The sequence below is a fragment of the Canis lupus genome, chromosome 20 (genome assembly GCF_048164855.1).
Source record: "Canis lupus baileyi chromosome 20, mCanLup2.hap1, whole genome shotgun sequence".
Classification (NCBI taxonomy): Eukaryota; Metazoa; Chordata; class Mammalia; order Carnivora; family Canidae; genus Canis; species Canis lupus.
In genome coordinates, this window is record NC_132857.1 from 17,822,130 (window position 1) to 17,894,218 (window position 72,089).

Genomic DNA, 72,089 nt, shown 5'->3' on the forward strand with positions numbered 1-72,089 from the left:
TTAAGTACTAATTATAAGATATAAGTTGGGGGCTATATTTACTTGAATTTAATTGTGGGCAAGAGGGAAAACCAATACATTACCTGGAACAGCAAACCAAGGTGCTACGTAAGCTGGTTACAAATCAGCAAACAACAAAATGCTGAAGAAATTGGAACTTACAATTAAAATAATGTTGGCAAAAGAAAACTGTCATTTTTCATGGACTGGTTATTTAACCACTGACTTTAATGCAATATGTGGCCTCAAAAGAAAAAGTTAACCAAGTTTAAGTGTGTCATTTTAAGAATTTTAGTGCAAGTACAGTCAATTCTGATTAACTTTAACCCATCTAACTGGAACCCTTAATTAGTGATTTTTTTTCTCAAAAAGCTGAAAAAAAGAGGTAGCACATACACACACACAAATAAACTTATTTCAAAGTTTTACTTTAAAAACTTCCACTAAAAACTTCCAGAGCATATTTTGATGTTAGTGTCTATTTAGAAAAACTTTTCAAATCCACTATTTTCTTTATTATATGATGATGGTATATACATGCCCTAAATATTAAGACAGACTCTCAAAAAAGCAACAAAGTAATCTTCATTACCGAAAAAAAAAGGAGAATTTCAGGAATTCTCTTATTTGCAGTTAATGAGAACACTAAATCTAGAATAATCCATTTATTGAACTTTTTGATTTATTAAATTTAACTTTGGTAGCTGGAACAATTTTTGATTACTGTCAGGTAGGTGCCAAAGAGAACAATGAAAGATGATCCAGACAATGGATACGTAATTGTTTGTCAGCAACCTCTGACTCTGGGCATGCACAGGGATATTGAAACAATTCATGTGTATTCTGCTCAAGCCAAAGTTTAGAAAGAGAGAAAGAATAAGGGGACAAGACTAATAGTGTATAGGAAAAGAGAAACTAAAAAGGAGACAACACAGATGAGGAAGTAAGTAAGTGCTCTCAGAAATTGTCTTGGGTCCCATCAGTAATATCTGTTCAGATGGATGCTTACACATATTCCAAAAATATACTGGTTCATAGTAAAAGTTTAATTTTAGGGCTATTTGTAATTCTTAGTATCATTATAATACAGTGACTTACCTGACCAAATGTTTTATTAAATAATTTAATACATCCCTATTTGTGTTATAAACATACTGGGAAATAAACATGTTACATTTCTCATGGTTCCTACTACACTGTGATGTGCCCTTGGTGATATTAACTAGGGAAAGGCAGGGATGCTTGAGTGGCTCAGCAGTTGAGTGTCTGCCTTTGGCTCAGGGCGTGATCCTGGAGTCCCAGGATCAAGTCCCATATTGGGCTCCTTGCATGGAGCCTGTTTCTCCTATCTTTGCCTCTCTCTTTGCCTCTCTCTGTATCTCTCATGAATAAGTAAATAAAATCTTAAAAAAAAAACCCTAAGGATAGGCAACTGACAGAATTTTAAAAGCATAGTTGATGTTATGAGCTATGACAATAATGGTAAACAATATAGCTATCTCCTCTCTACTTCTAATAAAATTGATTTATATAGCTTCTATGTAGGTCACAGAAATGTATAAATAAAATTACCTTGTTCTGTGCAATTTTGCTTTATTGTTGATATGAAATAAATGTTTCTGTACTATTAATAAAAACCCTAGAATTCAATTTCAATTTATTAGACAGCTGCTACTTTCAAAACCCTGCAGTATGTATGTTGATAATCTAGAAAGATAAAGATCCTTTTCATGGTCCTGCAAGAGCTCACAGACCACTTCAACAAAACAGACCTCTCACATGCAAGACAGAAATGGCAACAAGAAATACCAAATAAATGATACTAGAATCTGTGGACAGGAGAGATTAATCAGATGGGTGGTTGCTCAGGATAGAGTTGAGAAGCAGGGTAAAATTCAACAGATGGAAGTGGAGGACATGGAGGACATGTCATTTTAGGGTAACAGACGTGGCTGAGGTTACAGAGTGCTAAGCCTGGTAGGGTAGGTAAGATTCAAGAAATGGAAGGTTTGATGGCCATGAGATCTCATGATCAGATTTGTGTTAACAGGAGAATTTAGTAAGGTTGCTGAATATGAGTTGTTATTAGGTATTTAGATAGAGAGGCCAGGAGGTAATTAGATACATAACCTTGAGATTGGTACATGCTGGAGGTATACAAATTTGTGAATCTTTATAATATAGGTGATGTGTGAGATGGTCATCTCAAACATGAGATCACTAAAGAAGGAGGGGTAGTATTCAGATAAGAGACAAGACTCAAGGAATGAGCCGTGTTGCTCTCAGAGGTTAGAGAGCTAAAACGGAAGCAGCAAAAGAAAAAACTCATCTAAACATATTATGAAAGCCAATGAAGAAAGTGTGAAGCATGATCAGACATGTCAAGTGTTAATGACAAGGCAAGAAAATATGAACAGAGAACTGGTTATCAGACTTAGCGACTTCTAGGTCATTCTGAACCTGATGTGTCCACGAAATGGTACCAGGAATAAAATCTGATTTGAGGTTTAGAGATAAGGGGGCAAAGAAGTTATAAAAATAGAGAAAAGAAAACCCTTGGAGGAGTTATATTATTATCATTATTATTAAAGATTTATTTATTTATTTATTTATTTATTTATTTATTTATTTATTTCAGAGAGAGAGAGAGAGAGACAGGTTGAGGGTCAGAGGGAGAGAAAGAATCTCAAGCAGACTATCAACTGACCGTGGAGTCTGATGCAGAGCTGGGTCTCATGACTGAGATCATGACCTGAGCTGAAACCAAGAGTTGGACATTCAACTGACTGAACCACCTGAGTGCCCCTTGGAGGAGTTAACGTTATTTTAAAAACAGAGTAATTTATTTATTTATTTATTTATTTATTTATTTATTTATTTATTTATTTATGATAGTCACAGAGAGAGAGAGAGAGAGGCAGAGACCTAGGCAGAGGGAGAAGCAGGCTCCATGCACCGGGAGCCCGACGTGGGATTCGATCCTGGGTCTCCAGGATCGCGCCCTGGGCCAAAGGCAGGCGCCAAACCGCTGTGCCACCCAGGGATCCCCGTTATTTTAAAAACAAAGAAGAAAGCAGAGGAAAAAAGCAGCTCCTTTGATGAGGATCTTCCTTTAGTTAACACACTGCTTAAGTAAGATATCTGCATATTGATGGGAATAATGTCCAAAAGAGGGAAAAACTGGTGATTCAGGAAAGAGCAGGAGATGATTCAAAAACAGCTGTGTCTGAGCAGGCATAAGGTAAAGACTTTTGTTCTAGAGAGAATGATTTAAATTTAGAAAATGTAACTTTCTCCAAACAAAGGCATATATTTAAGGAATTATTAATTGGAATCCTGAAAATATGTGTTTTGTGTATGTGTTGGTAAAACTTGTTGAATCAATCTTAAAATTTACCTGGAGAAGAGATACCAAAGATTAACCACGGACATTTTGAAAAACAATAACATAGAAAAAAACATATTTTCCTAGACTTAGAACATACAAGAAAGCAACTATAAATGGACCAATATGGTATCCACATGATAGTAGACAAATGGCTTAGTAAAATATAATTCAAAACCCAGTATTAGATTCAAAAATACATGAGAATTTAATGTGGCAGTTAAATTCATTGGGAAGGGATTTGTTATTTTATAAAAAGTGCTTGCCAAAGTAAATTTTCATCTGGATGAAAAGAATATTAGCCTTTACCTTACAATTAATGAAAATAAGCTTCAGAGGAATTAAAGCAGTACACGGTCAAGAAGTGATAGGATAGGGGATCCCTGGGTGGCTCAGCAGTTCAGCACCTGCCTTCAGTCCAGGGCATGATCCTGGAGTCCCGGGATCGAGTCCCACATTGGTCTCCCTGCATGGAGGCTGCTTCTCCCTCTGCCTATGTCTCTCTCTCTCTCTCTCTCTCTCTCATGAATAAGTAAATAAAATCTTAAAAAAAAAAAAAAAAAAAAAAGAAGTGATAGGATAGACCATGTTCTCCAAGAGGAAGAAAGGAGGGTGGATGCAGTGGAAGGGAGCAGAGGGATGAAAAAGCTGGAGGACTCAATTCTCATGCAGTGCACATGCTGGGAGGAGGTGGACAAGCAAGTAGGGCAGAGGAAGTGTAATCTGAGTGGCTAGTTTGAGCCAGGGATTTGGGGAGTGGAGTAATTAGAGGCAATGATAAGATCCAGGTGGAATCCTATCATGTACCTCCGGAAGCTGGCAAGAGTGAAGAGTGATGAATGAGAACACTTTGAAACCACCTTATATCAATCTGTTCTTAAGATACATAAAAAGTGCTTACTTGGGCTCCCCCGAGCCTCCCCCGCCATCCACACATCCAGAGCTGATTAAGGGATGGACCAGCCTGGCAACTTCCCAGCCCTCAATCTATAAAAGTTGCTAAATCATTGTCAGAATACTAATCGTTTCTGGAACTAAAAGAGTGCTGAGGATTTCCTATTCACCACAGCTGTTCTCCGGGAGATTGACAGGGGGGAGAGGTCATCCCAGCCTTCTTTCTCCCCAAGAGTTTTGTTTTAGTAACAACAGTCAGAAAGCTATTTCCAGAGGGCGTTGGGTCCATTTAACTGTAGGCCTTCATTTTGCTGAGTGGAGTATCCAAATCTGGAGCCAAGGTTTTTCAGAAAAATAGAGGAAAGGTTGATTGTTCCTATAGAACTTCTATCAATCTTGAAAATTATTAGTATGTAGGATCAGTGAATAATTCCATGCCCACCCTTGTCTGCCCACACCCCTGCCAACCATGTTCTGGAGTTCATCTCCCGTAAATCACTCTCTGAAAAAAAAAAAAAAAAAAAAAAAAAAATTTGCATTGAGTTCCAAGGCAAGACAAGAGAAAACCTATAATACCATGAGACACAGTTTATCAAGGCTCTAGAGAAGGTGAGAAATCTGGAAACACTCTGTGAGTTATATCTGCCATATCTTTTTTGACAAAAAATGTAAATTTACCAAGTACAGATCTTCTTGGACTTATGTCCCAATAAACCCATAATAAGTTGAAAACGTCTTAAGTTGAAAATGGGTTTAACACATCTAACCTGGGGAAGATCATAGTTCGGCCTCGCTTACCTGAAACATGCTGAAAACACTTAGATTAGCCTACCGTTGGGTAAAATCATTTAACACAAAGCTTGTTTTATAATAAAGTGTTGACTATCTCATGTGATTTATTAAATACTGCATCAAAATTGAAAAATAGAATGGTTGTATGGGCACAGAAATGTTGTGAGTGTATTGGTTGTTTACCGTCATGATCACCGCTGCTGCCCAGCATCATGACAGAGTCCTACCACACACCGCCAGCTCAAGAGAGTATCAAACTTTTAAACTTGAGGTATGGTTTTTTACTGAATCCATTTCCCTTTTGCACTGTCATAAGTTGAAAAATCATAAGTTGAACCACTGTAAGCCAGGGACTGTCTGTAGTACTTCATCAACAATCTTCAGAGGAAATAAACTAAAGCAGAGCCGGTGGTTGGTGATAGAAACAGATGTGGTGGGGGGGAGGGGGGCACCTGGGTGGCTCAATGGTTGAGTGTCTGCCTTTGGCTCGGGTTTTGATCCCAGGGTTCTGGAATCGAGTTCCGCATCAGGCTCCCCCCAGGGAGCCTGCTTCCCCCTTTGCCTATGCCTCTCTCTCTCTGTCTCTCTCATGAATAAATAAATAAAATCTTAGAAAAGAAAGAGAAAGAAAGAAAGAAAGAAAGAAAGAAAGAAAGAAAGAAAGAAAGAAAGAAAGAAAGAAAGAAAGAAAGGAAGAAGAAGAAAGAAAGAAAGAAAGAAAGAAAGAAAGAAAGAAAGAAAGAAAGAAAGAAAAAAGAAAAAGAAAGAAAGAGAGAAAGAAAGAAAGAAAGAGAAAGAAAGAAAGAAAGAAAGAAAGAAAGAAAGAAAGAAAGAAAGAAAGAAAGAAAGAAAGAAGAAAGAAGAAAGAAAGAAGAAAGAGGCATGGGTGCCTGGCAGTACTGGACAGACTAGGGTAGGAGAAAAGTTTGTATTTCTCTGTACTCATTTCCTAAGGTGGGACAGAGGGCATCACCTTTCAGATTGATGTGAAACACCACTCTGATTTCTTTTCCAAGTTTAGGTCTTTTTTTTTTTTTTTAAGATTTATTTATTTATTCATGAGAGACACGCAGAGAGAGGCAGAGACACAGGCAGTGGGAGAAGCAGGCTCCATGCAGGGAGCCTGATGTGGGACTCGATTCCAGGTTCTGGGATCATGCCCTGAGCCGAAAAGAGATGTACAACCACTGAGCTACTCAGGTGTCCCCCACATTTAGATCTTTCTGATTTAGATTTTGTTTTTTGGGTTTTTTTTTTTTTCTTTTTCTATGCTTGACTTTTTTTTACAATCTGGATTTATATATTTTAATGTAAGCTTATCTGTATACAACTCTTCTCTAATCTTACCACATCCTTGTTTAAGCAACAAAATCTACGGCACACTGTTTAGGTTGGGTCATAAAATTGATCTCTGTTTTCTTTTGAAGCGTCTGTGATTATTATGGAGAGATCTGGGTGTGGAGTAAGAAGACCACATTTGAAGTTCAGTTCCTATACTTAACATCTGTTTGAATGTGGAACATCTTCTTGCTTTGTTTTAGACCCCTTTGACCACTTATTGAAAGAGTTAACCATTGAAAATGACCATGATGTAGAAATGCTCCTGTCTTTTAAAGATTTTATTTATTCATGAGAGACACACAGAGAGAGGCAGAGACACAGGCAGAGGGAGAAGCAGGCTCCATGTAGGGAACCCGATGTGGGACTCGATCCCTGGACTCCATGATCACACCCTGGGCTGAAGGCAGACGCTCAACAACTGAGCCACCCGGGCATTCCTAGAAATGCTCATTAAACTGTTTTTTAAAATCTTCCATTTTAGACAATGAATTTAGAGAAAACTTACTTGCTTTACCCATTTTATGTGATATTAATTCCATTATGTGCAGTAATGACAAGTTTCCAACCCATTAATAGAGTTTGAGATTAAAAAAAAAAAATAGAGTTTGAGATTACATGACTATGGGGATAGAGAGAAGGTGAAATACATCTTTTGGTGTCTATGTGAGGTATATGATATATTACTCTTACATAGGACATATCCCACTTCCTGAGAAATAAGGAAAATTAGGGCCACAAGTCGTAGCTTTGTAATATGCTTTTTAAATTCTGATAAGCATGTCAAATGGCATATTCCTTCATATCCTCTTGATAGTGGAGAGGAATTCTATACTGAGGTGAATGCAATCACCTCAGGTACAGAAAAGAATAGGAGAAATAGTAAAATCTTTATCCAGTCTCCTTGAGTAAAATTACTAAACTAGACAAAGCATGCACGCGCACGTGTGTGTGTGTGTGTGTGTGTGTGTGTGTGTTTTGGGATGTTGATAAAGGAAAGAGAAAACAAGAGAACATAAGAGGTATTCTTTGTCTTATGAGATTATGCCTAGAAAAGCACAGAGAGAACAAGAACCATTCAGCGTGAGGTACCCAAAATGACAAATAACATCATCCAGGTTGCCCACGTGTGGTGCGGCAGTGAACATTTTATGAGTGATCGAGTTCTTGTGGAATAAGTCAGCAAACTCACCTAGAGAAAACAGATATTGAATGAAATTTTAAAAAAGGGGGGTTGAGAGAGACAGAGAAGGCTTTCCAGTAGGAGTCTGGGGAAAAGACAATGTGTGGCAACTCAAGCAGATTTGTTTGCGGGAAAAGGGAAGTGATGGGGGGTGGGGTGGAGGGTGGAGTGACATGATTGGAGAGTTAGAGGAGCTACAGACAGTGGAGGACCTTTCAAGGTTTTTCTTGACTCAAGGAGAGGTGATAAACCTGCGTTTTGCGGAGCTCCTGCCGAGCTCTTCTCAGAGAACACCATCTGGGCCCAGCCTTAGGGGAACTACACCGAGTGACGCTACCCACTTGCCCAGTGCTAGTGCTAACAAATGCGAGGCTGTTCCGCGTGTCAGACCACACAGGGTAGCATAAGTAGTGTCAATATTTTTTTTTTTCAAAATGGAGAAACAACTCTGAGAAGCCTGTCACAATCTCCTCACCCAATAGAGTCCCTGAGATATCTTAAAAGAAGGGTGTGCAACTGTGTGTCTCTATCTCTTACCTATAAAGAATATTTTCTTTTCTTGGCAATTAAGTTTACTATTAGAAAAATATATCCATAACCTATATGTCATGGAAAATTTTGGAATAACCTGTACTGACGCTTATGAAGAAGTTTCCTTTCTCTCAGACCACCTGTCTTCCCTCAGCATTTCTCTTCAGGCAAGGTGTTCTCTCGGGCACATATTGTTCTACAGCCAAAGCATACTATATGCGCCAAGCTATCTGCCAAAACTACTAACTTCTTCTTTTTTTTTTAATTTTTTCTCTTTTATTTTATTCCCTAGGCAATTTATTCTTTATTATTCATTTTAGCCCCTCTCTTTTGCCTCTTCTTCCTCCCCTCCTCTCCTCTCCCTTTACTGTCCTGTCCTTCCCTCTTTCTTTCCTTTTACATTTTGAATTATGGAATCTTCCATGTGTTTCCTGTTCCAGACATGGCTCTAGTGGGAAAGAGAAGACTGACTCTAGGTTTGCAAAGTCTTGGTCTCTTTGGATGAAGCCTTCTTTGGATACCAGATTTAATGTATAGTTTCACTTTACTAACCATCTTCTGTATTAGTCAGGGATCTGCAGAGAAATAGAACTGATAGGAAATACATCTACCTATCATCTATCTATCTTCTATCTATCTATCTATCTATCTATCTATCTATCTATCTATCTATCTATCATCTATTATCTATCTATCTATCTATCTATCTATCTATCTATCTATCATCTATCTATTTATTATCTAAGAGATTTCCATGAGGAATTGGCTCGTGTTTATGGAGGCTGGGAAGTCCCACAGTCTGATGTCTGCAAGCTGCAGAGCCAGGGAAGTGGTGGTGTAGTTCTAGTCCAGGTCTGAAGGCCTGAGAACAGGGGAGCTGATGGTGTAAGTCTCAATCCTAGAGCAGGAGAAGACCAAGACTGATGACCCAGGTCAAGCAAGAAGGCAGAGCAACAGATCCCCCTTCCTCTGCTTTCATTCTACTTAGGCATCGATAAATTAGATGAAGGCCCATCCACCTTGGGGAGGGCAATCTACTTTATACATTCTACCAATTCAAATGCTGATCTCAGCTGGAAATCCCTTACAGACACACCAGAAATAGTTAAATACAGTTTACTCAAATATCTGGGCATCCTATGGCCCAGTCAAGTCAACCCATAAAATTAATCATCATACCTTCAGAGTTCTGGGCCAGTCCCACTCAAATCCTGTAGCCTGACTTGGCTCCTGAAATTTCAACTCAACATATTGTAGAGCACGAATTTTCTTAGATTCAGAATTTAATGGAAACTGAAAGTACTATCTGAGCCATTCAGTGGGACCATCATTTCCTGTTTTCTAGATGTACTCCACCTACTCATGAATCCTAAAGATTTATTCATTTTGAGATTTATTGGTTGAAAGTTTATAGCCAATTGCCTCATATTAAACATAAGATTGTGTAAACATTCAGATCTCTTTTGCCAAGATAGTCACTTTATTATATATTGCACATAGCTTTTTATTTTTTTAAGATTTTATTTTTAAGTAATCTCCACATCCAACATGAGTTTTGAACTTACAACCTCAAGATGGAGAGTTGCATGCTTCACCAACGGAGCCAGCCAAGTGTGCTCTGCACATAACTATTTATTTATTTATTTATTTATTTATTTATTTATTTATTTATTTAAAAAGTTTCTTTTTTTTAAAGATTTTAGTTATTTATTCATGAGACAGAGAGAGAAAGAGAGAGAGAGAGAGAGAGGCAGAGAAAGAAGCAGGCTCCATGCAGGGAGCCCGATGTGGGACTCGATGTGGGACTCGATCCTGGGTCTCCAAGATCAGGCCCTGGGCTGAAGGCAGGCACTAAACTGCTGAGCCACCCAGGCTGCCCTGCACATAACCTTTTAAAAACAGTATTTCATGTAACTATTGAACCAGGGACTATTAGAGAATATTTAATTGATTTACTTAATTCCATCATCACATTTTTTAGAACTGAAAATCTAAGTGAACTAAAATCATACTTTGTTGTGGAAGGAGACAGGGTTGTACTCAAGTTTCTCAACACAATATACTTTATAGACTATAGAACAATTGAACTTTCTTTCTTCTTTCTTTCTTTCTTTCTTTCTTTCTTTCTTTCTTTCTTTCTTTCTTTCTTTCTTTCTTTCTTTCTTTCTTTCTTTCTTTCTTTCTTTCTTTCTTTCTCTCTCTCTTTCTCATAAATAAAATCTTAAAAGATAGAAGAAACATGAGGAGGTGTAAAGGGAGAGGGACAAGCAGACTCTCCACTGAGCAGAGAGCCCAGTGCAGGGCTCAATCCCAGGACCTTGAGTTTATTACCTGAGCTGAAGTCTCCTGCTTAACCAACTGAGCCATCCAGGTGCCCCTCACACTTCTACTCTCTTTTTCAGCTTCTGATTTTAGGGAGAGCTATTACCTTTCATAAAAAGCATCCTGGAGTAGTGGTTATAAGCATAGTCTGTGGAATCTAATCCAAGAGAATTCTGCTCTCAACCTTACCACCTACTGGTTGTATGAGGTTGGGTAGCCCCGGTAACCTAGCTGAGATACAGTTTGCCCACATGTAATGCAACATAAGTTTAATAAGATATCAATGGAAGTGAAGTATGACATCTGGCATAGAGAGAACAATAAAAGTGTTAACCATTATTACATGAATCATCTCCTAGTGAGAATTTCAGCTACAAAGTCATCTAACTTTTGTTGAATAAGATAAAGCAAAGGGTCTAGTTTTCAGTAGAATAGTCCTTCCTTCATAACATAGAAGGATTCCTCAGCACTTTTTGGATACCTTTTAAAATGTGACTATACCTAGCTATATCATCACTCAACATATATTTCAAATTTTTTCATAATGATGCCATTAGGGCTTTATCAACTCATATTTTATCTTATTTTTATTTAACTGACATGTAGTAGTTGGCACTAAGACATAATTCTCTGAACAGTAACAGAATCTAGTCCCCAAGGTGCCTGGGTGGCTCTGTTGATTGTCTGCTTTCTGCTCAGGTCATGATTCCAGGGTCCTGGGATTAAGCCTCAAATTGGGCTTGCTGCTCAGTAGGGAGCCTGCTTCTCCCACTCCATCTCTCCCTCCCCTGCCATTCATGCTCTCTTTCTCAAATAAGTAAAATATTTTTAAAAAAAATATAGTCCTGTATATGGCATAAGAGCCAAAAATCCAAAATTCATTACTACCCTTATTAAATTATATTCTAAAACATGAACTATAGAAAAAAATACAGAAAATAATTTCAACAGATATTTATTCTATTTATTTCATGATTCTATTTCATATTAACTCCATTTTATTTACATTTATTCTTTGTTTTTTCATTTATATTTCAATGCATATTTTAGGATATTTAAAAAATATTTATTTATTTATTCATAAGAGACAGAGAGAGAGAGAGAGAGAGAGAGAGATAGGCAGAGGGAGAAGCAGGCTCCATGCAGAGAGCCTGATGTGGGACTCGATCTTGGGACTCCAGGATCATGTGCTGAGCCAAAGGCAGATGCTTAACTGCTGAGACACCCAGGCATCCCAGGATTTTCTATGTAGATTTTTATATACACATAAAACATACAGTAAAAACCATTATATACCAACAACTAGAAAATTTCCATGACTATATTCTTTGTCAACAGTCACATATGGAGGAAGTACTTATTGGAGAATTATAATTTTTCTAGTCCTTATGTACAAAACTGTATAGTATACCATGATTTTTTAAAAAGTACTTTATTAAGGTATGATTTACATACAAAAAGCTATAATATTTAATGGATACAACTTGATGAGTCTGGAGATTTCTATTTCTTAGCTGTCTTTTGAAGTACTCAGCTAATGCTCCCAAAACACATAGTGAAGAAAGCCTAGGATGTTTTATGTCTCTTCATTGAAGATGTTGAAAAGTAGGATCAGAGCATGTCCTTTCAAGGACTTTTGAAAGAATTCTAGGATGTCCATTATGTTTTTAATTTAATATTTCAGTCTTTAAGCACCAGTGCATATTAGGCACTATTCTAGACACAGCAATGGACAAAACAAAGTCCCTGCCCTTGTGGAAGTACAGCCATAAACAAATCAATCAACAAAGCAATATGTGCATGTCATTTGATGATATCTGCTCTAGAGAAGAGTGAAGAAAGGTGAGGGGAGTACGGTGTCTTGGTAGGGCCCTATGTTTTTATCTAGGATGGTAAAGAAAGACATCTCATGTAAGGTGTCATTTGAGTAGAGAACTGAAAGAAGTAATGGTTTGAGACACACAAATAACTGGAAGAGTGGCATGCTAGTCAGAAGGCAAAACACACAAAAAGCACTGAGGTAGAAGCATGCTCGGTGTTTGACATACAACAAGTCTTTCTTGGTTGTGGCACAAAGATTCAGAGGAAAGAAGTAGGGGACAAAGTCAGAGTTAATGTGACAGTGTGGGTGGAAGTGGTGGCAACACATCATGTAGTCCCAAGTGAGGGCTTGACCATTTGCTCTTACTCAGATGGTTTTGAGCCAAGAAGGGATCTGATTTATATTTTAGGGTGACTCTCATTATGGTGTTAAAAAATAGACTAAAACACTACAACCCATTAGTGGTTTGATTAACAATCCAGATGAGAGATGACGGTGGCTATCAGTAGAGATTTTTGAGAAGTGGCTGGATTCTGATATATTGATTCTGGATGTGATGTGGAGCAACTGACCTACTTATAAAAAGGCTAATAGGTCAGAGAAAGAGCAAATTTCCTAGGTGTCAGGCAATCATATGAACATTTCTGCTGGGAAACTTCCACAATTATTTATTTGCTGAATGTTAACTCAATATTTTGTAATTTGATGAAATATATAATAAAGTGTAAGGTCACTGGTTATTTAAGCAGACATAGAACTCGTAATAAGCAGAACATGAGGAGGGCATGGTGCAAATAGACGGCCACCCATTTATACAAACTATTGTGACTCAGGGGCACACATTCACACTCTATAGAGTCATGTGACATGAGTGTTATTAAGATGAACGCAATATAATTCTGTATGGAAAAAAATCATTTCCATTTCATCAACTAGGCCTGTGTTACAAGGGACAAACACATAGGCAAAGTCATGTCATTAGCATGTACTTCTGAATGATAAATTGATATTGAAGTGGGAGAGGGATAGTTTGCCATGGATGTGCCACAGACCTAGAGTCAAACAAAAAGCTCATATGGCCGATACTGCTGGTTGTCAATACCGCTGGTTGTCACCTAATATTTGTTCTCCCCATCTTGGGGTTTTAGAATTGCTTTTTAGCTGGATACATGACTGTCTAGAATAAATAATATGTTTTTCACCCTTATCTACAGTTAAATGTCAACATGTGACTCCATCTTTTTTATAGGGAATGGAACCAGAAATTGTGGGCAACTTCTCTTAAACGAAAGAGGAATGTCTTTGTCTCTTTTTCTTTTCTGCTGCCTGAAACTAAATGTGATTGCTGAGACTTGAGCACCTATCTTGGACCATAAAATAGAAGCTATTTGAGAACACGAAGCAACAAGATGTAAAATGCCTTATGTCCTTGTAATGGTGGGCCAGGAACGCTTGCAGTCTGAAATAAACATCTATATTGTTTAAGCTGCTGCTATTGTGAGCTTTCTATCTCTCACAGCTGACTGATACAGGTAGAAATAAATAGAACATCTTGACAGAGAACTAAAGTTTTGATTAATCTTTGGGCTGTTCTTTTAATATTTTACATTGACCTTGATTTATTAGGCAAACTCTGAAAATATTCAAATTATCCTAATGTATTTTGTACAATAAAAATTTCACCTCAATGTAGACAGATCAATTATAGAATCTTTAGTGTAAGTTAGAAAAGAATCATAATATAAAGTATAGTAATAAAACTGGATGCTGATTCATCATTCATGACCCCAGAAAAGTTTTTAAGTGGTCATGGTTGACGGTTTTCAATATAACCTTCCCAGTGACTCAGGGGTCCAGGCTCCAGATGGTTTCCAGTTTGGTAATTATTATGTTCTTAAGTGAATGTGTATCCAAAGAGTAAATAGGCTTCCTTACATGTATAACTGGTAGATGGTTATTTTTGCTGTTTCTAAGGAAATTCCATCTAATTTTCTTTTTACTTATCTCCAAATTTGTGATCCAAAGATTAAAGTTTATTAAAAATCCTAGATTTTGTTGAGCTTATTCATAATAGCTCCCTTAAGATATAAAGATGTCAATTTAAAAAAAATGTCAATTTAACAATATTTTAAGTGAAAATATTGCAATACTTGGAAATAATCTAATTATATTTGGGGGAAAAAAGGAAAACAACTTTTTCTAGCCACACTTGGACTACTTCTACAGAAACTTGGAAGGATTAACTGTTGAATAATCTAAGTCCTACAGTTTCCATCTGTATTTCCAGATGAAAAAGCTTGACCTATTTGAATAACCAACAAGTTTTGCATGCTTACTCTTAGTAACTGCTTGAGGTTATTCTCACAATGCCATTTACAACCCCATATTTAAAAATCTAGATGAAGAGAAAAACTTCACTATAAGAAAAACTTCACTATACCCATTTTTTTTCTCTATGTCTTGGGTAACAATTTTTCCATTAAATGATGTAGAAGATTTGAGCCATTGGGCATTAAAGCCACATTACTTTTAAATTTCTATAAATATGATAACTGGTAACCATAATTAGAAGGTAAATGCCAGGTAATAAAAATGTAAACATAGGCCACTTTCTGCTTTTAAATGAGAATTTGAGTTATGCTATAATCTCTTTTGGATCGACTGTCTAAAACTGTATTGGCCTTGTATTCTGAGAAAACTTATTACTCTGTCTGGTGAGCAGCCCACAATCATAAACCTAAACAAAGGCACCAAACTGCAGCTTACAGTACAGCAATAAAAATCACAATAACTTTATAACAAAATTATTAAAAATTTTGCAACAAAATTCATAGCACTAAATATGAAATGATTTCCATTTGAAGGATTGGATTTATATTATGCCACAGAATCATAAGAGTTATTACTATAAGGTTGAAATCTGTGAAGAATAAAGGTGGACAGTGAACATAGGTTGTGCTAACATAATAATGAGCCTTGAGAACTCTTTTGAGGATAATTGGAATATAAAAATGCATCTATATGTGTGTGTGCATGTGTATATGGACATCTGTAAGTATAAAATAAACCTATTGCAAATATCTAAATAAACCCTACATTTAAAATTAGTATTCCACAGAAATAGCCAGATGAAAAAATTTTGGTGGGAGAAAGGGAAAAATACCCTTTCTCTCTAGGTTCACAAAATTTAAAGAGAAGTTGGCAATGTAATGATAAGATATTATTACTCATGATCAATTGGAAATATGATGGCAGGAAGCACACATCAGTGCTTCTCTGACTCTTTATATTTATGAATGTCCCAATAAGGGTTTTTAGCCTAAAGGCTTAGATCACATGGGGCTGAGAGCACAGATTTGTCATAAAGATCTGGACAAATTTCTGCCTTTGATGCTTACTAATCATATAATCTTGGGGATGTAACTTTGTGAAGTTTCAGTTCTCATGCGTAAAATTGGTGCAACCACATTCTCTACTTCATAAAGTTGCATTTAGCATTATATGAGATAATTAATCTGTTAATCATGGAGCATGGATGGCACTTAAGTTTAATACATTTTAGCCTTTATTATTACTACCCCTAGAAAAGATCTTCAAGAATTTTTTGCTTCTAGGGGCAACTGGGTGGCACAGTTGGTTAAGCATCTGGCTTGTGGTTTCAGCCCAGGTCCTGACCTCAGGTTTGTGAGATCGAGTCCTGGGCTGGGTTCCATGCTCAGTGCAAAGTCTGCTTGAGAGATCTTTCTGCCTGTCTCTCTGCCCCTCCCACCTGTGTGCCCATCTCTCCCCCAAATAAACTAATAAATCTTTTTTTAAAGAAGAGAATATTTTGCTTCTAGTATGCAACTAATTTAGCTTAACATTCACCACCAATTTGAAAACAGCTTTTGTTGGATCATATCAAATGATCATATCAAATACATACACGTGAATTGCAAGACACTGATTTTGAAAAGGTGAAATTGTAAAAAGAAAAAAAAGTAAGTCTTAGACGCTAGATGACATGGCATTTAACATTTGCATTTGGAAGCTTTCAGTGCACCTCTACTTCCAAGATTTCCTGTGGGCCCAGTTTTTAGCACCACATCGTCAATATACATAAAAATATAATAATCTAATGAAAGGTGATAAAACACTATTGATAGATACTAAGTTTGATATTGAAACTTTAAAACAATGAAAAAACTAAATAAAGGAAAGTAGGCTGTAGAATTTCTTTTTGAAGAGGTGACTTTTTATTTTATTTGTATGCATAGGTAAAATTATTAGATTAGTGTGTAAGATCTTTTTCTGCTTTATTCGGATATAATAGACATATAACATCGTATTAGTGTTAGGCATACAATATAATAATTTGATATATGTATATATCATGAAAAGATCACCACACTTTTTTCTTAACACTCATCATTCCACATAGTTACAGAACTTTTTTTACTTGTGGTGAGACTTTTGAGACCTACTCTCTTAGCAACTTTCAAATGCACAATATAGTATTGCTATTATAGTCACTGTGCAGTGCATTACATCCCAGGACATATTTATCTTATAACTGGAACCCTGTACCTTTTAGCCACCTTCACCCATCTTCCGCTCCCCACCTGTGCAGAGTTGCTTAAAAGCAGAAAACACCTGAAGGTTTCAGTTATCCACAAGAGCACAAAGAACCAAGATCCTGATTTAGCTGCCTCAACAAGTCAACTTAAAATCAAGTCATAACGAGAGACAAGAGAGATGGAGAGGGAACTCTGATGTCAAGTACTCTCACTCTTCCTTTTCACGCTTTCTTCTCTTGGATTCTCTGACTCCTCCTGCTCTGTGCTTTCCTTCTTACCTCACTGGCTGCCTCTACCCAGTCTCCTCTGCTGGCTTCTCCCCTTCTGCCTGACACGTGATGTTGCATCGTCCTGGGGTTTCATTCTTGGTCCTCTTTTTTTCTCTGTATTTCTCCCTTGGTGATCATATCTAGTACCATGGCTTTTAAGATCATCTATGTGCCAATGACTCCAAAATACACATCTCTGGCTCAGATGATGTCTTCTATTCCAGACTCACATGCACCTGCTTATTGGATATGTCCATATGTCAACTTTACATATCCAGAAAGATGTGTAAGGAGGATTTGATCTTCTCTGTTGAATATGCACTATCTGAAGCTTTCACCAACTCATTTAGTGGCTACTCTGTTCTTCCTATTGCTGCGGTCAGAATCCCTCAGTTCATGCTTGATCTCTTGATTTCTCTTAAAATCTACGTGCAGGGAGTTCTGTTGGCTCAGACTTTTAGATATATCTGAATCTGACCACTTTGTGGCTACCATCCTGTCCAAGGCACCATCATCCCTCACTGGATCACTAAAATAGGTCTTACCCACTATAATGTGTTCTTATTATAGTCTGAATGCCCTTTTAAAGCCAAAGTCAAATCACGTAATTCCTCTGCTCATTTAGAGGTCTTTACAATGACCTAAAAAGTTCTATACCCTCTGGCCCCAGTCACTCCGGGGCCACAACTCCTATTTTTCCCATTGCCTATTCTACTCCAGCTGCACTGTTTCTGTTATTCCTCAGCATACAAGCATGCTCCCTAGGGAAATGTCTAGCTTTTCCATTATTCTGGAATGGTCTTTTTTCTACATTTCTTCTTGGATATTTTTCTCATGTCCTTCAAGTTTTTTCACATATCACTTTTTCAATAATGCCTCCATTGGCCACTAAATATAATGCAGCAGCTGATCTCACCCTTTATACTTCTGATGCCCTTCCTGCTGCTCAAGGAGCTTTTTATATAAAACTTAATTTCTAAAATACTATAAAGTTATTTATTCATTATATATATTTATTCTGTCTTCCTTCAATTGAATATAAGCTCCACATGGGCAGAAATCCTCAACTATCTTATAGTTCAGTGATATATTCCAAGAGCTATGGGCTGTCTCTTACTGAAAGTAAGTGTTTAGAAAATATTCACTGGAGGAATGAAGAGACTATGGCAGCCCGGGTGGCTCAGTGGTTTAGCGCCTGCCTTCAGCCTAGGGTGTGATCCTGGAGACCCGGGATCGAGTCCCACGTCAGGCTCCCTGCATGGAGCCTGCTTCTCTCTCTGCCTGTGTCTCTGCTTCTCTCCCTCTCTATCTATCTCTCTGTCTCTCATGAATAAATAAAATCTTTTTTTAAAAAAAATAGAGACTACTAGCACACAATCATAGAGAGGTGTGTTTCAAGAAAATATTGGTCATCAGTGCAAAATGTTACTGAGCAATAAATTATGGAAAGCACTTTGGTTTTAATTTCTAAGATGTCATTTATGACCTTGGTCAGGGTCATTTCAGTGGAATGGTGGAGGCAAAAGACTGGGTTATCAAATCAGAGACAAGTATAAACAGTTGCTCAAGCAGGAGAGACATGATTGCAATTATATATGTGGTGGGAGGAAATCCTATGTATAGGAAGGGAGTGGGATCCTACAGTGAGAAGATATACTTGATTTAGTCATGTCTCTGAGGTGAAAACCAAGAGGATCCCAATGACCATCAAAGGGTGATATTATCCCTTTTCCTCTGAGACTGGGGGAAGGTTGATAATGGTGAGGATAAAATCATTGTTTTTAGATAAGTTTCAAGAATGTTGTGCTTTATTTTTTTTTTGTTTTTTTTTTAAATTTTGTGCTTTAGTATTAATTTTCTTAATAAATGACAAATCTTGATTTTCTCTTATAATAATGAGAACTTTAGCAAGGAACATGCGTAAAGACTTTAAATTTTTGAATAACTTTGCTGGACGACAGGAGCTCTGTCCAGGGACATGTAGAAGGCACTGGAACAGTGCTGAGAAACCTAGCTGAGCTTCAAACCACAACTCCGTATTGGCTTTATCCTTTATGTATTTCAGCAAGCTTGGTGTAAAAATAAAGAGGTATGTGATGTGAAATACAAAAGTAAAAATATTTAGAATTAAGACATTCTTCCTTCTGCCCTCCCTCTCCATTTTAAAGGTTCATTTGTTAAAGGAGGAAAAAGCAATTTCCTTTTCTAGCTCAAGTCACTGGCTTAGAAGTAGCTTAACTGGCCAAACAGTACATATTCTATCCACTGGCTATAGAATCTGTCTGTACTGTCTAGCTACTAATCTCAAACAACTCCAAGTGAATCAATGAGACATCATCCCTCTTCTTTTAGCAATTTTAATCAAAATTTGAGTTGCATATATGTGTGAAAATTCAGCTAAATCACATGACATGTGGTGTAATGAAATCTAGAAGTATGTCTTTTGTCCCTATAAAAACTGTCTCATTAATTTAGTTTAGAGTTTGCTTCATCTTTTTTCTTTTTTTAATTTTTAAAATTTTTTAATTGGAGTTCAATTTGCCAACATATAGCATAACACCCAGTGCTCATCCTGCCAAATCCACCCCTCAGTGCCCATCACCCAGTCACCCCAACCCCCCACCCACCTCCCCTTCCACTACCCCTTGTTCATTTCCCAGAGTTCATCTTTTTTCTATAATCAAGAAGCTCTCTCATAGTTTTATAGTAATAAACTCTCTCCAGACTGATTTATGTTCTCTGTTGCTCAATTTCAATATTTCTGCAAGATGTCAGGATTGATTGAAGCCAAAGGCTGTGCAAGAAATGTAAAAGACAAAGGGGAAAGGAAATTTAATGTGCTTGCAAACATGTGAATGAAGTAAGAAGCACGGGGACAAGGTCAGAAGTCACAAATAGGACTTTAGACAGTGAAAAGAAGGGTCAGAGAATCGATGAAATATATGAGATCAAAGAATATTTATGCTCGTGTAACCAGGCTTTTCAAGAATGGGATGGGTTACTTATGATGTAACACATTCTGGACAGTGAATTGAAAGTGATAAAGCATAGGCTGCTTTATATAGAACTTTTTATAAGGATGAGACTAGATGTGATGATCTAATTTCTAATGCCCCTTCTCAAGGCAAGAAGGTTCCATGATTCTCCCCCACTCCGTAGTTCCTCATTTTCTGGAACATCATTGATCAGTCTTTTCTTATATTTCAAATTAAGAATATACTTGCCCTTGTTACCTAACACACACATAGATGCTTAGCCAGTGTACTGACATCCCTGGGCTACCAAATTCTTCCTCCAAACCTATGGAGCTCCACCAGTCTTCTTGTTATATAAAATAAGTAAAGGACCATATTATCAAAGAACTGTCAGTAAGATATGGGGTGCCTGGATGGCTCAGTCAGTTAAGTGTCTACCTTCAGCTCAGGTCATGGCCTTAGTGTTCTGGAGTCCAGCCCCGCATCAGGTTCCCTGATCAGCCTTGAGTCTGATTCTCCCTCTGCCTCTGCCCCTCCTCTGTTCGTGCTCTCTTTTGGTCACTCTTCTCTCTCTCAAATAAATAAAATCTTAAGGAACCTGTCAGTAAGATAACTGTGTCATTTGAAGTCGAATATATCCCGACAAATGAGATGGCTCACTCTGGCCAGGCACTTAATGAGATATAGAGATAGAAAAGTGAGCATAGGGGATCCCTGGGTGGCTTAGCGGTTTAGCACCTGCCTTGGCCCAGGGTGTGATCCTGGAGTCCTGGGGTCAAGTCCCACATCAGGCTCTCTGCATGGAGCCTGCTTCTCCCTCTGCCTGTGTCTCTGCCTCTCTGTGTGTCTCTCATGAATAAATAAATAAAATCTTAAAAAAAAAAAAGAAAATTGAGCAAAACATATGAAAGCTCCTTTCCTGGTGTGTTCACAGCAATGAAGGAGATAAAAAAAAGTCAAAATAGAACTTAATGTGCCAAGCATAACTAAGGAAAAGATTGTGGGATGTAAGAGTGAGATTTATTTATTTATTTTAGAGAAAGAGAGAGCACAATGGAGAGAGGCAGAGAGACAGGGAGAGAGAAACTCAAGTAGACTCCCTACGGAGCATGTAGCCTGACACTGGGCTCGATTTCTCAACCCTGAGATCAGGACCTGAGCTGAAACCAAGAGTCAGAAGCTTAACCCACTGCACCACCCAGACACCCCAGCACTGTATTATTAAACTCACTCTTTGACCAATCACAAGATAAAACCTCTTTGGCAATGATCTGTGTGGAATTCTGGAGGCCCAGGTATTTTCAGGGCCTCTTTATAAGTCTCTTAATTTAAAAGAACTACTTTTATTATTCAAAGTTTTAAGTTTGGTGAAGTAATGAAGCCTAAGCTCTTGAATCCCACAGCCTGTTATGAAATCACTTGTCTAGTAATGATGGGGGCAAGGTACTTAGTTCCTTTCTACCTACGCTTTCTCATTAGTACTGGTGCTACAAGGCTGTTGCAAGATTTAAAAGAATAATATATAAAAAGAAAAACTCTTATCAGAGGAGCCTACACATGATATTAAAAATAGTATAATTCTTTTAATGATTCCTGCAAGGTTACAAGATTATGTGAAAATGTCCTCGACTAATTGCAGCATAAAATTTTATGATATATTACAAAAGTATTAAGGTTCATACACTATGTTCTTTAAATTCTCAAAGCATCCAATATTGAGATAAAGGCTGCATTTTAAAAACTTTGCCTTGCAAAGAAAGTCTGCAAAATTAATATTTTGGTTTGTACATTGAAATAAATATGTATCTGGTATTCAGAAGTTGACCAAAGTTTTAGTTTCCATTATATAAATAGTATGGAAAAACCAGAGAAATCAAATTAAAAGTTGAAATACAATATATCATCCCAATTAAAGTGTGGGCACAAGGCTACATCTAAATCAGAAAATAATAATGAATGTCCAATGATTTTTTTAAAAAAGCACAGATTTGAGGATGTATTTCTGGCTTGGTTTAATATTTTATCCATCTTATTAATTTCTTTTGTTTTCTATATTTCTAATTTGAATATAATCAGATTTCCCTGTAATTTAATAATACAAGAATATTTTAGAGATTAACAATATTATTTAGTAGAGTAACAAAACTGTAGTTCAAAGTAACCACAAATATTTTGATGTCTATAGTACATAAAACCATCATGCTTCTGAATTTTTTTCAGTCTTAGTTATTTAGAAAATGAGTTTAATCAAGTTTAACTCAAGTGAAAAACAAAAGAAAAAATACCTTATGGGGTGCCTGGGTGGCTCAGTGGTTGAGCATTTGCCTTTGGCTCAGGCTATGATCCTAGGGTCCTGGAATCAGGTCCTGCAACAGGTTCTCTGCATGGAGCCTGCTTCTCCCTCTGCCTGTGTCTCTGCCTCTCTCTCTGTGATTCTCATGAATAAATAAAAAATCTTTAATTTTTTTTAAAGAAAAAATCCCTTAGAAAGAAATCAAGTCACCCTTAATTTCAAGAATCAAATGAAATAAAATTCTCTCCATGATGATAGCATGTTCCCTTCTTTCTGTTCATTTTGTTTCTATTTTTAGGTTTTCAAAAATAGCTTACTTTTTACATGAACTGGAAGGAATTTATTCAGCTACTTAATTCATAATTACAAGGGAGGGACATATAACAGAAAAATGTATAATGTAAGTGAACAAGCTAGACATTTCTAAACTTAAGACAACTTTGTGATTATGTGCATATAAATAATAAAAACAGAAATAAACATGGAAAAGTAATGTAAGGAAAAGTCCCACAGAGGAGATACTTGTTCCATTCCACTTAATATAACCAATAATGTCACTATATTATAATCTCATAACAAATAAAACAAAAATATATTTCCAAAGATTTTAAAAATAATGAACAAGGAATTGTTAATAATTTATAACAAGAAGACATGATTTTCAAGTATTTTGTCATCTGATTAGGGTTTTACTTCACTGTAGAATACTCTTGACTTCACATTCCCTAGAGTTTAAAGTATTTTGTTAGTTTCATTCTCTTAACACAATCAAATGACCCATTTTTTTTTAACTAATAGATTTTATTTTCAGAACAGTTATAGATTTAAGGAAAAGTTCAGAAAAGAGAGTTCCACATATGCACTTTCACCTGTTATTAACCTTTTCATTAGTATGGTACATTTGTTAGAATCAATGAACCAATACTGATGCCTAATTGTTAACTAAATTCCGGAGTATATTCTAATTTCCTTAGTTTTTAATATATTTTTCTGTTCCAGGATTCCATCCAAGGTACACATTATGTTTCATTATCATGTCTCCTTAGGGTATGTTCTGACTGTGACCGTTTTTTCTTAAAATGTAACAGGCTGTGACTTTCCTTGTTTCTGATGACCTTATTAGTTTAAAGGAGTGTTGGTCAAGTGTATTGAGGATGTTCTTCAACTGGAATTTGTCCAGTGTTTTTCTTGTGATTAGATTGGGCTATGGGTTTTAGGAGGAAGACCACAAAGATGAAGTGCTCTTTTCATCATTTCAGATGAAAAGTACATCCCTATCAACATGATTTTGACTGCTAATAGTAATCTTGATCTCATGGCGGAAATAGTACAGGTCAGGTTTCTCCACGGTAAGGTTACTCTTTTCCCTGCTCTCCATACTATGCTCTTTGGATGGAAGTCACTTTTGGATAGAAGCCTGCACTTAGGAAGTAGAGAGTAATACTCTACCTCCTTTAAGGTGGAGGGTCTATATCATTTATTTGGAATTCTGCACAGGAGATTTGTCTCTTTTCCCTCATTTATTAATTTATTCAATGCTTTCTTCATATCAGTAAGAACTCATAGTTATTTTTTTATAATTTGCATTATAATCCAAATGCCACTTTATTTTCTTGCTCAAATTGTTCCAGCTTTGGTTATTGGGAACTCTTTCAGCTCTTATCCCCATCAATGTGTGTTTTTCAAAGGATCCATTTTTGACATAAACTCCAATATAATGTTAGCATTTGCCTAATTTTTCAGGGAGTGGACCATTGAGAAGACATAGTGTGGGAAAAAAAAATCTCAAATCTTTGCAGCATTAAAAACAAGAAGTGATCAATGTTACAAAAGCCAAACTTGAAAATATGAGGCAATACAAGAACAGAGGAATTGACCAAATATGATCCAAAGTATTATGGATACAGTAAGGATTTTTCACCATTTAATAATGATGTCAAAAAAAATCTCTCTAAATCTTTTAAATCATTGTGCTGTCCATATTTAGCAAAATAAGGTGGCATCAGCTTTTATCAGATATACACATTAAAAATCCTGAAAACTATTCCTCATTTTAGGATAATACCCAAGCAGGAAGCCATCTCTATCACTTTTAGAAATCACAAGAATTGCAGTTTGTTTACTAGCCTCAGATTCAGAAATGCTTTCTCTGGAAATTGGACCACCCAAATTTTGCAAAACTTTATTAAGTAAAATTCTTTGCAGACCTGTAGATGATATTTAAGAAGTAATGAGCCTGATTTTTCCACTGTTTGAAGTGAGTCATGTTGGAAGAAAATTCTTAGGTTTTTAAGAAAACAGGTCAAAGATCCAGTGCGGGAGAATCTTAAAGAAAAAAGTTATGTGCTGAACAAACCCACAAACATAAGAATCTTCCAGAGTTCTTCTTTAATCAGTACTCTAAATGTGGAAGCATGCTATTACCAGAAAAAAAAAAATCGGATCTAAGGGTAATCTTGCAGACCCTTTATGTACGTATTGAATCACTACTCCACTGTAAACACCAATCACCATGCCACTTTTTACAAACAGAAATACCATATAAAAGGCCAGATGATATTAAAATTAGGGTATTCCTCAGATTATTCTGATAATTCTGTTCACTCACTACTTTTTAAGATGGATACACTTGGAAGAAACAGTCACAACTGGTCAGTTATCATTTGTCAGTTGTGTGACTTGAGCAATCTTTTTTTTTTTTTTTTGTCTCTCAGTTTCACTTAAAAAAAAAAAAATAAAACTCATTTCCTTAAGTCATTATGAGAACCTGAACATGAAAAATCATGCTAAGAGCTTACATTTAAGAACACCAATATCTACATATAATACAACCAGTCAGAAATGCAACTGATTCAACTGACTGATATCTAATCATAGATTAAAATATTTGGAGATAGGGACGCCTGGGTGGCTCAGCAGTTGAGCATCTGCCTTCTGCACAAGGCGTGATCCTGGAGTCCTGGGATCAAGTCCCACATTGTGCTCCCTGTGTAGAGTCTGCTTCTCCCTCTGCCTGTGTCTCTGTTTCTCTCTGTGTGTCTCTCATGAATAAATAAATAAAATCTTAAAAAAATTATTTGGAGACAAAAGTTTCCTAAATCCTGTGTATATTTTTCTCTTCTATGGCACACTTCAGTGAGTTCAAAGCATTTTTGTTCCATTACATCTTCTTGATAGCTCTGTGGGATAAATATATTACAAACCTTATCATCTACTTTCCAACGGAAGGGAATTGAAGAGAGATGTTGTGAGTCATCCACGATGAATCATTAAGTGAATGAAATACTACCAAATTTCTTAAATTGTACTATAGGAATCTGGTTGTAATTCCTTATGAAAATAATGCAACTAGACAGATATAAAATTAGAACAGAACTAAAGACTTTCTACTCACTAGCTTAATCACCACATTCTGGTCTCCTGTTTTCCAGTAGTAAATAGCACAAGCAGTATTTTGGGAAGTTCTAACTTACTATAGTTTTAGATGGTATCAAAGTTCCAAAGTCCATTTATGTAGCTCACCATGTATTTCTGCTGCTTCTCAAGAAGGCATTGACTTTATTTCAGTTCATGATTTGTGTTTTAATGCCATGGTAATATGGGCAGAACTTTGGCTCACAATGAGGTAAGGGGAATTTCCTTTGGGCAATATTTCCAAATGTATGTATTCTGTTGTTACCATTACAATGTTCTCGATAAAAGAAGTGGGAGCCCAAAGTCAGTAAATAAGTAAAAAAAGGAGCTGTTTTGCTTTCTATTTTATCTTGAAGCTGTGAGAATGAAAATAATATCACATAGATCACAGATATAATCTCTAATGAAATAGCAAGAGAATAACAAATGTGTTATATTGTTTTCCTTGAATCATAAAAACAAAACACAAGAACAGCCTATGGACTACATGAAGGTATAGGGCTTTTTTTTCTAAAAAGCTGTGTGAAAGAGAATGATTACAGCAAAGAAAGATAAAGATAAATGCAGAGATGAGAGAGCATCAGAAGAGCATTCCTCAAGGACAGTTTTATCTAGAATTTGGAAACTAGAGACTGGAGCAGCTAACAAAGCACGCCCCCGGCAAATCCACGGGTATAAGAGGTGAAGTAGGGAAGAGCAGTTTTGGATTCTAAAAGGCCATTCTGTATGAGTTAATCATCCTTACTGTTCACCTCCTAGCTCCTGTTATTTTCAGCACCTAAGGGCACAGATGATAGCCCTGTTTATTTATTCATTCACTCATTGATTCATTCATTCATCCATTTGTTCTTGCAACAAAGAATTTATGGAATGTCTATCAATTAGAATCTTTTTTTTTTTTTTCTCCCCCCTTCCATGGGTGGTTCCAGAGAAAGACAGCAAAAGGCCAATTCTTATTTCTGTCAGCAGATGAGCCTGGAAAACTGCACACGTTCTCGAGTGGGTATCTGAAAGCTCTGGGCTCCAGGCATAACCCTGCACATCAAACACGCTGGGAAGGAAGGGGACAGCTGGCGTGCAGGGACTCTCCCTGGACCCCATCGTGCTTAAGTTGGTTCAAATAAAAATCCTTTGAAAATCCTTTCATCAGGCTTCAGGTCTGCTGGAGCTTTTCAGACTCTTCCTTATCACCTTCCCAGGAGATCAGCTACTTTCTTCTGTGTTTGAGCAATTCCTTCCTTTTTAACTATAAGAAAAACTCATTTAGACCTCCTAGGATCTTGACAATTTATGCTAAGATATGCGATTTCACTTTTCCCAGGTCCTAACTTGGACTGCAGTCATTCCCCCCTTCCACCCTTTGCTCTTAGTCACATCAATCTTATGTCGCAGATTCAGAATTTTTTTAAAAAAGTAAATGCTCGATGTCTGTAATAAACCTTCCATCAAGGGCCACTGGGGATAGGATTCTTACACTGAACCCCTCTATCATCCATGTGCAGTGTTGTTTTTTTTTTTAATTTTGTATCAATATTCTTTTTTTCTGATACTGATTATGTAGAATCCATTAATCCGATTTGTTGGGTGAACTTTAAAACACTTAGCTGAGGGATGACTGGGTGGCTCAGTGTTTGAGCATCTGTCTTTGGCTCAGGTCGTGATTTCGGGGCCTGGGATCGAGTCCCACATCTGGCTCCCTGAAGGGAGGCTGCTTCTCCCTCTGCCTGTGTCTGTGTGTGTCTCTCTCTGTGTTTAATGGATAAATAAATAAAATCTTTAAAAAAAACATAAAACAAAAAAAAACAAAACAAAACAAAACAAAAAAACATAAAACAACAACAAAAAACCCACTCAACTGAGCCACTTGATTTATATATGTGACAAACTGTTATTGAGAACTTTGCTTTCTTGCCGGACATCCTATTGGAAGCTGGGGTGCGGAGACCAATGAAACAAAATCTCTACTTTCCAGGAGTTTGGTGTTTAGTGGAAAAGCCAAGTGAGTACAGATGATGCACTGGGATAGTTCTTTGTGAACAGGACTAATCTGAATGTCCATTCTATATGTTCCAATAGTTTAATTAAGAAATTTTGATATGATCCATCCACTGTACTTTTCCTTTCTTAGTACATATTTTTGCAGAGTTAGGCAAGCACATGTTTAAGTCACCATCATTCACCATTGAAATGATTTGGAAGAGTTCCTCCTCGCTCCCTCTCCCATTCCCTTATTCCTTTTTGTGGTAATTCTGCTTTCTTACTCCCACTGTCCCTGGCAACAAATATGAATTCTGCTCTCATAGTTGTACCTTGTTAGGACGTGATATAGTGTGAAATCACAGAGTATGTGGCCTTAGCAAAATGCATGCGCTATTCATCCAAATTGTCGACTATATCAAGATTGATTCTTTTTTATTATTGAATAAATAATACTCAATTATGCGGACATATACCATAGTTTATTTATTCCCTGTCAAGACACATTTGGGTTGTTTTAAGTTTTGAGCTATTATACATAAAACTGCTGCAAAAAAAAGGCTTTGCTGTGGGCATAGAATTTCAATGTATGTGGTGAACACCCAGGAATGGGATTGCTGGCTTATATGGTACTTTTGTTTAACTTTGTAAGAAATTGCCAAACTGTCTTCTAAAGCATTACTATCAACCTTATATGCCGGTTCCAGTTGCTCTGCATCCTGGTGAGCACTCCATTCTCCTAGGCCTGTAGTAGTATCTTTTTGTGACTTTAATGTTTGTGCCACCCTAATAACTACTGTATTTATTATTTTATTCATATATGGTCTTTAGGTAAGTATGCAAATCTCTTGCCCATTTATTTATGGTATTTTCTTATTGTTAAGTTTTGAGAATTTTAGATAATATATATTAGGTATATATATATAAAATATATATTAGATGAATATATAAAAATATATATTATATATATAAAATGCATACACATAGTTATTTTCTGAGAATGTTTATCCCGAATAGATGTTGAATTTTGTAAAATACTATTCCTGAATAGAAAATTGCATGTTTTTTTTTTTCTTACTTAGTCTGCTATGTGTAAATTAAATCAATTCATTTTAGAATGTTGAACAAACTGAATTCTTAGGATACTCCTCATTTGGATATGATGTATTATCCTTTTTATATGTTATTGAAGTTTTACAAAGTTTTATATTTATTTGTGTGTGTGTGAGAGAGAGAGAGAGAAAGAAGGAGAGAAGTGGGAGAATGTGCAAAGGGAAAGGAATGGAATCCTCAAACAGACTCCGTGATGAGCACAGAGCCTGAGACTGACATGGGGCTTGACCCAGGACCCTGAGATCATGACCTGAGCCGAAATCAAGAGTTGGACAGTTAACCGACTGAGCCACCCAGGAGCCCCATATGATTGAATTTTAATAGTACTTTAAAAAAAACGTTGCTTTTTAGTTTATAAGGAATGTTGGCCTACAGTTTTTTTCTTATGTCTTTGCTTGGTTTTGGCATCAGTCACACTCACTCATAAAATGATTCGAAAAATATTTCTTCTTTATTCTGGAACAATTTGTAGAATCTGTACAAATATTAAATAATCAAATATTTGGTAGACTTTGTTAGCACAGCTTATTGTGTGTAGAGTCTTCTTTGTCTAAAGTTTTTCAAGTACAAATTCAGCAATTTGTTTTATAGATCTGCGATTATTGAGGTTACCTATATCTATCTTCCTCAGTTGGACAGTTTATGTCCTTAGAGGAATTTTTCCACCTCATTTGAGTTGTCTGTTTTATGATATTATGTGTGTAATAGCTTGCACTACTTTCCCCAAATATCTATGCTAGATATTTGAAGCCTATGTTGGTCCATTCAGACTGCTATTACAAAGCTAGCTACCACAAGCTAGGTAGATTATGAACAATAGAGATGTATTGCTTATAGTTCTGGAGACTAGAAGTCAGTGCCAGCCTGGCCAGGTGAGGACCTTCTTCTGGGTTGTAGACTTTTCCAATGTACTCTCACACAGTGGGAAGGGCCAGGGAGTTCCATGGGGTTTTTTCTTTTTTTTTTTCTTTAAAGATTTTATTTATTTATTCATGAGGGACAGAGAGAGAGAGAGAGAGAGGCAGAGACACAGGCAGAAGGAGAAGCAGGCTCCATGCAACGGGAGCCTGACGTGGGATTCGATCCCGGGTCTCCAGGATCGTGCCCTGGGCCAAAGGCAGGCGCCAAACTGCTGCGCCACCCAGGGATCCCCTGCTCTTTTTTTATAATTTCTTAAAATGTAAGTGTTGGTTATTAATTTTTTTATATATAAGCAATCGATTCTATAAATCTCCCCTTAAGCACTACTTTATCTACAGTTTGTCCTATAAACTTCGATATACTGAGTTTTCATTTTAATCAATTAGAAATATTTTCTGATTTCCTGTGTCCTATGTGGCTTTCTCTTTGACGCATTAGTTATATAAGGATGCCTTATTTAATTTCCAAATATTTGGGGATTTTCCAGTTATCTGATTCCTCATTTAATTCAGTTTTGTTCCAAATTATACTTTCAATTATTTTAAATTTGGTTTTTTTTGCTTGTTCATTTTATGGCTCAGAATATGATTTCTCTTTGAGTGCTAATTTACATCTACAATTTAAATGAGGGACTCACAATGTTTACTTATTCCTAGATACCTCCCATGTAACTTTACGTGGGCTAGAAAAAAGGGAAGTTTTTTCTTTTGCACTCTTTATATTGTAAGACTTCTTACGGCTTCTTAAGGACTAGGTATTTGACATCAAAATATTTTTTTCTGATTCTGACTTTTTCTGATTTCTGACTCAACATATGAAAAGATGTTGAACATCATTAATTATCAAGGAAATGCAAATCAAAACCAAAATGAGATATCACCTTACACCTGTCAGAATGTCTGGAGTCAAAAAGATAAGACATAATAACTATTGGCAAGGATGTGGAGAAAAAGACACCCTAGTACACTATTGCTGGGAATGCAAATTGATGCCACTGTGAAAAACAGTATGGAGGTTCCTCAAAAAGCTAAAAATAAAATTACCACGTGATCCGATAATTCCACTACTGATATTTACTCCCCAAACTCAAAAACGTTAATTAAAAAGGATCCATGCATACTTATGTTTACTGAAGCATTATTTACAATAGCCAGGATATGGAAGCAACTCAATGTCCATCATTAGATCAATAGATAAAGAGGATGTGGTATAAGCACACACACATACCCACACACAGGAGTATTATTTATCTATAAAAGAGAATGAGATCTTGCTAATTGCAAAAACATGGACGGACCTAGAAGGTATAATACTAAGTGAAATAAGTCAGATGAAGACAAGTACTATGTGATTTCACTCATGTGGAATTTAACAAAAAAACAAAACGAAGAAAAAAGAGACAAAAAATAATAATCTTTTAAATACAGAGAACAAACTGGTGGTTGCCAGAGGGAAGGTGGGTGGGGGAAATGGGTGAAATAGATAAAGGAGATTAAGAGTACCCTGACTGTGATTAGCACTGAGTAACGTATAGAATTGTTAAATCATTGTACTGTACTGTATGTTAAGCTAACATAACACTGCTTATTAATTTCACTTCAAATTAAAAAAAAGAAACTTGATCTGCAAAAAAATAGTTATCTCTTTTCTGATTTGATGTAACATCACTTCTTTGATATGATAGATGATGTCTGGATTTGCGTGGAAAGCACGGACTTACACCAAGGGGGAAAATGCCATGGGTGATATATCAAAATATGATCCTGCCAACTCTTCACACCCTACACTAAAGTGTAAGTTCTTTTATGGTAGGGATTATGTCTCATTTTTCTTAATAAACCCAAGGAAGACAGTCAGTTACATAGCAGAGACTTAGTAAATATTTCTTGAATAAATTAAGATACAGAAATAGGAAAGTTTAGTTGACAGGTCTAGGAATGAAGGATTTATAGGGGACATACCAAAAAGCATATTTTCCAGTCAGACAAAGAGGAAAAGATAATGTTCAGCCAAATGCAATTGACACCTTTACAATTTCATTTTCTAAAGGCCAAGAAATTATTTATGATATTAGGAGCAGGGATTGTTATGGTGTTTTTATATAATTCATGTAAGTTCAGAATCTATAAAACCAACAGCATGCATTTAGCAACACATATATTAACAGGTTCCAAGGATAAAACAAATAAGTAAATGTTAACATGCTGCAATTGTTTCTCTTTCTTAAACCTGAAATGCATATGCTCCTAAATCAGGATAGAACCACACCCAGAACTGTGATTGGTACCACATTCGGTCCACAGCTTGAATGTTATAAAATTTGTACAACAAATTTGATGAATATGGATGAAAGATCTTGGAGGCCAAGAAACATAAAGTCTTTTAGAAAGCAAATCAATTTAGGTCAGAGTATTGTTTTGTTATATGGCATATAACAAGGAGAAACATTTCTTCATTTCACATGGGATATAATATCCTGCAATTTTATCCTCATTTCTAAAGCCTCAGCAAACTGTAATTCACAGGCTGGCATGACTTCAGTGGGTGCCGACTTACAGAAGAAGAGGGTTTTTTTTTAAGTTTTATTTATATTTTCTGCACCACACTGTGAAGTGCCCCTGATGCTTTGTTTCTCAGAGGCAGGATTAGAGCACAGATGGGAGAAGAAAGGCATGAAATTCTATACTTTGAAACATTCAGTCAAGATTTATACTGTATCTCTTCTTACCTGGCGCCTCTATAATACCCTCCATTGGAGAGTTTCAAAGCCCATGAAGCTTCACAGTTGTATAAATAGGTAAAATTTTAAAACTTTCATCTGTGAGAAGATTAATCAAACTGCAGTGGAGGTGAAATTACAAGGAACAAATGAGAAGAGGGCATCCTTGTTATTTGTTTGTTTTGTCAATAAGATCTAATGTCAAATAGATCTGGCCCAGTTTAGGAGGCATGGAAAGCCTTAGTTCTCTCTGTTTACTTCTTCTCGGCTCTGGTCCAGTTAGGCCATTGACAATTAAGGAAAAATACCACTTTCTCTCTCATGTGTCTTACATATGCATCCATAGTACAAAATAATCTGTACCACAACCACATCAAATGCTTTTATTTTTGGTTGGCCTTTTTATACTTAGCATTTTGGTAAATTATAATCTGCCTCTTGCATAAACATGTTCTAAAAATATAAGCCAGCAGCTATTCCCCCAAGAAATAATTTTTGCCAAACAGGTTAGATTTTCCTTCAAACTGCAATCAATGGTAGAACATGGATATATTTTTTTCCAAATATGAAAATAAAATTCTTTGAAAAGTAAGGATTCTGTAATAGTGGAAAAAATAAAAAAGGATCTGTGGGGAAGGAACAGGTTATATCATAAACCATGTGAAATTTTAAGTTCTTTTTGCATATTTTATATGACTAGATTAAATTCATTTTGGATTACTCATATGCAAAAGAAAATGATCGGTTAACATATCTTAGTCAGCTTTGGTTAGGAAAACAGAAGCTATTCTGCATAAGCCAGATATAAGTTTAATTCAGAATTAAGGGCTTAAGCTATTGTTGGAGAAGCTGAGATAAGGGATGTCTGGAAAGCACAACTGAAGGTCAGAGGTTGACAGTGAATATTTTAAAGCCATGGTTCTCCACTGAGGGCAATTATGTCCCCCCACCCGCCCCCCACGGGAACATTCGGCAATGCCTGGAAACATTTTTAATTGTCCTGACTGGTGGCAGAGGGCTGCTTCAGGGTTCTAACGGGTAGAGGTCAGGTGTTTTACCCATGCTGCCTTGGGTGAGGTTTGGTGATGCAGATCAAGAGAGAGAAACCAGAAAGAGTTCTAAAATTTTGTTATACTCACAGTTCCGGAGGAAGAACTCAGCAAGCTGTGCAGAGCCACTGAGGGGAAATTCTGGGTTCAGTCCTGAGGCTAACGGAGAAGGCACAACTGTGTGACATGCCTTTGCTGTGGTTTCTGGAAGAAGGAAAACATATGAGGAGGTAAGTTGGTGATGGGGTTCAGAAAACACTACCCCAAAATGTGGCACATTGTGATATTGACTATCTTAAGCTGAAGGAATTTGAGAAAATGGTAGAAGCAAGGTCTCCCTGCCCGCCCCGCCCCCCCACCTTCTTGCCTGAAACAGACCATGTAAGAGGTACTCTCTCAGGACCCAAAGGAAGGAAGACATTCACCAGAATTGGGGAGTTTTGGAGCCAAGATATCAGTACAAACCAACTCTTCCTAGTTACTACTTCATGATTTACTACTCCCAGTCCCAACCCCTTTGTCTTGTCAATTCTTTACAAATGCACCATTTCTTTGTGTAAAAGATATAGAAACTTCTTTCTCTGGTTGCTCTTATGAGCCAAGATAGGATATAAAATAAGTAAAAATATCTGGTAACTATAGAGAAAGAGATGGTCTCAGGGTATGGATGAAATCTACAAATCTTGTAGAAAAAACATGCATATTTTTAAGCGATGCATACAAGAGTTAGAATATTAAGGAGTGCTTCTTTGTTATTTATTTATTTATTTATTTATTTATTTATTTATTTATTTGGTTTCAAGTTTTTATTTAAGTTCCAGTTACTTAACATACAGTGTAATATCAGTTTCAGGTATAGAACTTAGTGATTCATCACCTACACATGGCATCCAGTGCTCATCACAAGTGCCCTCCTTTAATTCCCATCACTGAGTTACCGCATCTCTCCCCAAACCCTCAGTTTGTCCTCTTATAGTTAAGAGTCTATTTCCTGGTTTTCATCTCTCTCTTTTTCCCCCTTTATTCATCTGTTAAATTTCTTAAATTCCACATACGAGTGAAATCATATGGTATTATATTTCCATACTTGATAGAAACATGTATATAATATTAATTTGGGAGAAAACCTATAAAGCAATAGTTCTACTAGTGAGATTTGGAGTTAAATATTCTAATTTCAGTTCCATTGTTAGTAACTGATGAGCCTTAAGCAAGTGATGGTCTCACAAAAACAGTTTCCTTGTTTATGTAATGTAGCAAGTTCTGGTAATTTCCTTGGATTGTTGTTGACATTAAGTGAAATATAGTATGGAAAGCATCCAAGTGATGTCTGGTGCAAAGTTGATGGTCAATAAATCTATTTATATCCCCTCACCCCTGCCGACTTTGTCCTTCAATAGCTACAACAATGAAACCCAATCTAATTCCTCTTGTAAGAGAGAAAGTTAAGTAAGTAGAAAAAAAGGAAGTGGAGCATAATAAGATTTAATGACATGGATGCTGAGGTTTAATAGAAGTGGAGTTTTGTCTCAATGGGAATAATACTGATATTTACTTTATATGAAGATTATAAAGATTACATGAGATCATGGAAGTTACTTAACACATAGTTTATAATATAGTATGTGCTTGATAAATCTTAGCCGATAAAGGATCATTATAGAATAAGAACAACATTAATATTTGAATTTCCCTAAGAAGAATGTAGTAAAAAATTCTCTGAAAAGGAAGGATCCATTTGACAAGCTGACTAGATGGTTCATAATTTATTTTAGATATAGAATTGCTTTCCATATTATAAAATAGAAATACGAGGTTTTATAGTTTCTCAAAAATTACCCTTAATCGGAAAATGATGTTTTTTTTCTCTCCCTCCATCCCATTCATTGCCTGTCCATAGTTGTTAAACCTACGTAAGGCAAGAAGTGATGGAGTTCCTTATTCTCAGCCTCAGAACTGACCTCTCAGGCTGGCTTGGTGACCTCTTTGGGTAGTAGAGCTAGGGGTGCTTCATAATAAAATAAGGAGTCAATCTGCCTATAAATCTATCCAGGTTCAAATATTTCTGCTGGAGACAAAGTCTGATTAGTGTTCTCATATTTGGACTTTCAACCCACACTGGTTATTTAACATAAATTTGATCTCCTCATGGGAAAATTGAAGAGCAGACTTGCTATGCATTTACATGAGACCCAAACGGATAATTACATTATTCGGGTTTGCTTCATTTGGAGCATCAATTCCTCTTGCTAAGTTTTCAGGTAAGTCAGTCTCGCTCTTCAGGGCTCTTGTGGGCTGTGTAGCTTTGTTCCACGCCTCCTTCTGTGTACCCCAGCTGGTTGACAGCCTCTCTTAAATTTCCTCAGGGTTCTCTTTTTCACCAGGACTTTGCTACTCCAAGAATAAATCACGATTACACATTTCCTTTCCCTCCAGCTGTCTTTTAGTACTCCCATCTCGTTCTCGAGTTTTCCTGCTTTCAAAACCATTCCTTTAGTCCTTGCAACCTTGCTCTCTGACACAGCATTCATGTCTCCTCTGTAATTTCTGTTCTTCATGGTCTGTACCAATGTGCTTTTCAGTGAGCAACTACTCATTAAACACCTACCACTTGTCAGGCACACATGTCTGAAGAGACATCTTTGCCATTCTGTGGCTTTTTTTTTTTTTTTCACCAGTTCTAATAAGTGCACATCTGGCTTCTCTTTCCGTCCTGCAGTTTCTTCCTGACTGTCTATGGGGTGGGAGAAGTGATTTATTTTCTGAAGCAAATTCTGTTGTTTTAGAGATAAAGACACACTCAGTTCCCAAACACAATGCCTTTCACACAACCATCTCTGCAGGGCACTGAAAAGTTATCGCAGTTTAGGCCTCCTGGTTTCAGGTTTGCAAGTGCATTTCGAAAATGGTTAGAAAAAACTCAATTATCATCTTACTCTTTTTTTTTTTTTTTTTTTTTTAAACACATGAAGCCATTCTTGGCTAAAACGTTTTGGGACATTTGCATTGTTTCAGGAAAAGGTCAAAACTCCATAGATTGCAAACTCCTTTTTTTTGTTGTTGTTGCTATTGTTTCAAGTTTTTATTTAAAATCTAGTTAGATAACATACAGTGCAATGTTGGTTTCAGGGGTACAATTTAGTGATCATCACTAACATACAACACCCAGTGCTCATCACAAGTGCCTTCCTTAATGCGCATCACCCATTTAACCCACACCCTCAGTTTGTTCTCTATAGTTAAGAGTCTCTTATCGTTTGCCTCCCTCTCTCCCTTTTTTTTCTCTTCCTTCCCCTCTGTTCATCTGTTTTGTTTCTTAAGTTCCACCTATGAGTGAAATCATATGGTATTTGTCTTTCTCTGACTGACTTATTTTGCTCAGCATAATAGACTCTATGCAAGCTCCTTCTTGATCTGCTCTCTGATAACTTTCCAGCCTTATCTATCAAGTTCTCTCCTTTGCCTTTAATATTCAAATACCGAGTTACTCTAAAGATATGTCTCTTCTTGCTCATCTTGTGCTTTGTACCTGCTGCTCTGTATATACCTGTCACACTTTCTCACTCTCCTGACTTTGCCAGTGTTAATTCTCCTTTCATCTCTCTATGCGTATCCCTTTCTGGGAGCAGCCTCCCCGACTTCCCAGTCTCCTGAAACATCTGTTCAATGAAGGACTTTACATTTTAACACTGGTCACAACTAATACATATTTTATTGCTTCCATACAAATATCCCAATGATCATTCCAAATAATCTTGCTAATTTCTGAAACTGAAACCAAGTAGCAAACTCCTCTCTACACTTCTCTGTTTGAAGGATGCTACGGACATTTTGTTTTCTCCAACTGCTTCCCCATATTATCTTGCAAGTTGAGCCAATATTTAAACTATTTAGAGTAGTTCAAATTACAGTGTTTCATCCTGACTTGTAAGCTTCTCAGCGGCAAGGCATAACATTACTTGTTAATAATGTAGCAACCAGGATAAAACATTTTTTAAATTGCTTTTGAATGGAGACCAGTGCTCATTTATTTTTGCATTGTTAATAGAGTACCTGACACCGAGATAACTGGGGCATCTAATTGCTGATATTAACTATGGAACTGACATTCACATTTAACACAGGATTGCATAGAAAATATAGACAAAATTTATTTCTTAGAAATTAATGAAGAATGAGCAATGGTGGCTAACTGAATTAGCATAATTATCATCAAACACACCGTATTTAGTCAGCTCTTTGATGTATAAGGTCAATTAAGGTATACCCATAGATGGTTGCCTGTAGAACCTCTTCTGACATGTTAAATGTCCTCATAAGGCAGGGCTTAAATTTCCGCTATTATTTTTCTAGTTGCTGTTTTCATTTTTAATTAAAGGGAAAGAAAGCTGTGCAGAACTTCCCTTTATGTACATCTTGAGAGTCATCAGTAAATATAAATACGTGGCTCATGGAAAGCAAGGAAAATCTGGATAAGTCAGATGTTTAAATTGGGCTAGATTTTTCATATTAAGAAACATCATTACTTGTCACAACTTTTTGTTGCTGTCATTGTTCCTTTTGCTGTACAAATAAGGAATGGTATTCTTTACTCTAGTTAAAATCTCCTTCTCTGTCTTTTTTTTTTATGTGGATTTGAGAGCACCCAAAGTCTAACAGGGAGGCAGTGTGAGTAATACTAATCGCACCTCATGCATTTAATGCTTGACAGTATACAAAGCCCTTTTTCATGGACTGCTTTTAAAAAGTTACCTACTTTATCCCTGTGAAGGGGTGAAGGGTATTAGGCAGCTATTTTTGCCCAGAAACTGCAAACTTCTTGACAGAGGTTTTGTCATGATCTCTTTGCATTTTTAGCACCTGGCATATTTTCTGGAGAATTACTGGTGTTCAATACTTTAAAAAAAAAATGATGAGGGGGACTTGGGTTGCTCAGTTTGTTGAGTATCTAACTCTTGGTTTCAGCTCAGGTCATGATCTCAGGGTCATGAGATCAAGCCTTGCATTGGACTCCTAGCTCAGTGGGGATCCTGCTTGAGATTCTCTCTCTCTCCTTCTCCCCCCTCTCTCACATACATACATAAATCTTTAAACAATGAATAAATGAGTAAATAGCAGGAAAAAAAGTTAAATGATTTTTGAAAATTTACAATTTGAGTAAATGGCAGAGAAAGATATCAGACCCAGAGTTTCTGACTTCTAAACTATTTTGAATCTGAGAAAATATAATAAACTGCTTGGATCTGAGGAGGTGGAATCCTTTCTATGTCCTAAAGTGGCTGTATGTGCAGTAGGACACACATCCTGTTAGGAAGGGAAGACTGGTATAAGATAAGATTATGGAATTGAAAGATATACAAGTCAGGACGCAGAAAAGTCAATATGGATTGTGTATGAGAGTGGGAAGGTAGGCTAGTGGAGTTGTCAGAGCTGCTCTGATGCACAGAGTTTGGGAGCTTTCAGTGAGATAAAAACCTTTCTATCAAGCTAGAATTAATTGTTCCAGTTTTTGTTTTTTATTGTGGGTAAAATATACATAACACAAGATTGATCTTTTTTTAACCATCAGATTTGTCAAAAAATTAAAAACAGGGTTGTCATATGATCCAGCAATCCCACTGTTGGATATATGCCCAAAAGAAATGAAAGCAAGGATGGACTAAGACAGATGATCCTAGCACACTCATGTTCTTTTTCTTTTTCTTTTTTAGATTTTATTTATTTATTCATGAGAGATTGAGAGAGAGAGAGAGAGAGAGAGAGAGAGAGACAGAGACACAGGCAGAGGGAGAAGCAGGCTCCATGCAAGGAGCCTGATGCTGGACTCGATCCCGGGACTTCAGGATCATGCCCTGGGCTGAAGGCAGGCACTAAACCACTGAGCTACCCAGGGATCCCACACACTCATGTTCATAGCAGCATTGTTCACAGCGGCCAAAAAGCAGAAGCAACCCAAGTGCCATCCATGGATGAATGGACAAATAAAATGTGGTATATACATACAATGGAATACTACTCAGCCTTAGGAAGGGAAGAAATTCTGACACATGCTACAACATGGACGAAAGTTGAGACAGTATGCTAGGTTAAATAAGCCATTTAGAAAAGGACAAATATTGCATGAAACAAAATTTAAAACAGCCAAAATTGACACCATAAGCATTCTGCAAGTATTCTTGCAGATGGCCTTAATCCCTTTTCTTAGGATTTTATCTTTTACCAAACATGAAATTCAGGAAATTCATCTTATTTCGAGTCTCTCTATTCTAGTGTAATGGTATCACTGAAAGTATTTATTGTGAGGACACCTTGGTGGCTCAATCTGCCCTCAGCTCAGGTCATGATCCTGGGGTCCTGGGATCAAGTACTGTGTCTGGCTCCTTGCAGAGAGCCTGCTTCTCCCTCTGCCTATGTCTCTCCACCTCTCTCTGTGTGTCTCTCATGAATAAATAAATAAAAATCTTTTTTTTTAAATATTGTGTTATCGTGGCTTTTGCAGGCAAAAATGACACGAAGTGTGTATCTAAAAGATAGACTCTGTAAAATCAAATTTTTGCAAAAATATATGCCCATTTTGAGGGTAATATGCAGATTTGGATAACACAATAAACTGTAAGGGAACTGAAATAAACATTCCTGCTTTCCAGTTTTGTTTTTTTGTTTCAGTTTAAATTATATCCTTTTTTTAAAAAGTAGGCTGCACATCTAACATGGAGGCCGACATGGGGCCTGAATCCACCACCCTGAGGTCAAGAGCTGAGCTGAGATCAGGACTTGGACACCTAACCAACTGAGCTATCAGGTGCCCCTAAATTGTATCGTATGAACTGTGTTTCCTAATTCCTTATTTATTAGGGTAAAGAAAATTAAGGAAAAAAGTTAAGACTAAATTGTCATACATTTAAAAAATTATGATTTTTTGAGATAAATTATAAGAACAATATAATTGGAGAAAACATTTTAAAATGGTAATTATAATTACTTTTAATTTATAATATATTAAAAACCAAAATAGCCTGTAATCCCAAGCCAGTTAATTCTGTTAAAAAATAGTAGAAGTCATATAAATTATTGTAAGAATATGAGCAATACAGAAACTAAAAGAGATAAAATATCTACATTTCTTTAATTTTACTTCCATATGCTAGGAGTAATTAATGTTAATTTTTTTGTTATTCTTCTTGAAGGCAAATCCTGTGTATTTCCACACACATTCTTTGTTTTTTATAACATTATTATAATGTGGCTCTTGGTCCAAATCAACACTGGTAGATCTATTTTATTCTTTTTTTTTTTTTATCTGCACAATATCCCTAGGTTTGATTGTGTATAACTGTTAAGCCCATGTCCATGAATTCTGTCCTCTTACCATTATCAGCTTCCTCAAATCTGTTACCCACACCACAACTGAAGGGATCTTTTTGAAATTAAGAGCAATTTAAAATTTAAAAAAATTAGATTACTATGTAAAATTTTGCAATGACTCTTTATGAATCCATGTTATACCTGACACAGAAAACATTATGCTAAATTTTTGATGAATGAGAGGAAGGAAAGCCTTACACCGAAGGAAGGAAAAAGGAAGGAAGGAAGATAGAAATAAAAGAAAGAAAAATTTTAACCAGTTGCTCCCCCCTTTTTTGGTTATTTAAAAAATCTTGAAATGAGTATACTTACTACATGCATTTAAGCATAACTGTGCAAAGATTTCTTTGTAAGAATATATATCTTTGCAAGGTGCATGGTCAAAGGAATCTGTACTAGTTTGAGTTTGCCCACACAAGAGTCTGCCCAAATACATGACACCAACATTGATCCCCTCCCCGCTAGTGTATGACTGTTGTCCTATATCCTGACCAATACTATATTTCAAAAGGTTTAAATTTTTTTTGCTAATATAGAAGGTTACCTTTTTTCTTTTTTTTTTTTTAATTTTTATTTATTTATGATAGTCACACACACAGAGAGAGAGAGGCAGAGACACAGGCAGAAGGAGAAGCAGGCTCCATGCACCGGGAGCCCGATGTGGGATTCGATCCCAGGTCTCCAGGATCGTGCCCTGGGCCAAAGGCAGGCGCCAAACCACTGCGCCACCCAGGGATCCCGGTTACCTTATTTCTTAACAGAATAAGATTGAGCATCTTTTCATATGCTTATTGAGTACCTAATTTTTTTTTCAAAATGTCCTCTTCTATTCATTGCTGCACAAATGGCTGATGTTTTCTTATGCTCTCAATTATGCATATTTTCTCCATAGTACCCATATGCTTTCGATTTGTAAAAAATATATCTGGCAATTAAGTAGTGCACTTTATTTGTCGAAGTGGTTGAAAATATGCATGCAACTCTAAACTACTTCAATCATTTGGTTAGTGTGTGGCATTATTGAAATAAATATAGATTTGAAAACAGTATGAGGTAATTTGTTTCACCTGGAAACACTAGCTAGAGCATATACAACCACTTCCAGCCATTTTGCCTGCAGGTGAGTAGGTGTCCCTATGGTGGATGATGGATGAAACCTGTAACCAATACAGGCAGAACAAGATTCAGCACGTGATGGTGACTCAGTCACACTGGCCTCATATATAAGCAAATTACTGTTTTTATTCTTGTACGTTTTAACAATATGATGAATAATGCTCTATAAAATTCATATTGTTTCATTGTATTTTTACCTATATATGTTTTCCTAAGATAAATTCATTTTTGATATATGAAAAATGCTGCTTTTAATTATCAATAAAAGAGGCAATGTAAAATCGGTCATTGTTAATATTTATTTTTCATATTTATAGAGTTTATATTTCTATACATTAGAAGTAAATATTACAATGAAAAATAGCTCTTTGTGTGATTTTTTTTCTGGTGTTTATTGGAACTGGAGATAATAATATTGATTATGTGGAATTGTACAAATGTATTTTTTTTTTAATTTTTTTTTTTATTTATTTATGATAGTCACAGAGAGACAGAGAGAGGCAGAGACACAGGCAGAGGGAGAAGCAGGCTCCATGCACTGGGAGACAGATGTGGGATTCGATCCCGGGTCTCCAGGATCGCGCCCTGGGCCAAAGGCAGGCACCAAACCGCTGCGCCACCCAGGGATCCCTGTACAAATGTATTTTAATGAAAGAGAGACAATGCCTAAGTATTCGAAAGAGCTACACCAGCCTCCAACCCAAAAAAGATTATGATGTGAATTAGTAACTCATAGTGAAAAAAATTGCTTACATGAATGATATATATAAACGCTGAAATTTAATGAAGTCTCACATTCAGGGCTGTGAGTAGAAAAAAAAAAAGCTGTTTGATAGGAACCAATGTAATTACACACTTTGGTTGACTTTTCTTATTTATGGTAATTTTGTAAATTTAGTCTTCAATAATCTATTCTTAAAATACAAATAGAAATATGTTCATTTTCTGTCACCGAAACCAGAATATTTGTGCAAAATCAATATTTCATTATAAAAAGTTAATTTTTTGTTTTTGTATGTAAAGAGGATCACTTGTAATACTGATGTTTGTATGTTAAGAGCAAGAATATTGATTTTTATTTTTATTTTTTTGTCTTAGGACATAAATTGAAGGGACTAATTTGGTCTTTAATATGGAATACCAGTTATACGGACATACCTTTTGGTAATTGAAATTACTAGAAAGTTTAATTTGACTTATTGTCTTTAATTACGATTCATTTTAATTTCATTAGACTTAAATTACTCTAGATTTACACTTGTTAAGGATGTTCCACTGTGACTACTGAGTAGTTTTCAGCACTCACACAATCTCAGCTTCAGAAATGAATATATTGGGATCCCTGGGTGGCTCAGTGGTTGAGCATCTGCCCTTGGCCCAGGGTGTTGGTCCTGGAGTCCCAGGACCGAGTCTCAGGATCAAGTCCCAGGATGACTCCCAGGATCGAGTCCCAGGATCGAGTCCTACGTCAGGCTCTCTGGATGGAGCCTGCTTCTCCCTCTGCCTGTGTCTCTGCCTCTCTCTCTGTGTCTCTCATGAATAAATAAATAAAATATTTAAAAAAGGAAATGAACAAATTTTTGAAGAAATTTGTATTCATAAAAATACTTAAACATGCATAAAAGTGTATTTTTATTCATGCTAAAAGCAACATATTTTCAAATTGGGCCAGAAAATGTAAAATACTCCCTTAAAGAAAGCCATTTTTAAGGTTTACATTCAATAGCAATTATAGCCAAGCATCTATACGTAACAAAAAAACAAAAGCGAAAATGTTGAGTGTTGTAGAACCTCTTATGTTGGCTGCTACCCAAAAAAAAAAAAAAAAAAAAAAAAACTTCCTTCTTACTAAGATTCATGTATTCTTCTTAAGAGGAAATCATAATTTTAGTATTTCCCTGCTGTAAAATTCAGAAAAAAATGGAGAGGAGTTTAGGGTATTTTGGAGATAGAATATGATAACCTGTAAAAGATGTTGTTCAATGTAATCTGATTTTTGTCACATTGGGAAAGTGACTGCTAGCTCCACATGAACTACAGAAGAACAGCTGTAAGCGTCTGCAGGATATTTGCACCACTTTAATCTTTTGGCTCATCTTCAAAGAGGTTTCCAAGCAGAGTTCAAAATTTAAGCTCTGAAATACTCCCTGTAACCCAGATTAGAGGTTGAATCTGCATACTAAATCCCAGGTAGGAGGTAATCACAGAGTTGGAAGTCACTTAAGGATCAAATGGCAGCTGTTGCTTTAAGTAGCTATCCAAGACTGCCTACAGAGAAGAATGAAAATATGCCTTCACATTCTGCTTTATTCTACAGATTGTAGATATTTTGTCTTCATTGTTACTGCGGCTTTCTCTCTTACGGGTGATTGTCCTGGTATAGTTTTATCTTTGAGCCAAATATTTACTGAGTTACAGTAAATATCAGTTACAATCCCTGAAAATTCAAGTAATACACAAATCAAACGTACTTAAACAGTAAAGACACTCCTTAACTCATGCAACTAGAATTCCAGAAGCAGGCCTGGTTTCAGGATCAGTTCATTCTTGAATTCAAAGATAACAATTCGGGATTCTTTGTTGGCCTTTGGATTTGCTTACCAGCAATGTTGGCTTTATCCTAAGGCTGAATGAATGGATGGTTGTTGTGGCCAAGGGCGGTAGCGTCTGGGCTGCATTCTTTGTGTACAGTGAGAGTGAGTGCTTAGCTTCCCACTGTTAACTTTGAGGAGAAAACTTTCCAGAGATCCAAAGGAAACTTTTCCTCATATCTCCTTAGTCTGAATTGGAACACATTTTTCAGACGTAAGTTAATCAATGACAGGTGTGTGGGAGAATATGTTTATCCTCAGATCAGTCAAGTTTATCTCTTGAGCTGATAGTAATTATTCAAACACCATATCAATTACTCGGTAGGGTGATGCGCACATGGATACAGAAGGGGCTGTCTCAACATGTACTACTGCCTGGCCCTCTCGTTCTCCCAACTTCCATATAGAGCATCCTTCCTACTGTATAGCTTTAAGAATGTTCATTTTACACAAAACATTCTCATCCATCCATTTTGGAGTCATGGTAAGAACCCTTTGGCTTTTCCTTACTTGAATTTCATTTTACTTTTTAACCTGAAAGATTTGAATTCCAGCCTTGTGCCTTCATTGACATTACATTTCACTTGAGAATGTTTTCAATTTTATTTTAAAAAATTTCCCCCATATAGTCTATATATTTTAACACATGCCAACTTTTAACTGATGTGATGCACACTGTCACTGATCATTCGATACCCTGAGTTCCTTATTATGTATCTGAAAATGGACTTAGTTAAATTCTTTTTAAGGGATAAAGATTAAGTTATTTGTAGTTTTATTGTAAGAACTCAAAACCCTGAGTTTGAATTTCTCTTAAGGAAAAGAAACATCCTTTATCAACATAGTTTGCATGTATTTTCACTATATAGGTATATAGTGAATATAAATATATGTATACATAAATATATAATATCTTTATATATATAGCATTATGTGTAGCTTTTTAAAAACCATAATAATGTTGCAATTATTCTATTATCCACCCATTTCAGTAATAAGCTAATTTCAATTAATCAGACTTTTCAAAGATTCCATTGGTAAGTGTGCACTAATACTAATGACATTAGTATGGCTTTAGAAACAGTCATATTGGGACACCTAGGTGGCTCAGCGGTTGAGCATCTGCCTTCCACCCAGGGCGTGATTCTGGAGTCCTGGGATCTAGTTCCACATCAGGCTCCCTGCATGGAGCCTGCTTCTCTCTCTGCCTGTGTCTCTGCCTCTCTCTCTCTCTTTCATGAATAAATAAATAAAATCTTATAAAAAAGAAACAGTTATACTTAAGGAGAGCAAACTCTCTCAGACTTTAATTTCTAGAATGAGAGCAAGAGACTCTCCACTTAGGATATTTAAAAAAAACAAACACACAAAACTTCAAAACCTCAAACAACTTTTCAAACATCAATGGGTAGGGTATTTTTGTTTTGTATAGCTGGTGCAAAACCATTCTATTTCCACATCTGAAAATTCATTTGTTAATTTCAAGCAAGCTATTGACTATTTAAGAATGACCATAATCAATGAGGAATCTTTGTCCTAAGTACAATTGCATACAGATAGAAAGCATTCAAGTGCAATTAACTATGTAACTGCACACAGATACATTTTTAAGGGTCGCTTCTTATGAAAATTTAGTCTTTTATTATTCAGGCAAATCATGTCATGTTGTAATGATGTAGATTTAAACCTGCCTGTTTTTTTAACACTAACTGGTTTAAGTCTAATACTTAAATTATATTCTCGGTGGTTTTTTTTTAACATGCTTCGTGTTGTGGGTTCTTTCTCTTCTTTTTAAAAACAAATTACCCACTGGTTATAATTATGTTTCTTAGTGTAATGAATGTAAATATGGCATGTGGAAGAATCTGAGAGGGATGCCAGAAAATGCCTTCAAAATTAAATGTGGCAAAATACTAAGGATTGTAGGGTGATTTCTCTAGCACTCCTCCTTCCCCTGTGTCCCAAAATGCTAAATGGTATTTGGATTATAAGAATAATGTTAGTTCATATTTTAAGAAACTATTTTCTGAATCTAAGTTCAAAATTCCTATACCACTCAAATCAATCTTTAACATTTAGACTTGCAGAAATGAAGATTCAAAAGTTGAGGGGTGGGATCCCTTGGTGGCGCAGGGGGCCCAGGGCGCGATCCTGGAGACCCGGGATCGAATCCCACGTCGGGCTCCCAGTGCATGGAGCCTGCTTCTCCCTCTGCTGTGTCTCTGCCTCTCTCTCTCTCTCTCTCTGTGTGTGTGTGTGTGACTATCATCAATAAATAAAAATTTAAAAAAAATTTAAAAAGTTGAGGGGTAAGTTCCTTTACTTCTCGGATAACAGTCTTCTTAATGATTTATATGTCTGTGTTCAAGATTTCAAGTTTATTGGGGGCTCAGAATGAACTTGCCATTGTATCATCTTTACTTTTTCAAGTATTTTTAAGCAAGGAAGAGTTGACATTTGAGAATTTTTTGAAAAAAAATTACATATAGATATCTATCTATATCAATAGATATCTCATTATAGGTATATATATATTTCAGAACTTTTCAGAAAATATGTATATATACATATATAAATTAAATAAATCTTTATCAGTGCATTAAGGCCCTCTGTGACTGGGCCTTCTATTGCCTTCTGATGCCATCTCCTACCACCACCTCCTAAATCTGCTAGAGCAGCCCTGGTCACCTGGCTCTTCCCCCAAACACTGCAGGCACATCTGCCTCAGGGCAAAGATCCACACTCTACACATTCCCTTACCTTTTAAAGTATAAAAATAAATCATTGTTTTGAACTTAACTCTTTCTTAGACCATTAAAGGAAACATACACAAAATTACTTTGAAATTTAAATTCATTGTGCTTAGCACTCAAAGTTAGTTGTGAATCAATCAGGCTTTTATATTCATTCATTCATGGTACTATTATTTACTGAACAGTCATTGTATGCTATACATTGGTTAAAGTGTTGGGTAAAAGTGCTGAAGAAAGAGATGAAAATACCTGCTCTCCTGGAGTTTTAATCTTGTGTAGTGGTGGGGGGTAGGTACACACCTAGAAAAATACTGATATAAATCCAAAGAGGAAAAATAAAGCAAGAAGTGAGATACAACGTGTTTGTGTGTGTGTGTGTGTGTGTGTGTGTGTGCACGCACATGTATGAGTGTTATGTGAATGAGAGATGTTGCAATTTAGATATGACAGTTGGAGAAGACCTTGCTAATAATACAGCATTTGAGAAAACACCTGGAGAGGTGAGGGAATGAGAGGTTTTTCTAATTTTGTTAAATTATTTATTCATTCGCTAATTCCTCATTTATTCATTTATTCACACCTTGTTCGTGTATGTATATGTGTGGCCTTAGAAATAAATTCTTTTATTATCTGTATGTATTTGTATTTTCTACATTTTCTTAAACAATGAAAGCAATCTGTGCAAAAACTAAAATAAAAGCCTGAACCCCATCTGCCTGAATCCTCCACTGATGCAGAGCTACAGAAAGAACATCAGAGCTAAAGGCTATGATAGATCTGAGCGGCAGACTGTTTACAATGGTGGACTACCTACCAAGTAATATTTGTTTGTATTAACTGCTTTAGTTTGTTTCCAGGTAGCATATAAGGACATATACTCTACACAGAAAAGAAAGTGACAGAAGAAAAGAGAACAAAAAAGCCAGGATTCCTTTCCAAAATTTTGCCCTGGGCAACTTATAAGTAACACATCTAGTTTAGCTGGTCAGTAGCCATGGCTTTCATACTACAGACTTTGGGTACTTAATCTTTCATTAATTTTCCCCCAAACTACAAAAAAAAGTTTCCCCCCAAACTTTACATACAACTTTAAAATCTCTGAAAATTATAAAACACTGGTGAAAGAAATTAAAGATGACACAAACAAATGGGAAGATATTCAATGCTCATGGATTGGAAGAATTAATTCTGTTAAAATAGGCATTTTGCCCAAAGCAATCTATAGATTGGATGCAATCTCTGTCAAAATACCAACAGCATTTTACACAAATGATATAAAAATCTGATGGAGCCACAGAAGACCCTGAATAGCCCAAGCAATCCCAAGAAGAAACAACACTGGAGCTATTGCAATACTGTATTTCAAGGTATACTACAAACCTGTAGAAATCAAAACAGTATGACATAGGGACAAAAATAAATATATAGATCAATAGAAGGGAATAGAGACTCCAGAAATAAACCCACAATTACATGGTCAATTAAACATGGAGGCAAGAATATATATAATGGAGAAAAGACATTTATTCTCTTCAATAAATAGTGTTGGGAAAAAATGGACAGCTACATGCAAAAGAATAAACCTGGACCACTTTCTTACACCATACCTAAAAATAAACTCAAAATGGATTAAAGACTTAAATGTGAACACAAACCATAAAACTGCTAGAAGGAAACATAGGCAGTAATTTCTTTGACATTGCACTTAGTAATATTTTTCTAGATATGTCTCCTGAGGTAAGGAAAATAAAAGTGAAATAAAAGAAAATAAACTTTGAGACTACATCAAAATAAAAAGCTTCTGCACAGCAAGGAACCCATCAACAAAACAAAAAGACAACCTACTGATAAAGGTTTAATATTCAAAATATATGAAGCACTTATACAACTCAACACCAAAAAACCCCAAACAGCCTAATTTAAAAAAATGGGCAGAGGACTTAAATAGACATTTTTGTAAAGACATACAGGTAGCCAGGAGAAATATGAAAAGATTCTCAAAATCACTAATCTCAGGGAAATGCACATCAAAATCACAATTGGGTATCATCTTACACCTGTCAGAATGGCTAAAATCAAAAGGACAAGAAATAAATGTTGGCAAGTAGGAGAAAAAGGAGCCTTCACAAAATGGTGGTGGGAATGTAAATTAGTACAGTCACTGTGGAAAACAGTATTTTGAGGAACAGGACATTCCTCAAAAAATTTAAAATAGAAATACCATATGATCCAATATTTCTACTACTGGGTATTCACCCAAAGAGGCAAAAAACACTAATTTGAAAAGATCTATGTATCCCATATTTATTGTAGCACTTATTTGCAATAACCAAAACATGGAAGCATCCTACGTGTCCCTCAATAAATGAACGGGTAAGGAAAATGTGGTACACACACATATACATATATATATACACCCAGAGAAGAATATTAGGTAGCCATAAAAAAGATGACATTATGCCATTTGAGGCCACATGGATGAACCTAGAGGGTATTATGCTAAGTGAAATAAGTCAGACTGAGAAAGACACATACCATATAATTCTACTCATAGGTAGAATCTATAAAAATGATTAAACAGATTAAGCAGAATCAGACTTATAAACACAGAGAACAAATGGAAGTTTGCCAGAGGGGAGGGAACAGGGGGATAGACAAAATGGGTGAAGACGTGAGGGAGATACAGAATTCCAGTCATGGAATGAATAAGTCACAGGAATAAAAGACACCGCATAAGGAATAAGTCAATGACATTGTAATAGCTTTGTATGGTGATAGATGGTAGCTACGCCTTTGGTGAACATAGCGTAATGTATAAACTTGTCAAATCACTAAGCCATACACCTTAGTGTAAGCCATACACCATACACTAATGTAACATTGTGTGTCAACTATACTTAAGTTAAAAAAAGAATCACACACCAAACACACAATAACAGAAACAACCATGTGACTGGTACATATGATTCCTTTTTTTAAAATATTTTATTTATTTATTCATGAGACATAGAGAGAGAGAGAGAGAGAGAGGCAGAGAACACAGGCAGAGCGAGAAGCAGGCTCCATGCAGGGAGCCTGACGTGGGACTCAATCCTGGGTCTCCAGGATCAGGCCCTGGGCTGAAGGCAGGCACTAAACCACTGAGCCACCCAGGCTGCCCTGACTCTTACTTAGGGTTGTGGTAAACTCCAGAAGGCAAGGAAGATAATGGAAGCTGGTGAGGCAGGCAAAAGTTTTCAGCTCTACTTGTAAGGGGCAACCAATCTTTCAAAAAATATTTACTGAGCACCAACAGTGCAACACATAGGAAGGAAAGATCTTGCACGTGAAACGAGGTACACATTCTAGGCACATTATTAAAAATGGCTTGGTTCATTCTTCTTCATTGCCCATGGTATCTATAGTTATGTCTTTATTGTTAGAAAGATCTTTTTGCCTAGATTCATGATTGTTGCACTATATAAAATGGCATATTTTATTCTAGAAGTGTTTAGGATGAATTAGCAGTTAGGGTTTTCATTTAGCTTGTAAATTAAGTGGAGCTAACAGATGACATAGGTGATCTGTTTTCTCCTAAAAGACCTTGCAAGAACCTAACTTGCTAGCGTTCATTTTACGTTCCTCAAATTTTGCTTATTTAGAGATTAATTTTGAGGTTTGAAGTCTGGGCGTATTTTCTGTAAAATGGCTTATATAAGTAGCTTTACACCCAAATGGGGACTCTGTGCATTGTTTTCCATTTTTCATATGAAAGAAGATATTCATATAAGAGTGTCTACATTTTTCCTAATTTGAGTTTCTGTTCTTATTAAAAAGATTTCTCCACATCTAGCAAACATTAATTTTTATTAAGTCTAGGACTTCATTGTTTAACATTTGTGACACCAATGAATATATTAAAGACACTAAGAATATACATACTAGCCTTTGTGGTATAATTGATGTTTTCTTTTTCCTTCTTAGATTTTCTTATTCCTTATCTTATTATGAGAAATTGGAATTCCACTTGTCTGTGAGAATCCACCTTATTTAAAATAATTTACTGTTAGTTAACTCTGTCTTAATTATTTACTTCTTTGGTGTTGAAGGTCCTATTTATCATCGAATCTTTATTATGAAGAAATGAATCTATATTTACTATTCAATTATTTGATTTGAGTTACAGTCCTTTTTCTTCATAACCAATGGACAGAATCTTAACTCCCTTCTACCCTCCGTCTGCCTATATTTTGAATTAGAATTCTGATGCCAGCCCAGGGCTCTCTTTCTCTCTCTCTTTTCTCCTTCCATTTCCTTTTCTCTTGATGGTGATTTTTCTATATGCCTAGAAACTTGTCAGATTTCTCTTTTTCTTCAGTTCAGGATTTTTCTTCCTTGGTTTTGCCATCAGTGTAGATGGAACGCAATACAACTTGGAGTGGACAGAACTGAGTTCCTCAGATCGAATACATCTCCTTCTACTATCTGTTTAATTATTTCTTCTCCACTATGTACTCATTCTACTTCTGGAATTCCTATTCCGTTAGCTCTCTTGGGTCCTTATTCCCCATCTCTTACACTTCCTTTTTTGGGGCATATTTCAATCTATTTATATTGTGTCCTGTGCTTTGTGGTATTTATTTCACTGGATTTTTCCATGCCACTAATTTAGATGTCAGTGGCAACAGCTCTCTTCCAATTCATTTGTGATTTGTTTAGGAAATTATGTGTTTTCATCATCATTTCTTTCATCTATAGAAAGATTCTTTATTTTCCTACATTTGAATCAACTTATTTTTTTCTATTATTTTTCATTTCCACTTGTCCTTCCCTGCTACTTTATTTGTATGTGTGTTTCTATTTTTTTATTTATTTTATTTTATTTTATTTTATTTTATTTTATTTTATTTCTTTTTTCAAGCTGTGTCAGTTATTAAGTTGTTGTATTGCAGCTAAAAAAAAAAATACCCTTCTATTCTCAGCTTTGTGATGCAAGGATTGGGACTCAACTGTGTAGTGGTTCTTGGGTTAGGGTGGGGAGAAGAAGAGGGAGAAGGAGAAGGAGGCTGTAGAGCAGTTAGGGTAGAAGGACCAGTGATTTCTGCTGCTTTCTGAGTTTCTGTTTCCTGTGTCGCCCTAGCAATGCTTCTTCACCCTGATAGCAGCTGTGCTCACCCACAGAAGCAGCTGGATCTTGTTTGTAGCCTTCCAATACTGACAAGACCAGCCTTATCATCATGCCTCAGATATACCAGCACCAGACGGCTGACAATCCCTCCTCAGAAGTCTGGGTCCCAGCCCCATGGGACTCTTGCTCTGGTTCAAAAATGCCATTACTAGCAGAGCAGGACCTCTTCCACCGAGGGCTGAATTTTAGCTCTGTGGGGCCTCTCCTCCAAGTGTCAGTATTTCTGTTTTTTTCTTTGTTCCCCCAGCCTTGAGCGTAGTACATGCTCTCTGTAGTTGCAACTTCCATGATAGCTCGGAGTTCTCCATTTGCCTTTCAGTTACCTAACATCGATTCTACACATCATTAACCATTCTTCATTTCACATTTTCTGTTAAAATAATTGGTGTGATTACTAGCCTGAGTGATCATTCTATTTTCTGGGATTCCTTAAATGGATGCATTAACTCACAGAGTATGAGAGCTTGTTATTGGAAGATTCTAAAGGCACAAGTCCCACAGGTAATTGAAATAACTCTGTTTTGGGCTGGAAGTGTATGGACAGAAAGTTTCCCAGTTGTTACTACTAGGTTACTTAGAAGGATATCTGCTCCCCAGGCTCTTAAACCTGTCTTAGCACAAGGGACAGGAAAACTTGGGTCTTCCCAGAATGTGCTTCTTTCTGGTATCTCTCTAGTTAAAGCTAGTCTACAAGGTCTCAATCACCCATAAAGGCAAAAGTATCATATTAGTTATTGGTTATCATCTGGGAAACTATGCAATTCAGGGCCTAATATTTCTCAACAGCCCATTAGCCCTAACAGCAATTTGACTTTGGGATGCAAAGAAATTGGGAGTACAGGGAAAGGGATCCACATTCAGGTGGTCATGTTTCCCAGTCCTCCCTCAAAGACTTTTCTGTGTTTGTTTGTTGTAAGAATCTATCTGTGGTATAATATGGTATTTTAAGACTTTTATTTTTAATATGAATGCCTTATATGTCCTATTTGTTGTTGGGAAGTTAACTTTCAACAAAGTACAAAAACGATTAGAATGAGTAATCTGGACTGCAGATGATTTTTTTTCCTTTCTCTCTCTTTTTAAACATTTATTTATTTATTTTAGAGAGAGAGACAGCAGGGAGAAGGGTAGAGGGAGAGAAGCTTCAAGCAGACTCCCCACTGAGAACAGGGCCTGGTGTGGGGCTCAGTCTCATGACCCAGGAGATCATATTCTGAGCAGAAACAAAGACAAATCACTCAATTAACTAAGCCACTCACACATCCCAGTGATCTTTCTCTTTATGTGTTTCTAATTACTCTTCCCTTCCCCCAGAGCTGGCCAAAAAGTACAGTAGTCCCCCCCTTAACCATTGTTTCATTTTTTCATGATCTCAGTTACCAGTTATCTGTGATCTACCGTAGTCTGAATGCAGATAGCCCTCCTTCTGACATAACATCAGAAGGTCAAGAGTAGCCTAAAGCTACCTCACAATGCCCATGCCATTCACCTCATTTCATTTCATTTCATCATGTAGGCATTTCATCACCTCCTATCATCATAAGAAGAAGGGTGTTAGTACAATAAGATACTATGGGAGAGAGAGAGAAATCTCATTCACATGACTTTTATTACAGTATATGGTTATAATTTTCCTATTTTACTATCAGTTATTATTAATCTCTGACTATGCCTAAGTTATCAATTGCATTTATCGTGGATACCTATATGTAAGAAAAAACAGTATATATGGGGCACAGAATTATCCATGGTTTCAGGCATCCACTGGGGATCTTGGAATGTATCCCTTGTGGATAAGGGAGGGTTTCTGTACCTAGGAAACTGGAGGAAGGGCAATGGACAGGATAAAAGCCTTTGAGGCCAAAATAAGATACTTTCCTAAATATCATTTTTGGCTTTTCTCCTTATTTATCACTGTATATAGCTTACTTTGCAATCTTCGTTATTTTTAGGGTATATATCTTCTTAACACAATATAATTCAATTTTCTTTTAAGGACAGAGATCAAATCCAACAAAGTTTATATCCTAAGTATAATAGATTGGAATTGGATACTTGCTGGGTTTTATGTATCAAAAAACCTCCTAAATTTCTATAGCTTAATCTTCATAATAGTTCTTTGTGGTTAACTACTAATACTCTCATTTTCTGAACTTGGAACTGATGTTTACAAAGACAAGTAGTAACCAAAATTGTTCTGCTAAGGGATGGTACACCCAGATTTCACAATCCAAAGCTATTCTTTTCATCACTATCAGATTTCCCACCTTTCATAATATTTTTTCTCATTTATCATTTTTTTCTCATTTCTCATTGTTAAATATGAAATTTGAGATTTAAGACTATTGATCAGAACATTAATGGACATAATCATAAGGAGCATAGGTCTATTTTTATAAATACAACAGTGATCCTTTTCAATATAGGCAAAATTTTATATTTTGTAATAACAATATTCACTAATATTTATCTGGTGTGTGCTCTGTCTCAGATATTGTTAAAGTAATTCTGTTAATCATAAAAATCAAATAAAAAAGTATTATAACTATTACCTCAATTTTTATAAATGAACAAACTAAGGCATAGAGAAAAAAAAAGAAAAGGTCCAACGGCTTATTGGTAAAGGTATAAGAATTAAATCTGAGAAGTTTGGTTTCTGGGTACATGTTTTTAACTGTGAAGCTATAGACAAATAGTATCTTATTTATTTCTCTAAAATCTTATTTATTTTAATTGAGTCACATGTTTTTCATATTTATGGTAGAACAAGTTTTCATGTAAAAACTTGATATAGACATGCTTCATCTTATTGTGCAGATAGTGTGCTTTTTAAAAATAAATTGAGGGGTTGTAACAACTCAGTGTTGAGCAGGTCTCTTGGCACTATTTCCCCAATAGCATTTGCTTACTTCATGTCTCTATGTCACATTTTACTAATTCTCACCATATTTCAAAATTTTTATTATCATTATATTTAAATTGTAATCGGATGATCAGATTTTAACAGACAAGGAATTGCTTCTTACAGATGAGCAAAGAAAGTGGCTGTTATTACTTCTAGTGAAGATGCTATGAAAATTGTTGAAATGTCCACAAAAGATTTAGAATATAACATAAACCTAGCTGATAAAGTAGCCACAGGCTTTGAGAACACTGACTCAATTTTGAAAGAAGTTCTACTGTGGGTAAAATGGTATCAAACAGTAGTATCATATGCTATAGAGAAATAGTTCATGAAAAGAAGTCAATCCATGCAAGAAACTTTATTGTTGTCTTATTATAAGAAACTGCCCCAGGCACTCCAACCATCAGCCACCTCCATCCTGATCAGTGAGCAGCCATCAACATTGAGGCAAGACTCCACCAGCAAAGAGATTATGACTACTGAAAGCTCAGATGATGGTTAGCATTTTTCAGCAATAGAGCATTTTTTAAAATTAAAGTGTATACACTGTTTTTTAGACATAATGCTAATGCATTTAATAGACTACAGTATAGTGTAAGTGTAACTCCTACGTCCCCTAGGAAACCAAAAAATTCACTTGACTCACTTTATTGCAATATTCACTGTATTGTGGTGGTCTGGAACCAAACCCACCATATTTTCAAGGCATACCTATGGCTACTAATTAGTTTGCCAAATGAGTCTATTAAAGTCAATAGATTTTATATCTGATCTTTCCAAAGCTTCTAACTTGTCAGATGGAAGAAAACACTCTCAACATCTATACTAATTATAATTTTTATTTATAACATTTCAATTAAACAATTATAACTTTAAATGATTTTATAATTTTTTAAATAAAATTACACCTGAGTGGTTCAGTCAGTTAAACCTCCAACTTTTGGTTTCAGCTCAGGTCATGATCTCAGGGTTGTGAGATCAAGTCCCATGTTGGGCTCCATGCTGGACACAGAGTCTGCTTGAGATTCTCTCCCTCTTTCTCTGCCCCTTACCTCTCACTCTTTTCTTTCTCTAAAATAAAAATCATTTTGATATTTCTTGTCTGTTATTTTTACATTGCTTTTGATAATGCTTAGAAAGTCTTTTTTTCTGACCTAGAATTCTCATTTGTTATTCTCTTAATGTGGTTGTAATACCATTTCAGTCCGTTGTGGTCCAATTATATGAATATTTTTTCATAATCTCTCAAAAATTACTCCCACATATCATAAAAGAAAAACAACGTGAAGGAGTGCTAGTAGATTTGTTCTAATATTTCATCAAAATTGGGTTATGGAGATGAAATCTAGGAACAAAATATTTAAGTGTTGTGGAAATTGCAAGAGAATTATATCTTATTGTATTTAAAAATTTAAAGAGCAGCAAACTGAATTATGCCAAGCTAGGGAGAATTTCTTTCATATTTAGGTTATCATTTCCTTAAAAAAATCACTCAGACAATATAATTAGGGTGAATTGTGGCACTACAATGAAGGTCATTGCATATTCAATTAAAGTTTGACAGGAATATTTAATAAAAAATTCTACTAAGGCAAACTGACTTTGATGCTTAAAATGGAATAAGAAATAAGTAAAATTTCATGTGATGTCTTGATGAATGTTGAAAATCAATAGGTTGAACATACTCTGCCCTGAAACATGAATAAAGTAGAGTCTATTTTCTCCTTTGATGATTATGACTGCTCAGTGAGGCATATAATCTACTCATTAGAAGCAGTTTCATTACCTTTTATTTCTTTTCTTAATTACCTAGAGAAATATTCAAATGTCATTACAATCAATCAGTCAACCTTTATTAAGTATCTACTCTCTTAGGTGTTGTGAGAAATTCAGTAAAACTGACATGACCCTTCCCTTCCAGAAACTTCCAGGGTAATAACCTAATGATAATCATAATTACCATTTGTTTGGAAGTTATTATGTGCCAGACATTAGATGTAATATCTAATTTGATTTTATAATATTCCTATGAAGTGTTAGTTGTTCTGCTTTGTGGATAAAGAAGCTGAGACTAAAAATGTCTTTATCCAAATTTACACATCTAGAAGTTGTCAGACTGGAATGCAAATACATAATGGTTCAATTCCAAGAGGGGTGCCTCAGTGTGCAAGGTTAAGTTCTTTACCCTTGACTAGAAACTCCTATCACAGAACTAAAAGTGAGATCTATGTGCCTTCTGATGAAATACCCCATAGTGCAGTGCTTCTTGAAATTTAATGTGTGTAATACAGGATTTTATTCAAATGAAGATTTTTATTCAGTAGGCATTAGTGAAGGCTGAGATTCTGTCTTTCTAACATCCACTCTAGTGACTCCATTGTTTTCAGTCAGGAGATAATATGGAATAATAAGACTTCAGGAGACTTTGAACAAAGTAGAGAAAGACATAGAATGAAAATATAAACTTTTAATTTCGTGATGTTATAAATCAGTTAATTTTTACAAGCTTAAGAAATAATAGCCATAATTTCCAAGTCATACATTTATTAGGAAATTAAAAACAACAAAAAATGTATCTATAAATTAAAGTCGAGTTTACCTGAACCTCTGCTTCTAGTCAAGATTGGGTAGCAGGGACCTGGTTTACATCTGTAATAACTAAAAAATGAGACAAAATATATGACACAATAGTATTTAACCCATTAGGATTAGCAAACGGGAAATGATTTCTGAGCACTGGAAAACAAAATGGCAGGAACCTTATAACAGTTGTAGCTTACTCCCTGGAAAAAGTTTCTAGACCATGGCCGAGGAAGGAGAAACCCAGGCAGAGCTTGTTGGTCTTCTGATTTGAACACAAACAGGGATCCCTTTTATCCAGAGTTCACAGAGCAGAATACCAGACAGGACAGAGTTCATGAAATCAGAAACAGAAATCAGAAACAGTAGCTGCAGCTTGCCTAGGGCCAGTCCAACACCCAGGGCCAAAGCAGAAGACTTTAAAATTCAGAGATACCACTTTTAGTACAAAGTGGGTCTTGCCTCAGTAATGGGAGAATTTAACCTTAGAACAAATGTAGCTCTGGTCCTAAGAAAGCTTAAAAGCAAGACTCAAAGGGATCAGATTTTAAAATAACTGGGTCCCAGCACAAAGTTCAAGAAATACAAAAATATTTATAGAAATACAAATATACCCTACACCTAATAAGGTAAAATTCACAATCTCTGGCATCTAATAAAACCTATTCAACATGCAAAGGATCAGAGAAACACAATCTATATAATGAGCAGAAAAATCAATCGAGTTATTTAGATATGACATAAATGATAGAACATACAAGAAAATTAAAAGCTATTATTAGTATATTTTATATGCTTAAGGAGCTAGAAAAAAAATGAATGTATTAAAAAGATAAATAGAAACTACCAAAAAAACTAAAACTTGCTTCAAACTCAAAAAGCAGGCAATGACATTTAAAAAAACACAAGCAATCAAGAAACCCTATCATAGCCTTTCTTATTCCTGCTACTTGCTTGTATTAGCCAACACTGTGGTGAGAATGATGGCAGAGAAGGGAAGGGAAAGACAGAGCAACCCATAGTTCCATTTCTTTTTAATCTGTCCTTACTCATCAGCAATCTGAAGGTCAAGAATGTTGGTAGAACATGCACGTATCAAGACATGGGATAAAAATAGTAAGCTTTGTGCAGCATTTCCACTCTTTGTGGTAAGAACAAGATATATATGAATGCATGAGCTATTAAATATGAATAGTCTAATTTTGGTAATTTTGTATTTAAGTTAAATGATTATATATTTGAATTTAAAATTGACTTTGCACAACATAAAGATAAATGGCAAAATTCATGCTAATAATTTAAAAGTTTATTTTTTCTTTATTTAGAAAGCCATTAAATAGCAAAAGAAAAACACCATGACTAGCTAGGAGAGAGACTGTGAAAGAAAAAAAAAGCTTTGATTTTAGTACCTTTAAGGGAAAATTTTCTCTGCTTTTCAAACAAGGAATTTTCATTTTGCACTTTGTCCTGCAAATCATGTATCTGGCCCTGAAGTCAAACAATGGTTGCTCAGGGATGGTGGAGCATAAAGAATAGTGGGAGGGAGGGATTTCAAAAGTATAGGAGAAAACCTTTAAAAATAGTAGAGTGCATTTATTATTTTAATTGTGGTGGTAATTTCACAAGGGCATACATATACCAAAACTTATAAAAGTTTACACTTTAGGGGCGCCTGGGTGGCTCACTCTCTTAAGCTCCTGACTCTTGGTTTAGGTACAGGTCATGATCTCAGGATTGTGAGATTGCCCCACTCTGGGCTCTGGGCTCAGAGGAGAGTCTGCTTGAAGAGTCTTTCCCTCTGTTCCTCTCACTGTTCATGCTGTTTCTTTCTCTCTCAGATAAATAAATATATATATTTTTAAAAAGTTTATATTTTCAACATGAATGGCCTATTAAAAGCCAATTTTACTTCAATAGAGATGGTGAAAAAATTGCTGTCATATATTTTATTTTTTGTTTGAGAAAATTAAAACAAAGGTTGAAGTGTGAAAACAACTTATGCATATTAATCGCATTGATTTTTGAAACTAAAAGAAACTATATGATGTATGATTGCTGGCTATATATCTGAGACTTTGGAATAAAATGTATATAAATATGTCATATTTTACTTTTCATAAAATACATTTTAGATCATTTGATTAATGACATTTCCAACTTAAAAATTATAAAATGACATTGAATGCATCACATACAATCAATTAAAATACCCAAATTACACTAAAAAGCCTCAAACTCCTTGGAAATAATTACAATAATTAAGCCCTTTGCTTGTTTTGTCAAATTTGAAGTAACGATTCAATAAACATTTTAAAATGTAATACTACAGGCTAAAGTTTTCTGTAAAGCCACTGAATTGAAGAAGACATAGATGTTTGAAGTTCCTTTCTTATCTCTATACAACATTATAAACACCATCTCTTAAACTTCCTGTTTGGAAGATGAAGATGTCCTGCCTTTAATTCATGGTTCCCAAAATTTTTACCCATAGTGATTCTTTTATTATTTTGTTCTCCCACATGTACTCCATATGTTGAGAGATTTGGTCTGTCTAATAAGATCCTTTTATTTGATTAAACATAGTTCTCTCATTGTTCTTTTTCAAAAACTTTTTTCTTTACTGTCAATCTGGACTTCTATTTTTTAGGACAGCCATCCTGAGTTGACATAATTCAGGCAAAAATGAATGAATGAATGAATGAATGAATGAATAAATAAATAAATAAATAAATAAGACTACTGCTATTAGATTTTCAAGACTGTAGGCAAATACCTTTAGAAGATACTGAAGATAATTTAGCCAGAAGCCTCCTTGTTTTCTACAGATTGTATAGAATCATTTTTTAAATTAATTTATTTTGAGAGAAAGAGAGAGAGAGAGACTGAGACTGCAAGTGGGAGAGGAGTAGAAGGAAAGGCAGAGAGAATCTAGAGCAGATTCCCCACTAAGCGCAGAACCCAGCACAGAGCTCAATCTCACCACCCTGAGATCATGACCTGTGCTGAAACCAAGAGTCGGTCGCTCAACCAAATGAGCCACCCAGGTGCCCCCAGATCATATAGATTCTCTGGAAGAAGCAGTCTTTAATCATCTGGTGTCTTTATCACAGTAGAAATTACAGGAAATATTTATAGAATACAGGGCTGGACAAGGGGAAAAAGAGATTATTGGAGATAATTCTCCTTTAGGAAAGAATACTTGACTGGTGACTAACGGAAACCAAAGAATTTGTTGCTACCAATGACCTTACAAATTGTTTTATTTATTATGAAACCCGGGATTTGATTCAGGGAAAGGACAGAACAAATGGATAGCAGTCCATGTCCCATTCAGATTATTCCCTAAAAACCCTGTTGTTCTTTAGACTGTGAGAATGGAGCTGTTTAGGAGTTGGGTTAGTATCTAAAATAATAGGATAATTTTATTTTGCTTTTACTGTGTAAGAAACTTATAGAAAGAAGCTAGAAATTCTTTCAGATACCACAAAGGCAACTTTATTCTGATTTTTATCACTTGTTAGTTGGCTGTTGAAGAAAAACTATCACTTGTGAGATACTTTAAACTTATATGTATAGACTCAAATTACTTTTCGTCATGTATCAATCTACTTATGTCTCTATCTACCTCCCCACTTACTTATCTATTTTAATTAAGTTGGCATTTTATTTTTCAGTCTTCTTAAAATTCTGCTTGGTATTTTAAAATCTTTGGGTAGATGGTACACCGTTTTTCTCAATGAATGATAAATCATACAAGGTCCTTTATGCATCCAAATCATGGGCCCTGCTTTTTCTATCCTCCTAAAAAATATGCCTTGTGTATGCACATTTTTTTTTTCTCCTGAAGCTAGTAAGCCGAAGGATATATGTTATTTGGTACTACTTTAAAACTGTAAAGAAATATTGATCCAACATTCAATGTAATTTATTGTGATCTCAATTAAACTTTCAGAATTTTCTGTAAAATCTGTGTGGTTGTGTGTGTGTGTGTGTGAGAGAGAGAGAGAGAGAGAGAGAGAGATTGAGAGAGAGAGAGAAAGAGAGAGAGAGAGTTTTCTCCTAGAATTCATAAAAGAGCTATTCACTCCTAAACAAAAAGTTGCCAGGCTCAGCTTTCTTATGGCTATTCAACTGATACCTTTCATGCCACTGCTAAAATTTATTAGGGATGAGAGATAACCTCACAACTCAGATCTTATGTAAATTTTTCATTATAGATAAAGAATGAATGAAAGTAAGGTCATAAGGTGTAGTTTCTCAACTTTCTCATAAGAAATTCATCTTGATTATATGGATAAGTGAAATTGTATTAAGCGTTACTTTCTCACCAAGTTAATATAAAATGTCCTATTAATTTTTTGTATTACATCACGTCTAAACAACAACAGAGTACTTGATAAAAAGTTAGAAAAACATGAAAGCTATCGGTTAGAAGTGCTGTCAGTGCTGGATAGAAAAGAGATGCCAAGTTTCAGCAAAGGTCTAATCTGAAATATTGCCTCAATTTCTCCATCTTTCTTCGCACATAATTAAAGTTCTATATGCCTAAATTATTTTAACTAAAAGAAGTGGCAAATGTTATTTTGTGATTGATATTTTCATTACATAGTGAAATAATAGGCAGCACAAAACTGTGAGAAAAGATAACGTTTTTATTTCAGACTCTTTGAACATCAGGTTTATATGTCCACTGACTTGGACCATTCCAAAAAATTAGCAAAGAGAATTTAAAAAAAATTAATTTACATAGTGTTATGAGATTCCAGATCTCTAAAAATAATTCCAATGAAGTGTTGAAATGCTTCTAGTCAGGGGGTTAATTTGACCTTAAAAGGTAAACTTTTGATTTCAGAGAGGAGGTGAGGGGATGGGGATTAAGGAGTGCACTTGTTTTGATGAGCATCAGGTATTTGTATGGAATTGTTGAATCACTGTATTGTACACTTGAAACTAAGATTACATTGTATGTTAATTAACTGGAATTTAAATAAAAACTTTAAAAATGGTAGATCTTTGAAAAATTTTATTCCAAAAAAGCTATATTCTATACAAAAATTATTTAGCATTATTAATGCTTTCATAGTCACATTAATGATATTTAAGGCAGATGAACGGCTTTTGTCTCAGCTCCTTAAAAAGGATTAAAGCTTTGGGTCTGAATTACCAAAGCATGTTCTTTAGTTTTCTAAAACAGGAGGCCATGGCATATTAGATTTTAATAATAAAAAATTGCACTATGTAGATTTATTTAGGCTATCCCATGTAATGGAGAGTTTGGTAATTGTGATTCTGATTTCTTACTTGGTTTTAAAAAATTGAGGTATAATTTACATATAGTAAAATCACCCTTTTAATGGATCGTTTGATGTTTTGGTAAACACATACTATCATGTTACCATCATTGAAATCAAGGCACAGAAGAATTAATTCCATTGAGTCCACAAAGTCCCTTTTGCTCCTAGGACCACCCATCTTCAAATCCTGGCAACTACTGATCAGTTGCATGTTTTTAGAGGTTAACCTTTTACAGAATGTCATATAAATGCTTTCATTTTTTAAGACATTTTAATTATTCATGAGAGACACAGAGAGACACCAGAGACAGAGGCAGAGGGAGAAGCAGGACCCCTGCAGGGAGCCTGATGTGGGACTTGATCCCAGGACCTTGGGATCATGATCAGAGCCAAAGGCAGATGCTCAACAACTGAGCCACCCAGGTGCCCTATATAAGTGCTTTCAAACAGCATATAGCCTCTGAGTCTGCCATCTTTCCATTAATATAATGCACTTGAGATTCATCCACATTGTTATGTGCATTAATAGGTTGTTCCTTTTTACTGTTGAGTGATATGGCATTATATGGATGTGTCACAGGTTGTTTATTTACTCACAAACTGAAGAACATTTGGGTTGTTCCTTGTTTGGGGAAATTATGAATAAATCTGCTACAAACATTCACGTACAAAACTGTGAACATCAGTTTTGATTTCACTGAGTAAATATTTAAGAATAATATTACTGGGCCATTTGATAATGGCATATTTAATTTTAAAAGAAATTGCCAAAGTGGTCATACCATTTTGTATTCCAAATAGCAATGTAAATGACCTTCATCCTTCTCAGTGCATTTAGTAATGTCAGTGTCTTTCTTTCTTTCCCTTTCTTTTACATATATATTAGAAAGGCTTAATATATATATAATATATAAATATATATATGTAAATATATACATAAATTCCAATATGTATATAGTGGCATCTACTTGTGATTTTCATTTGCATATCTTCAATGACTAATAATATTAAACATCTTTTCAGGTGCTTATTTGCCATTTACAAATCTTTGGTGAAGTGTCTTTCAAATGTTATATCCATTTTTATTTGTTGTTATTTTGTTCTCCTTATTTTTGAAATTTGTGGGCTTTTTTTTTCGTCCTGGATACAAATCCTTTATCAGATATATACACAACATAGTGATTCAACAAGTCTATATGGAATCCTCTCCTCATTGTACATATAGCTACCATCAGTCACCAAAGATTATACTACTGTTGACAATGCTCCCTATGCTGTACCTTTCTTCCCTGTGATTTATTCACTGCTATCTAGAAGCCTGTCTCCCTCTCCCCTTTATCCATTTTGTCCAACCTCTGACCCCCCATTGCTCTAGAAATCATCAGTTTGTTCTCTCTACTTATGGGTCTGTTTCTGCCTTTCGTTTGCTTATTCATTGGTTTTCATTTTAGATTCCACATATAAGTGAAATTATATGGTATTTGTCTTTCTTCATCCGACTTATTTCACTTAGCATAATACCCTCTCCGTCCATACATGTTGTTGCAAATGCCAAGATTTCATCATTCTTGTGGCTGAGTACTATTCTGATATATAGATCTATCTCACATCTTCTTTATCCATTCATTGATCAATGGACACTTGGGTTGCTTCCATATCTTCACTGTTATAAATAATACTATAATAAACATAGGGATGCATATATTTTTTTTTGAATTAGCATTTTCACTTTTGAAAAGTAAATATCCAGTCGTGGAATTACTGGATCACATAGTATCTTCAGTTTTAATTTTTTTTAAGAAACTCCATAAGGTTTTCCACAGTGGCTGCACCAATTTACATTCCCACCAATAGTGCACAAAGATTCTCTATATATTCTATATACTTTTCTCTATATATTCGCCAACACTTGCTATGTTTTGTCATTTTGATTCTAACTATTTTGACAAGTGTGAGGCTATATGTTGTGGTTCTGATTTGCATTTCTCAGATGATGAATGATGTTGAGCATATTTTCATGTTTCTGCTGGCCATGTGTATGTCTTCTTTGCAAAAATGTTTATTCAGTTCCTCTGCCCATTTTTAATCAGATTATTCGTGTTTTTCGGTGTTGCATCGTATACATTTTTTATGTTTTGGATAGTAACCCCTTATTTGATATACCATTTATGACTATCTTCTCCAATTCAGTAGGTTGTCTTTTGTTTTATCAGTGGTTTACTTCACACTGCAAAACTATTTATTTTATAGAGTCCCAATAGTTTATTTTTTGCTTTTGTTTCCCTTGCCTCAGGAAACATATCTAGAAAAACGTTGCTACAGCAGGTGTCAGAGAAATTACTGCTTGTTTCCTTCTAGAAGTCTTGTGGTTTCAGGTCTTATATTTAGGTCTTTAATCCATTTTGAGTTCATTTTTGTGTATGGTGGAAGAAAGTAGTCCAGTTTCATTCTTCTGCATATAGCCATTCAGTTTTCCAGCAGTTTTCATTGAAGAGACTGCTGTTACTTGTCTTTTTATTTTCTTAAAGGTTTTTTCAAACAGCAAAATTATTAATTTTGATGAAGTCCAACATATCAATTTTTTTTTAATGAGTCACTGGATTCCTAATTTTATAGAAAGTAATAATGGGAATAACGATTTTATACTGCCCATCCTCTTAACTCTTATGCTAACATTTGCTAATTTGATATGCATTAGTTGTTCATAGAAATTATATTTTTCAGGTTTGAAGTCAATTTTATTCAAAAAAATAAGTAAACATAAGGGTGCCTGTGTGGCTCAGTTGGTTGAGCATAGGACTCTTGGATTCAGCTCAGGTCATGATCTTAGGGTCAGATTAAGCCCTGTGTTGGGCTCCATGCTCAGCAGGAGTCTGTGTGAGATTCTCTCTCTCCTCTCTCTCTGCTCTTCCCTCTACTTGTACACTCACATGCACATGTGCTCTCTCTCTCTCTCTCTCTTTCTGTAAAAATAAATAAATCTTAAAAAAAATAAGTAGGGGCAGCCCGGGTGGATTAGCAGTTTAGCATTGCCTGCAGTCCAGGGTCTGGTCCTGGAGACCTGAGATCGAGTCCCGCATAGGGCTTCCTGCATGGAGCCTGCTTCTCCCTCTGCTTGTGTCTCTCTCTTTCTCTCTCTCTCTCTCTGTGTCTCTCATGAATAGATATATAAAATCTTAAAAAAAATAAGTAAACCCAGAAAGATCCTTGACTGCAGTTTTTCCAAAGTTCATGCTCATAGTATCTAGTATCAAATTGTTTCTGTTGGGTATTAGGTTTCTATTGAATATACTATCCAATAAAAACCTCATTTATGAAGATAATTTATACTTTATCAAAAGTCAGAGGTGAGAAGATAGCTTCTATTAAAGTGGAAGACAGCTGAAATTTAATTATATGTTCATCATTAATAAGTATTATGGTTTGGATTCTCCATTAATTTCATCCATTATGCATTAATACAGAATAAAACTCAAGAAATGGAAATACAAAAGTTTCCAATTATTTAAGAGGATAAAGATCTGGGACACTTGGATGGCTCAGTTGGTTAAGCATCTGCCTTTGGCTCAGGTTAAGATCCCAGAGTCCTGAGATGGAGTCCCGCATGGGGCTCCTTGCTTAGTGTGGAGCCTGCTTCCTCCTCTGCCTGCTATTCCCCCCGCTTGTGCTCTCTCTCTGACAAATAAATAAATAAATAAATAAAATCTTAAAAAAAATAAATAAAAGAATTAAGATCCTACATATGAATGAACAATTTCCCCATAAGTCATTAGATACTAGCTGTAACAAAGATTGTATAAGTTTGAAAGTTGGTTTATTTCAACTTCTTTGTTTAAAGTCTAGATATTTGGGAGAAACTCCTAAACAGTCACAGGCCTACCTCACCACATTTAGGAAATCTAATGACTATTTAAAGTGCTTAGTTTACATAATAAACAGAAGAAGCTTGCTGGTCAGGAATACTGTGTACACACGACCAGAGATATAAAGGTATTTGGCTTATCTGGTTTTACCGACAACTCCATTTTCTGGAGAGCAATGCATGATGTGGAAACCTAGATTTTAGAAAATAGTTTGATTTTATGAAAGATGAAACACTATAGAATTCAGTAAGAGGTCTTCTCTTTGATGATCATTGCAAAGTTAGCAAAATTTGGAAATGAAAAGCTGCTCCTAAAGAGAATTTATGCAAATAGAGTCAGAAAATTTGAAGGAGAGACCCTTAATAAAATAATTCTGTCAGGGACCCATAGGGTGAGAAAAAATTAAATTTGGGTTTGTGTGACTTCTGAGAGCACAGTTTTCCTTCTAACTGAGGATGGACCAGCTCTCCTGTGGCAAGAACTATGTAGAGTAGTCTCTCAGGTGAGAGAAGTGAGTTAGCCTACACATTAGGGATATATAGAGCCAGAGTGATAAGACTGATATAGTGATGAGGTTTTATATTTACCTAAAAATATCTCCTTGAAATCAGTCTGCAAATGGATAGGTTTTGGTAACTGATCATGTTTTAAAGACTCCATGTGGAATGGACTCTGATGATTTTGATTCAAAGAAAAGAAACTTTAAGTCATTTATAGTAAGAAATCTGTCTAAAGCAAAAAGCAGTGAAATTTTTGTGTTGGAATACTGCAAGGTCATTAAGAAATAGAAGTTATTAATTTTTGTTCAGATTTTATACCACCCATATTTTAATGTAAAACCAAAAATATTTTATTTTTAAAGATTTTTTATTATTATTATTTATGATAGACATAGAGAGAGAGAGAGAGAGAGAGAGAGAGGCAGAGCACAGGCAGAGGGATAAGCAGGCTCTATGCCGGGCACCTGACGTAGGACTCGATCCCAGGACCCCAGGATCTTGTCCTGGGCCAAAGGCAGACGCTAAACCGCTGAGCCACCCAGGGATCCCCAAAATATACCATTTTAATAGCAGGAATTCATACTACAGATCATCCCCAAGGGATGTAATTATAATCACAATTTAGAATCCTGACACTTTCCTTTCCTCTCAAAAAACCTCGATGTGTGCCCACAGATCGTTATATAATCTCTATCAGACTCAGCTTTCTCATTTTTAAGATGAGAAAAATCAGTAACACCTATTTATTAATAGGTCACAATACATGTAAATTACTCTGGATAATACCTGGTACACTGTAAACATTCAATAATGGGGAGCTGTTTTGTTGGTACTATTCACTTTCTAAAAGCTTTCTCTCTTAGCCATTTTGCAACTTTATACATTAACTATTTTACGCAACTCTTAAAATGTCAGGCAAATAAAGAATCTTTGTCTATTTTATTGATATTATGGAACTTGGATAAATGAACACAAGCACTATTAGATTGCATATCAATTTATGTTTTCATAATTGTTCAGAATAATGAACAATTCCTGACAACTCTGGAAAGAACCAGGTTTTAGTTAAGGTTGAGATAAGAGAGGATTAGTCAGATAAAGTTCTGAAGATGTAGGGCATTTGGGTGATTATGGAACAGATATTCCAGGATACTTGGATTAGATTTGCTTGGGCAGTCTCATCAGACTTGGTACTTGTTCACTGTGCTTTCTGAGTATTTTCATTTCAGGGGAAAAGCTTTATATATTTTGAAGAACTGCAGCAATATAAACTGGCATTTTTATTTGGGGACACAACCAACAAACATCTTTTGTTTTTTTTTTTTAAGATTTGATCTATTTATTCATGATAGACACACAGAGAGAGGCAGAGACATAGGCAGGGGGAGAAGCAGGCCCCATGCAAGGAACCCAACGTGGGACTCGATCCTGGGACCGTGGGATCACGCCCTGAACCAAAGGCAGATGCTCAACCACTGAGCCACCCAGGCGTTCCACAACAAACACATCTTATATATAAGATCCAAATTTACTGATACAAATTCACTCAGAGAAATTGTAAGGTATGTTCTTCTCTAACTCCAAATTGTAGGATCCTTGAAATCAGTAATCCTGTATGTATGTATGTATTTTTATTTTTTAAAGATTTTATTTATTTATTCATGAGAGACACAGAGAGAGAGAGGTAGAGACACAGGCAGAGGGAGAAGCAGGCTCCATGCAGGGAGCCCGACGTGAGACTCCAGGATCACGCCCTGGGCCAAAGGCAGGCGCTCAACCGCTGAGCCACCCAGGGATCCCCTGAGTGATGTATTTAAAAATATTTAAAGTATTCACGCTCTGAATGAATATTTTTAAGAAATGAAACTAAAGATTTTGTTCATATAGAACTCTTCATTCAGCAACTCTGTATCTTTATTACTTTATGATATATATGATAACAATGTTAATAAGAAGAATGGGCACTTAAGTACTTATTCTGGGCAAGCATCTCTGTTCATTTCATGGTTTAACTCAGTTAATCCTTATTGATGTAAATACTCTGATGTAAATTACTCTGATGTAAATTACAGTTATCAGCCTCACTTTATAGATAAGGAAGCACAGGCATAGAGAATTTAAATAATTTGCCTGCTATTCTAAAATAAAATTTTAGTTGTATTTATAAGTAGTTCTTCCTGCATACAATGTTGTGGCTATTCTCCTTTTTTTAAGATGTATTTATTTAAGAGAGGGAGAGAGAAAAAGAGAGAGAGAGAACATGTGAGGAGAGGAGGAGCAGAGAAAGAGGGAGAGAAGCAGACTCTGCTAAGCACAGAACCCAACATGGGGATCTATCTCAAGACCCTGAGATCACAAACCTGAGATGACAATTTGAGTCAAAATCAAGATCAGATACTTAACCAACTGAGCCATCCAGGCGCCCCTATTCTCATTCAAGTATCTACTCGTGTCTGATGATTCCCCATTTCCCCATCTCTCTCACCTGAGGAAGATGAACTTGTTTCCCACTTCAGAGAGGAATAGAACAATATATGGCACATTCTCACCAGATTCAACCTATTTCCTGCTTGCATGCCCTTTCGTCCTGTGTATACAATGGATGCAAGTGTAAAGTACATTCCATGTGGTTTCAGATTCCAGAACGGTCTAGTGATCAAAAGCATTAACTCTGAAACTGGACTTCTTGGATTTAAACATGCTTCCAAATACTGTTTCCTGTCTGGCCACGGGCAGGTTTTTTGACTACTCATGACTCAAATTCATTATCTGTAAAAGTGGGATAATAGTGGTTTCTACTCATTGGGTGATTATGAGGACTAAGTGAGTAAAAATATACAGACTGCTTGGAACAGGGCCTAATTCAGAATATGTGAAATTGTAGTTACAGTTATTTTAATTCCTTGTCTTCCAAGAATTAACTCTAGGTTGACCCTTTTCTATATGATTCTCTGAGTGGAGTTAAATTAATCCATTTGCTTCCATAGTTCCACAATTCTTTATATTTTAGTTTTATTTTAGCACCTGTCACCTTAAATTATATCCAACACTGTATAGCAGTAAACAGAGGTTGTGCCTTATATCTTTCTACTGTTGCCACATTCCCTTCCACCAGTTCAGAATCTTAAAAAGTCTTTACTAAATGAACTAAAATGAGATTATGAAACTAGGCCTCATTATTACCTGAAAAGTAAATATAATATCATTAATATGGATTAGTCTAGATTGTTCAGATATTCAGTATCTGAATCACTTATGTTTAATTAATAGTGAATAATATTTTATTTAATTCTCTAATGTGAACAACCATGGGTGTCTTAGAAAACACACTTTTTCTCCTTATTTTTTTATGACCTACAGAAAAAAATCAGGAAGTATTATCTGTAGATAACAATTAATAATAATAAACAGAAAACAGACATATTCAAATTTAAATAAATCTAGGTGCATTTTGGCTCATAAAAGTTTCAATCATTATGCAATTTTGTGAGCTACATAATGACCACAGTAGCGGTCATTATGTAGCTATGTATAGATATAAATAGAACACTTCTAAATCATGTATAATTCATACACTTCCTTGAATGAACAGCAAATGTGAGGATTGAGGTTATAATCTTTTCATGTTATAGATCCGCAATCTCAAAGTATTATCTGTGGGTCTCTTGAAGCTTCTGACAGATTTTCAAGAGTAAGTCCAAAACTATTTTCATAATAGTATGACATTATGTTCCTATTTCCTTGTGTTGACATTTTACTGATGGTGCAAAAGCAATGATGTGTGAAAGTGATGTGCCTCAGGGCAAATCAGGGCAGTGACACCAATTTGTACTATAGTGATTGTATTCTTCACCACATAATCACAATTTTAAAAAATAACGGTTTCACTTAAGGATGTACTTGATGAAACAGTTATTTTTTAAAAAGCTTTAATCCCCCCCCTCAAAAAAAAACCCTTTAAGCATGTGCAATAAAATTGGGAGTATGCATACAGCACAATTCTGTTGGGTACATACAAAAAATAGTTAGACAAGTTAAAACACTAGTGCAATTGCTTGATTCTCAGGCTGAACTAGATGCTTTTCTCATGGAATGCCATTTTTCCTTGAATGAATGACAGATAGATACACTATGATTATTCAGACTTATATATCTGTATCTGGCAGATACTTTCTCAGAAATGAATGAAGTGAACCTGTCACTTCAAAGAAAAACTGACAGCATTTGTTGCTAGTGAAGAAATTCAGCCTATCAAGTAAAAATTAGAATTTTGGGAAACTTGTATTCATCACTATGAGCTCCACAGCTTCCAATGCCTGAAGACTTTTCTGATGAGGCTGGTGATAATATTAATAAATGATTTTTTAATATTGTATAATGAAGTGTGTCAACATCAGAAAGA